The sequence below is a fragment of the Gordionus sp. m RMFG-2023 genome, chromosome 1 (genome assembly GCF_954871325.1).
Source record: "Gordionus sp. m RMFG-2023 chromosome 1, tfGorSpeb1-WG-v2, whole genome shotgun sequence".
Lineage (NCBI taxonomy): Eukaryota > Metazoa > Nematomorpha > Gordioida > Chordodea > Parachordodidae > Gordionus > Gordionus sp. m RMFG-2023.
Genome location: NC_088775.1, coordinates 66206122 through 66278210, shown reverse-complemented (window position 1 = coordinate 66278210; position 72089 = coordinate 66206122). Strand labels below are relative to the sequence as shown.

At 27.5% G+C, this 72089-nt stretch overlaps 4 protein-coding genes and 2 long non-coding RNA genes across 9 annotated transcripts in view; 3 read left to right on the top strand and 3 right to left on the bottom strand.

Annotated features, from left to right (window-relative positions):
- The window catches only part of LOC135931039 (uncharacterized), a 15762-nt gene extending 12402 nt beyond the window's left edge, over positions 1–3360 (top strand). For both annotated transcript variants that reach the window (XM_065467902.1, XM_065467901.1), the window contains one exon: positions 2431–3360. In XM_065467902.1, coding sequence (XP_065323974.1) covers positions 2431–3220 — 790 coding nt within the window. In that variant the 3' untranslated portion in view covers positions 3221–3360. The remainder of the gene's footprint in view (positions 1–2430) is intronic.
- A 17720-nt stretch (positions 3361–21080) lies between these two features.
- LOC135931785 (uncharacterized) lies at positions 21081–21701 on the bottom strand. The gene is made up of 3 exons (XR_010573158.1): positions 21622–21701; positions 21455–21579; positions 21081–21414 (listed from the first exon to the last, which is right to left on the bottom strand). It is a non-coding gene; the product is annotated as an uncharacterized LOC135931785 (long non-coding RNA).
- Positions 21702–28370: 6669 nt separating this feature from the next.
- On the bottom strand, positions 28371–29162 carry LOC135928747 (uncharacterized). The gene is made up of 2 exons (XM_065465203.1): positions 29066–29162; positions 28371–29017 (listed from the first exon to the last, which is right to left on the bottom strand). Exons 1-2 carry the CDS (start codon positions 29160–29162, stop codon positions 28371–28373), a joined length of 744 nt encoding a protein of 247 aa, XP_065321275.1.
- Positions 29163–32973: 3811 nt separating this feature from the next.
- Positions 32974–33973, top strand: LOC135928737 (uncharacterized). The gene is made up of 4 exons (XM_065465194.1): positions 32974–33169; positions 33209–33473; positions 33524–33754; positions 33958–33973. Exons 1-4 carry the CDS (start codon positions 32974–32976, stop codon positions 33971–33973), a joined length of 708 nt encoding a protein of 235 aa, XP_065321266.1.
- A 4732-nt stretch (positions 33974–38705) lies between these two features.
- On the bottom strand, positions 38706–38968 carry LOC135922537 (uncharacterized). Its single transcript, XR_010570950.1, has 3 exons — positions 38910–38968; positions 38802–38867; positions 38706–38762 (listed from the first exon to the last, which is right to left on the bottom strand). It is a non-coding gene; the product is annotated as an uncharacterized LOC135922537 (long non-coding RNA).
- Positions 38969–43745: 4777 nt separating this feature from the next.
- On the top strand, positions 43746–64358 carry LOC135931945 (poly(A) RNA polymerase GLD2-A-like). 3 transcript variants are annotated; one of them, XM_065469263.1, is made up of 13 exons: positions 43746–43977; positions 44022–44072; positions 44137–44254; positions 44292–44406; positions 49753–49844; positions 49888–49951; positions 50170–50236; positions 61511–61587; positions 62645–62773; positions 63235–63278; positions 63354–63499; positions 63764–63885; positions 64116–64358. In XM_065469263.1, exons 1-13 carry the CDS (start codon positions 43949–43951, stop codon positions 64256–64258), a joined length of 1197 nt encoding a protein of 398 aa, XP_065325335.1. In that variant the 5' UTR covers positions 43746–43948; the 3' UTR covers positions 64259–64358. The 3 variants fall into 3 exon arrangements, with proteins under 3 accessions (XP_065325335.1, XP_065325337.1, XP_065325336.1); XM_065469265.1 differs by having other exon boundaries at positions 43752–43977; positions 44113–44254; positions 44302–44406; XM_065469264.1 differs by having other exon boundaries at positions 43752–43977; positions 44113–44254.
- Positions 64359–72089: the final 7731 nt, after the last annotated feature.

Here is a 72089-nt window from a genome sequence, read left to right as displayed (position 1 = left end):
TAATTTATGATTTTATAAAAAAATTTATTTATGTAATATTTATTTTATGAAATTTTATGACTTTTTAAGATATTTTGGAATTTTGAGCTAGACTATGCAGATCTCTAATACTTACATTCCTTTTTTTTAAAAAAAATATTTCAATTTATAAATTATTTGAAAAATAAATTTTAAGCTTTTTATAAGTTTATTTTTAAAAGGCTGCTTTCTATGCAAACTTTTCTTTTTAAATTTACATATAAATTGTTTTACACATAATTTGCTCATACGTGTTTTCAGTTAGTAAACCCTATTTTATGAATTAAACTATGAATGTCTCCTAGATATGATATTGTTTGAATTTTATTATTTATATGTTAAACTATATTAACAAAACATGTTTATATAACAAATATATTTGCCGTTAAGTATGATATTTTAAATAAAAGTTTGAAAATTGTGTTACTTCATAAAATGAAGAATACCTCATTATAGACTTAGATAATTTATTTGAATTATATGATTATTAATTAAATATTTTATAAACTATGTAGGTATATTCAAATGACCATGCTAGATAAAGCTAAAGCTTCTAATTTAGATTTTGATGCAATTATTAATAAAATGAAAACTTTTAATAAAGTTAGTCTATTTTAAATGTATTGCAGATTTATTATGACTAAAAATTTATAGGACTACATAACTATGATGAATGAAGAATTTGAAAATGAAAAAATTATATCCTATTCTTGGCTAAAACATTAATTATTAAATATATATTTATTCTTTATTCTTTATTTATATTAGAATTAATTAAAGAATTTTTATATTTAATTTTATAAATAAATTTCATATTTGACTCTTTGGTTCATATTTTTGAACGTTGTAATTAGTGATACAGAATCGCCCCATTTGAACCTATTTTTTAATACGGCGAATTCAATATTTTTGCCAGATATTGTTTAAGCCGTCCAAACCTTTGTGCCATCCTATGAGCAGAATCTTCAGGCTTGCGTTATATTTTTTAAAAATTGGCACAAATTGAGCGATATTTCATCACTAGTTATGATTATATAAGATATTTGATTTAAGCTTATAAAGAAATATTTTAAATGTAACCCTTGAGTATTTTTTGGAGTATACAGCACACCAGAGATTTTTAAAAAATCTAGATATTTTGATCTGGGTTTTCACTAGTCTCCTATTTTATTCTAAACGATATTTCTGCAATATATTATAAATTTTTAAGGTAAAAACCTTTAAAATTTTAGATGCAGCTATATAATCATATTTTTTTGGAAATTTTTGCCCAGTTACATCAATTCGATATCTAATAATCAATCTTATCGAAAAAATTACTTAAAAAATTATTTGTCTTATAAAAAAACACAAATTTACATTTTTATATCTCATTAAATTTTTTATTTATTATTCTGATACTGTTTAAAAATTAATAAATTGCTCCTCATATCACAAATTGTTTAGATTGAAAATTTTGATCTTAGTATTCATTCTCCAGTTGCCAGTTGTTGCAAATCATTGATTCTAATCATCTATAAAATCTTTCCTCCATTCCATGTTCCCTTTTTAAATTTAGTCACTTTTCTCCGCCAGTGCTTTATTGCTTTAAAATGGGGGGGGGGGGGGGGTATCATTTTTATATTCAAAAAATATGAAAATGATAAAATAGCATAATTTTTATTTTACTTTCGTTATTTATGAAAAATAGTCAGACGTAAAGCACTGGAGGAGAATATTGTTCATGGAGCGAATTGGCAAGTATCAAAAAAGTACTATCCTTAATTATTATTGTAATATTTGAGAAATTTGGAGCCTAAAATTAAAATAAAAGAAATAAAATTAAATACTAATATAAATTCTAATTCCTTTATTAAATATTACTAATTATAAATTAATCAATTATAAATTAATATAAAAGGTAAAAAAATAAAAATAAAAAAATAAGAAAAAGATTAAAATTAAGAAATTTATAAGCGAAAAATAAAAAGTGATAAATTCCGATCGTTAAACTCTTAAAGTATGAAAAATCTACAATTATCATGCGTTTTCATCTCATTTGCATAGTCTAAGACTTAATAATTGTTATGTTCTACCTCCCCCCCCCCCTTGTCCCGTACAACTTATTTCTTTTTTTTCTACTTGTTTCTTTTGTTTTCCCATCTTCCTTTATTTTGTTATGAAATTGATATATTTTACCTTATTTTTATATTGCACTTGAAACTGGTTCTTACCAGTTTCATGAATGATTATATCGCGATTAAATAACAACTTTTTTTTCCCCTTTTGTTTTAAAAATTATAAAGGTTGAAAACAAAACACCTTTTTGGATCATTAATTATTTTCGTGGTTTTTGTAAATTGATATTTTTTTTTTGTAATTTTACTTTGTTGAATAAACTTTGAAAATATTATTTTAACTACGTTGTCCAAGTGATTCCATGACTAAAACGATAAAACCCGGCCCCCTGGATCCCGTCATCGACCATCCCGGACCCCCGATCACGGGCTGTATTTTTCCCATTCAGACTGGGGGACCCATCGATCCAAATATCACACTGGCGCCCAACGTACATTCGATAATCTACGACCCGGAAGAACCAACAGATCATTACCTCGAACGTTTTATGCTTATCCACCGACATCAACCTGAGGCAAATTTACTATCCTTATTCTTATCATCATGCGGTCACAGCCTATATTCAAAATTAAAGTTAGCCTTTTCACCAAGGCCTATGTTGGAAATGTCAATAGAGGACGTAAAAACGATTTTGGGAAACAATAATAACAACAAAGGTCTATCAATCAACAAGCTTCGTCAACGCATCCAGCAAGATGGCGAAACGATTACTGAATATGCGGAAGCTTTGATAGCTTTGGCCTCACAGTGCGATCTAGGCAGCTGGGACCTTTTCCTGTCCTCCCAATTCGGAGCGGGGATACAATCCTCCGGAATAAGAGGTCACGTAATCACGTCCGATAATATAACGTTTAAAGGGAAGTTAAAAATTGCGCAAACCTGGGAAATGGCCGTTAACCAAAATAATGCGACAAACCACGCCTACAGCAACCAAATAAACATACCCACTATACACATCTTCAAAACACCCCGCAAACATTTGAGAATTACTATCAACCCCCACGTCGGAATTTCCCACGGAATGATAACCCAACCTGTTACAATTGCGGGAACGTGGGGCATTATAGATTCAATTGCCCAATAAAACAAACTTTCAACAATTATAACTCCTCTCAGTATACTCCTCGAAATATACCTCCGACCCAACCCAATTTCCCGGCAATAGCCTACCCAGCGACTAACAGAGTACTACCCGAGACTAAAAAGGTAGAAAACAAAGAGTATAAACACATAAACATGATGACAAATGAAGCGGATATCGACAAAAACCATTCGTTCCGGGTAACGGTAAAAATAAATGGTATACCATTAGAAATGGTTATAGATACAGGCTCAGATGTAACAATCATTAGTAATCAAACGCATAATATACTTTTCAACCTTATCCCAATGGAGGACACCCAGGTAGTTCTAAAATCATTTTCAGGACATGACATTCAACCCATAGGGCACTTCCCAGCAATAATAAGCTACCAGGACAGCACACATTCAACAAATATCCTAGTAATTAATAACTCCCCCACCTCCATAGTAGGTAGGGATGTTCTAAACAAGATACCCACGATCCTACAAGACATCACCTCCAAGGATCAAGAAATTAAACAGCTTAAAAAAAGTTTCCCACTAATTTTTTCGGATACCTTAGGAAGTTTCCCAAGCAAAATAGACGTTAATCTCCTTCCCAACGCACAACCCCAGTTCGTCAAACCCCGATCGGTACCCTATGCACTAAAGTCGCAAATTGAACAAATACTTAAGGACTGGGAAAACCAAGCGATTATTAGTAAATGCCGATACAGTAAATGGGGATCGCCAGTTGTGCCCATTCAAAAGTCGGACAATTCCATACGCCTTTGCATTGATTACAAAGTTACTCTGAACCCATGGGTCAGGCCCGAATGTTATCCTATCCCCCGAATCGAAGATATTTATGAAACACTACAGGAAGGTACTATTTTTTCGGTGATAGATCTAAAAGAAGCATACACCCATATACCAGTCACAAAAACTACAAGTGAACTGTTAACAATTAGCACCCATCTAGGCCTATTCAATTTTAATAGACTTCCTTTTGGTATTTCCTCCGCCCCAATGATTTTTCAACGAACGATGGACATTGTAACAGCCGGTCTTAAAAAGACCGTGACTTATTTAGACGATATTCTAGTATCAGGGAAAACTCCGGCGGAACACTGGTTCAATTTGCATCAGCTCTTCACACGATTGGATGATTTTAATTTAAGAATAAATCTAAAAAAATGCAAATTAGCGCAACCCTCAGTGGAATATTTGGGACACATCATTAATGCAGACGGGTTAACCCCTAGTCCTAGAACAACAGAATCCATCAAAAATTGTCCCGTTCCAAAAAACGTTCACGAAGTGCGATCCTTCATTGGTCTCGTTACCTACTATGCAAAATTTATACCAAACATGTCTACCATAGCTAAACCGTTATACGATCTATTACACCAAGGGGTAAAGTTCAATTGGAACCAAACCACATCTGACAGCTTCAATTCCATCAAGACCCTATTGATTTCCCCCCAAATCCTTTGCAATTATAACCTCGAAACCACCCTCACTCTATCTTGTGATGCTTCCGCTTATGGTTTAGGAGCCGTGCTATCACATCTATGGGATAACGATATCGAAAAACCTATAGCCTATGCTTCCCGAACGTTATCAAAGGCCGAAATCAACTATTCCACCGTAGAGAAAGAAGCCTTGGCCATTATTTTTGCCGTTAAGAGATTCCGACAATTCCTGCTAGGAAGACAATTCATCATAAACACAGACCATAAGCCCCTACTAGCCATATACGGGAAAAAAATTGGGATCCCTACCATGACTTCCGCAAGATTACAACGATGGGGAGTAACATTATCGGGCTTCAATTTCAAGATCCATTACAAAACAGGGCCCACAAAAATGAATGTCGACGCTCTTTCCCGACTACCGCTACCTAACATCGACCATCAAGACGAAACCGATGTAAACCAAATTCTACAGACCCGTATTAAAGACCTACCCTTCACTAGAGATAAAATAGAATCCATAACCATGCAAGACCCAGAATTATCACAGATCAAAGAAATTATACGAAATGGCTACCCCCCCCCCCAAGATAACAACCACCGAATTACAAGAATATTGGAACATGAAAGATGAATTGTCAATAGACGGGGATATAATTGTCCGGGGAACCCGGTTAATCATTCCCAAAACCTTATGACCCGCTATCTTACAAGAGATTCATAGTGGACACCCGGGAATTTTCGAATGAAGGAAACCGCGAGGATTTATGTCTGGTGGCCCCGATTAAATAAGGATATCACAAAAATCAGTGAAATGTGCAACCGTTGTCAACTATTCAAAGAAAACTTCCCCCAGAGATTACTACACCACTGGCCCGTCGCCCGCACAGTGGGAGAAATGGTACACGTTGACCTCGCTGGACCCATACATTAAAGTACATTGGCTAATTCTAGTAGATGCCTATTCCAAATGGCCAGAAATAGCCCGCTTGAATAACACTACATCCAAGGCCCTCCTAACAGCTTTAGAATGCATTTTTAATCACCTAGGCTATCCGCGAAACCTCATAACCGACAACGGACCTCAGTTTGTCAGCCACGAATTCAACCAATATTGTGACCGCCATGGAATAACCCATATCTACACCCCCCCCCGTACTCCCCCCAAAGTAATGGAATAGCGGAACGATTCGTACGAACCTTTAAAAATGCTATAAGAGGGTTTCCCCGCACAGAAATTCAAACCCAGCTAACCAACTTTCTAATAGCCTATAGAAACACTCCGCATCCAACCACGAAGCAAACCCCAGCCATGCGATATCTTGGTTGCGAGATCAGACGACCATTAGACCTCCTCCATGAAAAATCAGCATTTCGCACCACATACTACCCGGTTCAGCCCTATCTAAGAAAGGGAAATCTAGTATGGGTTCGAACACCCCCAAGCATTCCCAACCCACGATGGGAAAAAGGAACTATAATAGAGGTTCTAGGACCTGTCGTTTATTACGTAGAAATAGCTCAAAAAGCCCTACGATACCATCGCCGAGATATCCGACCTCGACGGGAACTCGAAAATCAAGAAGAAGAGCTAACACATATAGACGACCCATTCCCTAACAAACATGGAAGTTCTCACTTTATTCGCCAACCGATCGAATCGCCCATCCCCAACTGTCTCAAAGCCACCAAAGATCCCAACAAGGAGGAAGAAGCCCAAGTACTCACATTTCTCGAACCCAACGTACCAGACAAAACGACTGCGTACAAACAGACTCAACAAATTTCAAATAACCCACAAGAGCTCTTGGACCTACCACCCCGGGGTAGCCCAATTTAAGAGGGGAGGAGAATGCCGTATTTCCACAAAAAAACACCTTTTTTTTCAAACATTGTATTTTGATTTTATATATATATTGATTTTTTTTTTGTGTGGTCATCCACCTATTACAAATCCCTTTTTTTTATATTTCCACCACGTATTTTCAAAAGTTAGACGTAATTAAATCCGCTCTAAACCAGCGGTGCGGCGAATGCCGTTTTATTTATTTTATTGACTTAAGGTAGGATTTACCTTCGTTATTAAATCCGCTCTAAACCAGGGGTGCGGCGAATGTCGTTTTATTTATTTTATTGACTTAAGGTAGGGTTTACCTTCGTTATTAAATCCGCTCTAAACCAGCGGTGCGGCGAATGCCGTTTTATTTATTTTATTGACTTAAGGTAGGATTTACCTTCGTTATTAAATCCGCTCTAAACCAGCGGTGCAGCGAATGTCGTTTTATTTATTTTATTGACTTAAGGTAGGGTTTACCTTCGTTATTAAATCCGCTCTAAACCAGCGGTGCGGCGAATGCCGTTTTATTTATTTTATTGACTTAAGGTAGGATTTACCTTCGTTATTAAATCCGCTCTAAACCAGCGGTGCGGCGAATGTCGTTTTATTTATTTTATTGACTTAAGGTAGGGTTTACCTTCGTTATTAAATCCGCTCTAAACCAGCGGTGCGGCGAATGCCGTCTTGGTTTATTTTCGTAGGAATTAAGAATGAAATAGGCGCCGACGGCAGGGTAGCCGTATTTAAGAGGGGAGGAGTGTTATGTTCTACCTCCCCCCCCCTTTGTCCCGTACAACTTATTTCTTTTTTTCTACTTGTTTCTTTTGTTTTCCCATCTTCCTTTATTTTGTTATGAAATTGATATATTTTACCTTATTTTTATATTGCATTTGAAACTGGTTCTTACCAGTTTCATGAATGATTATATCGCGATTAAATAACAACTTTTTTTCCCTTTTGTTTTAAAAATTATAAAGGTTGAAAACAAAACACCTTTTTGGATCATTAATTATTTTCGTGGTTTTTGTAAATTGATATTTTTTTTTGTAATTTTACTTTGTTGAATAAACTTTGAAAATATTATTTTAACTACGTTGTCCAAGTGATTCCATGACTAAAACGATAAAACCAAGCCCCCTGGATCTCGTCATCGACCATCCCGGACCCCCGATCACGGACTGTATTTTTCTCATTCCGACTGGGGGACCCATCGGTCCAAATACCACAATAATAAAGTAAAAGTAATAATTTTAATAAAACATTTTTATTTGAATATTATCATAATTTGAATAATAGATCTTTTTGTAACTGAATAATACAAAAATTATCAAATGTCTTTTAGCCAGATTCTTAGTTGAATGGGCAATGCAATCAGTTACTAGCATAAGTCGTGATTAATTGGATGCTACACAACAATGTTTGTAGTTATTGTTTTATAATTGGTCATAATCTTTAGATTGTGAAAACTAACTCGAGATATAGTTATATATACCAATATCGGTCTATACGAAAAAACATGCTGAGATATATTGATTCCAACTTTGTTCAAAGGACAGCTCATGATGTAGTGTTGTTAAATTGCTGGGTCGGGTCGGCTTGGCCGAAAACCCAGCAAGGTTTGAGCCGAAAAAAAACGACCTTAAACCCGAGCCAACCCATAGCCATAGATCACACCCGACCCAATGGGCCTCATGACCCGATTGGGTCGGCTTGCTGGGTCGGCTTGCGTTAAAATTTGTCATAATCGTCATCTTTAAGTTTTTCGAATTTTTTTGAAGCAAAGGTAAAAATATATGTTGTGAACATGTTAAATTAAATTTTCAGTGAATATCCTTAGAAAAGTGACAATTGTCATAATCGTCATTTTTAAGTTTTTTCGAATTTTTTTGAAGCAAATAGGTAAAAATATATATTGTAAACATGTTAAATTAAATTTTCAGTGAATATGTACCTTAGAAAAGTGACAATTGTCATAATCGTCATCTTTAAGTTGTTTTAAACTTTCTTTTAATCTTAGTGGTTTTTAATATTATAAAGTTCTAAAATATTATTTTTATAAAGATATTTCTATTGCCATTTTTTTTAACACCACGCTTGAAATGTAAAAATTAAAAAAACATTTTATTTATGTTTAAAAGTCTTGTAAAAAGTTTTGGATATTTAAAGATTTTCTAAAACCATTGGATCTAGTAATAAGGTGTCACTGCAATTATATTTTATTCCAATGAGGAAAATTTTATTTAAAATTGTTTTAAGCCTATTTAAAAAATTTTGATATTGGAAAGATGTTATAAAATATTTGGATTCAGTAAGAAATTTTTTCTTCCATTACTTTTTGACTCCACCATTAAAAATCTAGAAATATAAAAAAAATTATACTTATTTTCAGACTAGTAAAAAGTTTTTATAATTAGAAAAAAATTTCCAAACCTCTAATATTGATACTGCTATTATATTTTATTCTTTTTTTTTAACTTGAACTTAGTTTATAATATTTGGTATTAGATATGAGTGGTATATCATTTGAAACTAGGAAAATACAGGGCAAATTGAGCAAGGAACTCATTTTTAAATTTAAGACATTCAGATACATATATTTTTCCTAATCTTATAAAAATATTAAGTAATATGTAACTACTATAAATTTAACACAAGATTTTAATTATTATTTGATTTAAGATCATGAATATAATTCTTGACAAATTTTAAATTATTTTTCATAATTTCTGAGTTTTACAAATATTTTGTTTACATATCACGATTGTTAAAGCGAGTGTTAGCGGGCTTTTCTAAACCCCCTAAATACTTTCTACCACTAATGCATCATTATAAATTACAATTTTTAATTGATTTTTTTTCTTTGGTAATTGTGTGGATGACTTATACAAAATCCAAATATTCATACTTAAGAATGAATATCATAGAAAAAATTAGGAAAACATTTAAATCTTCAGAGATACTACTAATTAGGAATTAAAAAATTTTTACCCCCCCCCCCCTTTCTTTTTAGAAATAATAACTAGTTTAATTTAAAAATGATATATTTAAAATTATTCATTTATCGCAAGTAGGCTCTTATATTTTATAAGTAAAAATTTACAAATGCAAAATATATAAGGCACATTATCATATCTTTATTATTTTCATAAATAAAAAATAAAAATTATATGCATAACAAATAATTGAAAAATCAAATTATACCAAAAATTCGTCACGCAAATTTAAAACATTAACATCCCATGAATTTATACATAGGCATTGTTTTAACGTTGTGGCTGACATCCTATTCCTCTTCTTAGTAATGGTTACGCCGGCTAGAAAAAAAATACGTTCGCTTGCTTTCGCATAAGTAATCCTTGGCCATTGTCGACAGCTTTGGAAAACGATTAGCGTTTCGAGACCACCAATCTATAATATCAACAGAGGTTTGAGCAACCGGATCTGTTAAATATTCTTCGATTTCTTCTCCGTCTAAATTTGGCATAATGTATGATTTCCTTAATATAAAATATTTAAAATTAAATTAACTATTTATTATATAATCAAATCCATTGTAAAACCTTGTAACAAACATATTTTAAAAATGCCTATTTTGCAACTATATGCTTTATTAATTTTATAAGTTCTTAAATCTCTATTTTTAAATGTTTAATAAATATTTATATCAATCAAATAACTATCATAATTTTTGTTTAATGTAAGCATAATTTTTAAATTTAGTCACTCTTATTATATTTTAAAAGTAATAAAAATATTATATTTATAATATTATATTTTAAGTAAAAAAAATTATATATTTTAAGTAAAAAAAATTTAATATTTTGAATTATATGACGGCATCTGGCTTGTTTTTTTAAGAATACGTGATATAGAACGTTTACGCCCTCTAGTTGTGGATACAACAGAGCTACGTTAGGTTTTCCTCAATATCCATCTAACTGGACAAATTAAAAGGGGATAAAAATGAGGAGCCCTTCACACGTTTGTGGGCAAGCCGCACGTACTTGTACGCGTAATAGTAGGACTATTACTTAAACGTCTATGGGCTGATGTGGAAAGGACAAAATAAGCACAGCCCACACCCATAAGATGCTTATATACATAATAGATTTTAAAGGCAAAGGGGGACCTAACTTTAAGATGAGAAAAATGATAGCAAATAATAGATGAAAGGAAAAGGGATCAAAAGTAAAATAAAGAAGATAAAATAAAAATAACCTGTGTCAGGGAGCAGTTTATGAGAGGTTCAAATAATTTGATCTTCAACAATTTATTTATTGATTTCTTATCCTTATTCAACCTTAAAAACTGATTCGTGTTGAGGTTTAAATCCAAGATATCCTTAACTGCCCTATAAAACCATAAAGTTTTATAATTCCCATAGACTTTGCCGTTGAATGAGTATAACCAATTGATCGCCTCCAGGACCAGGCTACTATTTGTGTGATTCCTCAGAATGTGAGCAAAAAAGGTCAGACGTTTCTTTTTCAAAGCCACTTGCACTAGAGTGTGACGTGACCTCCGCCAAAGGTTAACATTAGAGATAATGTTAGGGTAAAAAATGCCGTTTATTATCCTAAGACATTTGTTGACGAACACCTGTAACCTCCTGATCTCTGTTTTCGTAATCTCCCATATATCATTGCCGTAAAGGAGAATTGGGATGATTGTGGAATTGAAAATACGTAACCTAGTGTGAACCGATATCTCCCTGGATTTCCACAGTTTGAAATATTTGTAGAAAGCAACCCTTGCATTATGAATTCTAATTTTTAGTTCTTCGTGACAGCTACCCCTAAAGTCCATGTTTACCCCAAGATATTTATAGGAGGACACCACCTTGACCAACTTTCCCCCAACCATCCAATCAACCAATGGGGGCGCATGAGATGAAGGCATAATCACCGTCTTATCGAAGTTTATATCCAATCCAACCTTTAAGCTGAAAGAATTTAGTATCAAGACTAGATTGTGGGCCTCCTCCAAGCTCTTGGCGATCATAACTAAGTCATCTGCATAGCAAATCACCCTATTTTCCAAATACCAAGGCTCATTGAGTCCAAGTTCTAGAAGATTTGCAGCTCCCAGCGAATCAATAATTATTTTATTCATAACTATGTTAAACAACAGCGGGGAGACGACACACCCTTGTTTTACTCCTTTTTTAGTTCTAAAGGGGGGAGAAACTTTATTACGAATTTTAAGCGAGGCGAAGATATTACTGTAATGTGTCTTTAGAATCCTAATGATGTTTCCGTCAATGCCACATCCTTCTAGGATTGCCCACAAAGAATCATGAATAACACTGTCAAACGCTCGCTTAAAATCGACGAAGATAAAATAGAATGGTAATTTATATTTGTCACACTTCTGTATTAGTATCTTTAATGCCAATATAGGTTCATTAATATTCCTGTTTGGGCGGTAGGCACAGATGTATTTGGACAGAAGATTAGGCGTGGTCGAAAGAATGCGGTTTTTTAAAAGAATCATAAAAACCTTAGACACGATGGATGTGAGAGCAATAGATCTGTAATCCTTAAATTTAACAGGATTTGGGGTTTTGGGGAAATTATAAAAAATTGTCATATTCCAGTCGGCTGGCATCTTCCCCGTAACCCAAATCCTATTGAACAACCCCAGCAAGAGCTGAGAAACCTCTGAGGGGGCAGCTTTCAGATGTTCTCCTAAGATGTTATCTGGACCTGGAGTTTTATTGTTCCTAAGTTTTTTAATGGCCCTAGATATTTCCACCACAGAAAAGTTAGCCTCAGAAGGTACTGCGCTACGGCTAGGGGATGGACATACGACTGGTCTCCTTGAATCAAAGGTTTCCATATAATGGTCCAACCACAGAGCCATCTGTTCGTCCGGGTCGGTAATCAATTTATTATTGTCCAGCCTGATTGATGGGAGAGGCTTGAATACTTTTGCACTACAGAAAAGCTTGAACTTCTTATAGGCATCAAAAGTTCTATTTTCTCTCATGTCCCTGTCAATCTCGAAAGCCTTCTTTGCTATATATATCCTTCTGTCCCTCCTAAGGAGTCTATGGATTGACGTCCAAAGGGCACCATCGCGTCTATCAAGCGACCTAAGTTCAGCTATCAAACGGACTGTGTCCTCAGATAACCATTCATGACGACTCGGGGGAGAACCAATGATGTTAGGAAGGTCATTGCAGGCTCCAGAAAGAATACTCTTGAAAGATGACCAACACGCCTCCGTAGAAACAGACCCCGATGTGGTATCACGTGCTGTCATCCTGTCTCTTAGGTTTTGGCGAAATATCAACCTTACTTCAGGTCGTTGTAAATTTTTAGCATTAGATGTCCAGGGAGAAAAACTGGGCTGAATAGATGTAGCATTAGTTGACCGGGGAGAAAAGCTAGGCTGATTAAATGAGGGGAGGCGTTGGGAGTTTCCCCATAAATTCTTTATGAGGAGGTTCGCTTTGATTAACTTGTTAACTGAAATACTTATATTCCGCGATGCTTTTACATCAGTAAACCAACCATGAATGTTGGAAATGAAAAAGTCGATTTGAGAAGTAATATTATTCCTTCTATAAGTTAAAGTATTACTTTCATTATGAAAGAAGAAAGTATTTTCGATTTTTAGGGAAAAACTCCTGCACAACTCCAAAAGCTTTCTACTATCTTCGCGATTTGGTTGACAATGTTTTCAAGATGGTCTAAAAATGAGAGCCTCTCACCTCTATTGGGGGGGGGCATAGACGTTAATTAGGATCGTTCGTTTAAAATATGTATTTAAATACAACAGGCAACATCTTTCGGAAATGGGGACGAATTTGTCTACAAATTTATGCACTCTCTTACTAATTAGGAAGGCAACTCCAGACCAATTATTTAAGGTAGTGCCCGAACTATACAGAATGAATTTATTAAATTTGGCCATATTGTTGTCTCTAGAATGGGTCTCTTGTATCGCTATTATATCCGTTTTCTCTTCCTCCATTAGCCTAAGGAGAACCGTTAACTTGTTATTTAAGCCATTTATATTAAGCGAAGATAAAAGTAAGTTTCCCTTTAAACCTATCGGATGCTATCAAAAAATTCAAAAACAGTTAATAGCAAAATATTTACAATTAATTTCTACTCTGGTATTTAAAAATGCTGTATTTAGTATGTTATAAAAGACTAACAAGTTGAAAGAGAGGAGAACCTCCTAAAAAAAAATAAAACGTACAAGAGAAAAGTACATTGAACGAAAAGAAAAGATAAAGAAAACCTTAATAGAAAAATAAAATATGAAACTACATAAAGAGTAAAAAATAAAAAATATGAAACCGCATAAAGAGTAATAAATAAATATGTTAAACAAAAGAAAAAGGAAAAGTATCTAAGAGATATTAAGCTCTATAAGGCTGAATAGGATAGTTCAGCTAACCTAATCCCTAAGAGATACTAAGCTCTATAAAGCTGGATATATAGGATTCCGAGTTTTTTTTAAAAAAACTAAACTTACTGAGAAATTTGAAAAAAAAATTTGAGTGACATATGAATACTGAAAAAAAAAATATGAGTGGCAGGCACAAAAGAAAACCAGCAAAAAATGCGATAAGATAGTCATTGTATAAAGAGAAATCTAAAGTAAATTTTAGTGCGGACATCAAAACTTGAATAAATCAGCAGATACAACTTGAATAAATCAGCAGATAAAACTGGAAATAAATCAGCAGAGTACGGACACAAAAAAATAAAAAAACCTGCGAAAAATTACGAAAGAATATATAGATTCATTAAAGTCATTTTGTAGTGATAAATTTAAAGAATCAGGTAAAATAGGACCAAGTAACACTATGCCAAGACTACTATGAGCCTCCAAGAAATTAATTAGCAGCCGAATAGCCAAGTACTAGAAAAACAATCTTAAAAACAGCCAAAATAGTTAGCTCAAAACCTTTTATGTTATAAGAAATAGACAGCAGAAGAAGTAGGATAAGGTTATCAGAAACAATAGCCACCTTATGCTATAGTATAAACAATATTAAATTTATTAAAAATAAAATCTTAACTTTAAATAAATTAACAATATTTTAATAGTTTAAATAAACATAAAGGTTTATGAGAACCTTTAATGTAGAAAACTTATTTTAATCCTTAGGTTAAACCAAAATTTTAGTTAACTTATTTTGATCTTAGGATTAAACCAAAATTTTAATTTAAACTCATTACATTATAATCTAAGCTTGAACGTTTTAAAGAGACAGGTAAAACAGAAATGACACCTCAGTAGGCAACTCAAATTAAATTAAAAAATTTTAAGTCGCAAATTGCAATTAAAAGAAAAAATATGCCAATTTTAAGATAAAATAAATTAACAAAAGCTAAGGAAAAACTCCAGGTGAAAAAATATTAAAAATGCTTTAAAACTATCTACAAAATTATTAAACAAAAGGGAAAAACTCTAGGTGGGAATTCCTAAAAGGAGAAAGGACTATGAAAGGAAAAACAAAAAAATAAATATTATAAATATCTTAAAATTATCTACAAAATTTATTAATCTGAAATAAAACATCTTTTTAAGAAAACCTAAAAAAATTATTAGTTTCTAATAAAAAAATATTAATAGTTGCTAAATTTATTAAAAAAATATTTATTAAAAAAAATAAAAATCTTAACTTAAAAATATTTTAATAATTTAAATAAACATAAAGATATGTGAGAAACCTTTATTGTAGAAAGCTTATTTAGATCTTAGTTCAAACCAAAATTAGCTCATAACATTATAAACTAAATTCCTATGTTTTAAAAAGACAGGTAAACCGCCTCAATTCAAATTAACTCATTACAATAAAACCTAAATACAAATGATTTAAAATACAGAGAAATGCCACTCAAATTCTAAATTCAAATGATTTAAAGACAGAGCAATGACGCTTCAGTAGGCAACTCAAATTAAATTAAAAAATTTAAAGTCGCAAATTGCAATTAAAAGAAAAATATGCCAATTTTAAGATAAAATAAAATAACAAAAGCTATACTAAAAACAAAGTTAATAACAAGGAAAAACTCCAGGTGAAAAATATTAAAAATGCTTTAAAACTATCTACAAAATTATTAAACAAAAAGGAAAAACTCTAGGTGGGAATTCCTAAAAGGAAAGAGAAAAGACTATGAAAGGAGAAACAAAAAAATAAATATCTTAAAATTATCTACAAAGTTTATTAATCTGAAATAAAACATCTTCTAAGAAAAACTAAAAAAAAATTATTAGTTTCTAATAAAAAATATTAATAGTTGCTAATAAATAAAGACGAAGCTATCGACCCTATAATATATATGACCAGTCTTAAATCACTATTAATAGTCATTGAACACTTAATATTAAATTTATTAAAAAAATATTTAATAAAATAATAAAAATCTTAACTCAAAAAAGAAACCTTTATTGTAGAAAGCTTATTTAGGTCTTCGTTTAAACCTAAATTAGCTCATAACATTATAAACTAAATTCAAATGTTTTAAAAAGACAGGTAAACCGCCTCAATTCAAATTAACTCATTACATTATAACCTAAATACAAATGATTAAAAGACATAGAAATGACTCCTCAGTAGACAACTCAAATTAAAATTAAAAACTTAAAGTAGCAAATTGCAATTTAAAAAAAATGAAGATATGCCAATATTAAGATAAAATAAAATGACCTAAGCTATTCTAAAAAAAACAAAGTTTATAACTAGGAAAAACACAAGGTGAAAAATATTATAAATAGCTATAAAACTATCTACAAAAGTTATAAATCAATAAGGAAAAAACTCTAGGTGGGACTACCTAAAAGAAAAGAGAAATAGACTACGAAAGACAAAACAAAAAAATAAATAAACTTAAAACTATCTACAAAAATTATTAATCAAAAGTAAACATCTTCTAAGAAAAACTAAAAAAATATTATTAGTTGCTAATAAAAGACAAAAGCTTTCTACAATCGACCCAACTATTTGGCTCTGACGAAATTACCTTCCAACTAATTAAAAAAAATACAATACAAAGAAACAAGAAACAAATTTATGGCGAGGAAAAACCCTAGGTGGGATTTCTAAAAAGAGAAATGGACCACGAAAAGCAAAAAAATTATTTTAAATGACTAAAAATAACTACATACAAGGTAATTAAACAAAAGTAAACATTTCCACGAGGAAAAACTCTAGGTGGGAATTCTAAAAAAAGAGAAATAGACTACGAAAAGCAAAAAATTATTATAAAAACTAAAGAATTACCTACAAAGTTATTAATCAAAAGTAAAATTTCCTAAGAAATTAACTTATAAGTAATACTTATTAATGAACTGCTCTTAAATAAAGACAAAAACTTTAAGTAACTAAAGAATTACCTACAAAGTTATTAATCAAAAGTAAAATTTCCTAAGAAATAAACTTATAAGTAATACTTATTATTGAACTGCTCTTAAATAAAGACAAAAACTTTAAGTTATTATTTAAAGTACATTAAGCGAGCGAAGACAAGAGAAAATTCCCTTTTAAACCAAATTAAACGAAGAAGAGAGAATAACCTTTTAGACCAATAGGAAACTACCAAAAACAATAATACAATACGAAAGTTCATACAAAAATAGTAAATTACTAAAAAGGCTAACAGATTTTACGCCATAATATGTTATTTATAAAACCGTTCAAGATAATTTCTAGATAAATCAACAAATCTACGTTAGATGAGTATGGTATACACAATAAAATATTAAACAATATAATTTTTAAACCTATTAAACAATATATATCTAAATCAAGGTTTTATTAAAATAAATGAATGTATAAACCTACTAACAATGTCCTGCTAAAATGACTTAAAAAAACACAAACCAATCTATGGTTATATAGGAATGCAGGAAATAACAAAGGCTATTACCCTTGTTTATAGCAACAGTTTTTATAAACTAGAGATCCAGGAGTTGTTTATAGCAACAGTTTTTATATACTAGAGATCCAGAAGTAAATAAGGGAGCTAAGTTTAAAATTATCATAAAAGGCTATTAACCTTGTTCATAACAATAACAATTCTTATTAACTAGAGATCCGGGAATTAATAAGAGAGCTAAGTTTGAAATTATCAAAATCTTAAATTAGCTAGAGATTAATTAACCTTGAAATTATCAAAATCTTAATTAACTAACGATTTATTAACCTAACTTGAAATATCAAAATCTTAATTAGCTAAAGATTAATTAACCTAAAATCGCTCATAAAAACAAGAAAACTTTACAAGTATTTATTTATTCTTTTTTATTAACTAAAATATTACGAATAAGATTTACAAATAATTCCTTTTTATTAACTTATACTTATTTATTAACTTAAATATCTCAAATATATCAGCTATTGATAAACACACTGTAGATCAATAATTAACCAACTAAGATAAATTGAAAGTAAATTAAAATAAGCAATAAATATAATTGAGGGTCAACTGTCGATTAGAAATGTATGTGAAAAATATACATGTGAAGAATATAAAAGGAAAAGGAAAATTATTTATTTTTTTTATAAAGAATAAGTTACCTCCATATCGGTATAATTTGTTTGAAACCAATCGACGTAAAAAGGAAAATTTTGAAAAACTACAATAAGAGGAAAAAATATTTGAATCCAAGAGACTGAAATCGACGAAAAAGGAAAATTACAACTAATGCAAATATTTTGTGAAAGAGAAAAAAAATAAAATACACTAACAAAGAAAAGACAGAAAGCACTGGGTGGGAATTATATTTTATATGTTTTTATTTTAATTTTTTTTTAAAAAGAAAAACAATCTATAATAAAACTAATTGTGAATCATTTTTAAATAAAAGCAAAAAATTAATTTCTTTAATAAAAACAAAACTTTTCAATGCTATATTTAACTACAAAATATGGAGGATATTCTCAGAAGCGAAAAGGAAAAGTATGAATATTTTATGAGCGATAGACAAGATAATGAAAATAAATCATAAATTCATCAAAGCTAAGGGAAAATTTTTTATTACAATAAGAACAACACGCTTCGAAAATTTAATAAAAATTTTGAAGGAACAAAAACATACGGCAAGGTAAATCAAAACTTATAAAAATTAAGGCAAGACAGTTTCTTTAGCAAAAATTAAAACAAGGCAGCTCCCCTTGCGAATAATTTATTTATAAGACAAGTCTAGGAGGAAAATTAAAACGATTAACAGTTATTGTCAAGGGGAAAGTTTAAACAAATATATATAAGTCATTAAATAGAATTAATATGTAAATATAATAAAATATTACTATACTGGATATATAAATGCCCAATATATAAAGTAGACATAATCTTAAAAAAATATAATGTAGTGTGTAGACTAATATGAATGATGTAATATAATATAATGATTCACATATAAATTATATATAATGTAATACATATTTATAGTGTTGAAAAATCCAAAACTCACTTTAACAGAAAAACAAATAAACTATAATGTGTAACCTAAAATGTAGCATATTAATACTAAAAGTTTAATACACATACATTAAAGTATAATATAATAGTATTACATAACGTAAAAAATAATAAAAATAAACATAAACAAGAAAATATATATAATGTAATACTTATATATAGTGTTGATAAGTCAAAAAAGCTCTAGATTAAATTTACCAAATATGTCAATGTATTTAGTGTTGATAAGTCAAAGAAATATATATATATAATACAGTACTTTTTTATAGTGTTGATAAGTCAAAGACTCTAAATTAAATTTACCAGATATGCTAATGTATTATTCGTCAAGAAAAGACCTACATAATATAGGTTGCAATATGTATACTGATAAATTGTATTTTATTTTACGAAAATGACTAGAGGAAAAACCGCTAAAAAATATACAAAAATCTCCGATACTATACTAATATATAGAGGTGATAAGACAAAATAAACTTAAGATTAAAGTAACCAAAAATGCTAATAAAATATTCATTAAGAAACTACTGTATCATTCTTAAAGGATGACTGAAAAACTTCTAGGATTAAATTTACCACAAATGCTAATGTATTATTTAATAAAAGACCAGCATAATTTAGGTTGCGATATATTTACTGATAAAATTTACTCTCTTAAATGAAGTTGACTGAAAGAAAACCGAAGAAACTAATGAAACATTCTTAAAGAAAGACAAGCATAATTTATGGATACCAATGACATATAATAATATAATACCTAGACTGACGATTCATTCATTAAAATGCATTTTTAAGCGTCGTTAAAAGCAAATCAGCTGGATCCGCCATTTTGGTAACAGAAATCATTATTAAAATTTTAAACGAGAGCCTAATTTATTAATATATCTGAAATTTTTCCTATGATACTTAACAAAGAATTTAAATCCACATCCATCTGCATTAATGGTACCATCAAGGATCCTATCCCACAAATATTCCAAGGCTATTCTTCCAAGAAGATATATATTTAGCAGACCAAATTCAAATAAATGACTAAATTATTAAAATTTATATTTTAAACATTTTTTTATACATAGAATATAAAGTATCTAATAAAGTTCCCTTACTTATCATTTGTTTTTCTTAAGACACAATATAATTGTTTTTAGTTTCTATTCTATTCTTAAAATATCTAATAAGGTAGATATATTTAAATCATTGCTTAAATTTATGTTTATCTTAATATGAGACTTTACTTGCCCTTTTAATATTTCGAATCATACAAGGTGATAAACTGAATCATCAGGATTTTTATTATAAATATTCATATTGTTTGGCTTAAACATCTAAACATAAGTTAATTTTTAAAGAATTCTAGCTAAAAATTTACATTATGATATTAATAAAAAAGTAAAGTATAACTTAGAAATCCAGAATATTAGGCATCCTCTCCAATATTTTTCTTAAATAATAAATGTAAAATTCTCTCAATTTTAAAGTTGTGATCCTGAATCTTAAAAATAGAGGTATTTCTTTTTTTTTAAATATAAAGTAAATGTTTAATCCTCAGATTCTCAATAATATATATATTATAAAAAATATGTTATATTATTAAAGAAATACAATATGAATTTAATATTTTAATCAGTTGTGCTAATTGGATCATATTGATTTAATAGATATTTCTTAGGATAAATTATGTATTGCAAATAAAAGATTATTTTTCCTTATATTATATTATCCAGTTTATTTTATCAATAAAAAAAATATAGATTAAATAAATTAAAACATTTCTAAGACTTCAGATAAATTTAGCTTAATCTTACCTTTTTATTTTTTGAAGAATTTCATAACTTAATATTATGAGATTATTAATCTTATGATGAAAATCAATAATTGTTTATAAAATTAATAAATAGAAATAATATTCATGAATTACAAAAAGGATTTATAGATATTATTTATATTTAAATATATATAGTTACAATATATATCTAATATCATTTAAATTAAAAAAGATTATATAGATATATTTATTGTCCTTTAAATAGAATGGTTTTGGTCAGCTTCTGACGAATGTTGGTATTTTCATTTTTATTTTGTTTATCTACAAAATGTTAAAATCTTATGTTTATGTAACGTTCAACTATTAATCTAATTAATTTTTGATAATGGCTAGATGTTTCTTCTTGATCTAGCATGTGATCAACCAGATTATCAAAAATATTTGTAGTTTGGGGTTAGGTCCTAATAATAATTCCCTCCCAATTCCCAAAATGCTTTTCATTGACAAGATTAAGCCTATAATGCAGACTTTTTTTTTGATCTATAAATGTATTTTCAACTTTCAAACTTTAAGGATTTTAAAGTTGTAATGCACATCTCAAAAAAATTTTCATAATAAGAAAGTGAATTTGTAGTTAGTGGTTTTTTAAACCCTTTAGCAACTATGTTCTGTGTATTTAAAAAGTCAAACATTCTATAAAAATATTATTTAAAATATTAATATATTTTAATACTGATCAATCATTTGAATAAAGTCAACTGTGCTCTCACAATTTTCAAACCCATCAATCTTTAGCTCTTGTGCCAAAAGAATACCTTTTGCCACTGAGCTACTAAAAACTTGTACAGCAAGTTTAACCTTTAAAAAAAAATATAAGTGTTGTAGTATTTTTAATTGTACTTTCATTTTTTGTTTGTGATAGTCAATATGAGATTTATTAATTTTATTAGCAGCACGAAGTCCTTCTTTATCTTGTAAATTGTGAAGATTAGCTATATATTTCCAATTTATTATCTATTAATTTATAAAAATATATATTTTAATAGTAATTTAATTACTAATCCATTATTATAAATTAAAATTTTTTTATCACCGAGAAGATTTCTTAACAACTTAATCATGTGGCATACGTCCAACTTAATGTAGACTTTTTCATCAAAATTTAATGGGTGAGTAAAATAGGGTATACATAGATCAGGATCTATAGATGCACCAAGTAGTTGGTGCATTTTTATATTAGCCACCAAATCATCACATACTATAACTTTACAGGAAGTGCCTGTATCATGTAATAAATGAAGAGCATTAGTGACTATATTAGCAAGCAAATCTCCAGTAGTATTTGATACTAAGAAGTATCCTATGGGAATTTTCCATGTTTCATTAAGACATGTTGCCATAAGAAAAAGAGCCTGTTTGGCTTTAGGAAGAGAATCAGATGGTTTGATTTCATTGCCCAAATCAACATATCCATTGTACTCCTTTTTGTCCCATTGTACAATATGACGAATGGACATTTCATCAAGGCTTAATGTGGTGAATAATTTTACTTTCGAATCAGATTGAAATCTTTTAATTCTATCAAAAGAAGCATCGAGAAAACCTAAAATCAAATTATTAATATTTTAATTTATAAAATATAAACCTGGCCTTATTTTAATTTGTTGGCTCCAACTCAATGTAGATTCTGATGGTAGGCAAAATTGATCCCTTAAGTATTTATATGCTTTTGGAGAATAAAAATAAACAGTGGAGGCAAACTGATTCATTTCTTGAGAAAATTTTATTCTCCGTGGATTTTTTATGCCTCCACTGTGTAATTGGGTTTTGATAAAAGCTAAAGGGATGCCTGTAAAAAATTTTTCCAATTGATCCTCCCCTTCACCACATATTAAATTTTTATTCTTCAATTGTTTAATAATTTATTTTAAATCGATAATCTTCTTATTTCTTATAGTTTCCCTCTTATAAAAGGCGCTCATTTTTTTTCTTAATTTTAAAATATATTTATCTTGATATTTGATCTTTCTTGATAAGAATGATAAATTGGCTGTATATATATGATCATTGAGATAATTGGCTATTGTTTGTGAAGCATATTTTCTCTTAATTAAATAGACAAATAAAAAATCTCACAAGAATTTTAATAAATAGGGCTTACATGGCTAGCAGGTTTCTCCAAATTTACATCTTCAAGAATATTAATAGTGTCAATTGTTTTTGAAACATTCTTATAAAAATATGTTTTATAATATAAATATTGTAATAAATATTAAAATATAGACAAATAATAAATCTCACAAGAATTTTAATAAATAGGGCTTACATGACTAGCAGGTTTCTCCAAATCTACATCTTCAAGAATATTAATGTCAATTGTTTTTGAAACATTCTTATAAAAATATGTTTTATAATATAAATATTGTAATAAATATTAAAATATAGACAAATAAAAAATCTAACAAGAATTTTAATAAATAGGGCTTACATGACTAGCAGGTTTCTCCAAATCTACATCTTCAAGAATATTAATAGTGTCAATTGTTTTTGAAACATTCTTATAAAAATATGTTTTATAATATAAATATTGTAATAAATATTAAAATATAGACAAATAATAAATCTCACAAGAATTTTAATAAATAGGGCTTACATGGCTAGCAGGTTTCTCCAAATCTATATCTTCAAGAATATTAATAGTGTCAATTGTGTCGAGGAACAGTATCGAGGAATTATGAAAGAAATAACGAGGAACATTATGAAAGTTTTATTTTTTATTATTATTATTATTGTTTTTTATCGAAAAGGAAAAAATTATTATTATTATTGTTTCGAAAAGGAAAAAATTATTTTTATTATCGTTTTTTTTATCGAAAAGGAAAAAAACTATTTATTATTATTATTTTTGTTTTGTGATGAATAACGATGATGGGGTAGAAAGTGAATATATAATGGAAGCAAAAGAAAAAAATTGATTATGATATGTTTTATTTTGTAAATTTTAATTGATGTATGTTGCGTGAAAGAAATAATAAAAGGAAATAAAAAACCTACCGTAAGTAAAAATAGAAAAAAACAAAATATATTTATATATATATAAAACAAAAAAGGATAATAGTAAGAAACCATTTCCAATATAGGAGGATTAAAACGATTTTAATAAATTGTTTTTGAAACATTCTTATAAAAATATGTTTTATAATATAAATATTGTAATAAATATTAAAATATAGACAAATAATAAATCTCACAAGAATTTTAATAAATAGGGCTTACATGCAGGGTTGCCATGTCTCCCCCCATCAGTGGGAGTCTCCCACAATTTTTTAGTTTACCACATACATCTCACTCCCACAAAAATCTCCCACAATTTTTTAAATTCTCCCACAATTTTTTTTTTTAGCATTTTAATGTTTTTAATATATAAACAATAATTTTGAGAGACAGTATTTGATTATTTTTATATTTTTAAAATAAATTTTAAATATTTATTCGAAAAAATGTCTAGTTCTTTTATTTTATTTTTCCGCTCTAAAATATATTTTTTATAAAATTCTCCACTCGACATTTTCAAAATTTTTGTGTTAGAAAGAATAGAAGTTAGAACAGTATGTATAATTATTATAAATATATTTTAAATTACTTAATATATTTTATATCGTTATCTAGAATTGCAGTGCTCCACTCGACATTTTCAAAATTTTTGTGTTAGAAGAATAGAACTTTTAGAAATTATTCTAATCAAATCAATGTGTATTTACCGAATTGAGGCAGCACAATAATCAATTAATACCAATTGGCTGTATATACCATATACTGCATAATTCTTGCAAGAAGGCAATGAATGTACTATCTGTAGATGTCGAAGTAATTGTGATGAAATGTTTTAACGAATTTAGTTCATCAATTAAAAGAGTCACTGAATTAAAAGAATTGGTGGAGTGGTCTGATTTGGAATGGTGTGAGTTGTTGCGATATGTACCTACCAGGTGGTTATCATTAATACCTGCCATCGAGAGAATTTTAAAATTTTACGAACCCTTAAAGAAATACTTCTTAAATAAAGATTTTAAAAGCTGTCCTAAAATTTTGGAAAATTTTTTCGAGGATGAAATGTCAGAAGCATATTTGGGATTAGTTTCACATGTAGGAAATCTACTTCATGTAGTTAATATTCAGTTGCAATCAGAAGATTCTTTATTGATAAAGATTCACAAAATCATGCTACAGCTCTGTTCATCTCTACAGTTAAAAATAGATAATAAATTTTATGGCGCTATTGCTAAAAATATCATATTAAAATGTTCAAATATTACTATAATTAACGTATTTTTAAATGAAGCAAATATTTTTATTAAGACAATTTTGGAATATTTACAATCAAGATTTGATTTTAATAACTCTATTTACAAGTGTATAAATATTATGACCTTGGAACAGAAACCATCATTTGATGGTTTTTGTAATTTAATAAATATATTAAAATTACCGATAGACATTGAAGCCATGTTTGAAGAGATTGTAATTTTTTCCATTTTTTATGATTCGCCAGAATACTTAAAGTTAGATGGTCTAAAAGCAGAGGAGAAATGGGTGGAATTTTTTCGTAATAACGATAAATCCCCATGCTTGGAAAAAATTTGCGAGTATGTTTTCTCCTTACCTCATTCTAATGCCTCATCGGAGTGCATTTTTAGCCTGATGAGGACTGCCTGGAGAAAGGAAAGAAATCGAATTGCTTTAACAACATTAGAGGCTGAGTTAATGGTTAAACAAAATTATAAAATGTCATGCCAGGAATTTTATAAATATCTTAATAACGACGGTAAAGTTTAGTTCCATTATTTAAATCTAAAATAAAATATAATTAACTATAACTATTTGACTTTCTATATTTTATAAAATCTTATTTATACATTTGCATAAAATCAAATAAATTTATTTTTTACATTGTAAAATTAATATTTTGAATATTTTGGCAAATCATAAAAATAAAGAAGCATTACAATCTCCTTAAACATGGCATCATATTAAATCTTATTAATAATTATCCGATAATGTAATAATATTCTTACTTTGGTATTTCTGCAGCATAATTTAGTGAACCTTTATTAAATTATATTCTTCTAATTGCAACTGCATATTAACAGCATATAGTAGATTTCCTATATGTAAAATTCCTAAATATACTTCTGCCATTTATTTTTGAAAATTTTTTTCAAAATATTAGGACAGCTTTTATAATCTATTTATTTTTTAAAGGTTTGTAAAATTTTAAAATTCTACGGCGCGTATTAGGAGGAACCTGTCAACCAACATTATGCTGACTCAATTCTGTAAATACACTCTGGTTTTTGCCAAATTCACTGAGGAATTATCAGATCAGAAAGCTGCCATGCAATTCATTGGTAATGCCAAATCTGCCATATTTACCATTATATATGGTTAGCTATGTCTTTGGATATTTCATATCTGGAGAAAAATTTTATAGTTTTATTGAAATGACATTAATTTTGTTGAAATAGGGGAGGATCAAGGGAAATGTTTTGATATCTCCTTATTAGATGCATCTGTTAGAATTGCATGTTTGCACATCTTTCAAATCGTCAAGAATTGACCTTCTGGATTTATATCCTAAAACATTGATGATAGCCTTGCTCATTTGTGTTCTACAAAGTATACTTTTCATTTATATTAGTCGTTAAATATTATGGGGAAAGATTCTACCAACATTGTGATGTTAAGTAGCTCTCTGAATGTTGTACTGCATGATAGGTATTTACCATTTCCGCAACTGTAGTTGCATCTGTATTATTTCTTATTTTTGAAAAATATTTTTGTTTTGCAATAGATGTTGATAGACTGCCCTGTACTGATTTATGCTTTGAAGATTTTTGATGCCTCAAAATATCATATTCCCTTCCCCTTTTGTATTAACTAAATACTGTAGAACAACTTTCCCGCACTGATTATAATTATTTTTTACATTGTAAATTTAAAATTGTTTGTTTTTTTATAAAATCTTATTTATACATTAGCATAAAATATATTTTTTTACATTGTAAAATTACAATTTTTTTATAAAATTTTATTTAAAAAAGATCGTTGGTTATTATTTTTAAACAAAATTAATATATTATAATAAATCAATATGTTATTTTAATAATAAAGATAGTATTTAAGAAATTTTGTGTCGTACTATAATTACCTATTTTGAAAAATAGTTGCGTATTTTATTTTGGAAAATAGTTACCTATTTTATTTTGAAAAAGAGTTGGCTATTTTATTTTGAAAAATAGTTGGCTATTTTATTTTGAAAAATAGTTGGTGGCTATTTTATTTTGAAAAATAGTGGGCTATTTTATTTTGAAAAATAGTTGGCTATTTTATTTTGAAAAATAATTACCTATTTTATTTTGGAAAATAGATTCGATTTTATATTTATAAAAAATAATAAGCGGAAAACTAAGTCAATGGCCCGCAAAATTTTTTTTTTAGCAATTTTCATATTTCTCCCACAATTTTTATATTACTCCCACAAAATACCGAATTTCTCCCACAATTTGAAAATTTTGACCTAGCAACCCTGCTTACATGACTAGCAGTATACTTGGAAAATATGAGTGGCAAATATCTTCAAATATTGAAAAATCTTTTTAAAATAACATATTTACAAATAACATCAATCTTAATCATAAAATTAGGATAATATATATTTTTTTTTAATTCCAAAAATTAGAAAATATATAGCAGCTTTTTACATGAGAATAATTACTTTATAGGTTACCAAAATGGCGTCCCCAGTTGATTTGTATTGATGTACACTTTTAATGAATGAATCGTCAGACTAGGTATTATTAGGTTAATGATGCTTACTACCAAGTGAATGTATGGAAATATTCTAAATACCAACCTAATTTGCTAAATACCGACCAAAATTTATTAAAATGTAATAAGATCCTTATTATTTAATATATTAATACGGAATCACGTGGTCGAGTCCGGCCTCCTATATATTATCCCCCCAAGGATGGAACCACCAAGTTAGAATAAGAAAAAAAACATGATCATATCTGGGATTCGAACCCGGGACCATGGGATAAATAAACCAAGCTCTTGCCTACTAGGCCATAGAGGCTTTCCAAAAATCACGATTTTTCAAATATATATTATAAATATGAATCCCGGAAAAAAAACCCCTGGAAAAAAAAACCCCGGAAAAAAACCCCCGGAAAATAAACCCCCAGGAAAAAAACCCCCGGAAAATAAACCCCCAGGAAAAAAAACCCCCGGAAAATAAACCCCCAGGAAAAAAAACCCCCGGAAAATAAATCCCCAGAAAAAAAAACCCCCGGAATAAAATTCCCCAATAATTTTTTTTCATTTTTATAGAATTTACTTAAGACCGGTCTACTCTTCATAAAAAAATTCTTAAATAAGAAAAACTGATGTTTAAATTGGTACTGGGAAAAAATGCCTCAGTAAAATAACTATGTATTGTAAAAAAAAATTCCTATAGTAAAAATACAATACCATCTTTAAATATGATATTAAATAGACTAAATTTGACAAAACTTAGAAATAAGAAATGTTTATTTTATTGGTAAATCATGATTATGTATATATAATTTTATAATTTATAATAATAATTATATTGGTTGACATCGAATATTGAAGGATATCGCTCTTATAAAATCCGGAAGGCTTCGCACCCCATCACGGTATTCTTCGCAAAGTTTCTTTAGCCGAATCTGGTTGTTAGAACTCTGCGATTTTGTTTTAGATGTCCAACTACCTACGCGCCATCTTTCAAGTTTGGTTTCGTCGGCAGCCCCCTCGCATTTCATTTTTTTAATGAGTACCCAGATTGATGGGTGTTTATTACCAACCAGATTAGAAAAACGATGATTCCAACCTTCGCATTGATTATTTGTTCGTTCTTCATCTGAGAGAGTACTCTGATTCACGTTCCAGGTTTCTGGAGGAAATCGAGGCTCAATTCGACGTGTTTGGGATTGAGAATTGCTTCTCATGACATTCCTTGATACTCCATTGACATAATTTTTATCGAAATAATCGAGAATGTCCTTACCATTGCTCGGAGTAACTGATCTAAGGAATGTCATTGCATTATCCATATCACATAACGGAACGAATGCTAAGCCGTCCATCATGCCACAAAAAAAACTTAGAGTTTCATCCGTCCTATATTCGCTTTCCAGACCCAGCTTCTGAATTTTTCTATGTGTACTTTGACACAAATGGTAAAAACATCCTCTAATTATGATGTGATCCCCTAATTGAAAAAATAAATATAAATTATTAAACATATTAATAATCATACCAATGATACTCTTAACCGTGGTCATAGCAGACTTTTCGAAATCCATGTATATATATAATGGATCAGGAAATAAATCCCTTTCCTGACATTTAGACATTATTGTTTGAAATATTATTTCATATGTACTTTGAGTTTTTTTCTGGAGTACACAATAAACCGCTGTAATAAAAATATTGTTTATTGCTACTCTAATCACATATAATTGTAGAAAATTTTTTGGGGACATGGCAAAATTACCATCCATATACCACTCTGTCCTATTAGATACAAGGAATCATCTGTTGCGAACATTATTATGCGTTCTTCAGCTTGTGGGCCATTATCAAATAATAAAAATCGTTTTGAGTTCTGGGAGCCACAATTTGCCCAATCACCTATAATATTTAAATTTTTATGAAAATATAATTATATTTAAAGTAATACCTTCAATAACTAGGTCTTCCAAATTCTCAAGATTTGAAGGGTGTTGCATTGCTTTGTGATTCCTTAGAGTTCTTTTTATAGAATCTTCCGATAACATATGCGACTGAACTCTTTGGTCTAATTTTACAATTTCCTCTGCATAAATTTGAAGAGGTTTTGCCAAAGAGTCTGCACATCGCTTCTTCATGTTAGCTTTCATTGCTACTAGTCCATCAATATTTGATGGATGATTATGAGCTGTATCAAGAACCGGGTCTTGATTATCGAGTGTTGAAAAAAGTATTGCTCGGCATTTAAAAGAAGAATACTTTGAGCAGCGCCATCTAATCTTGTTTGAGCATTTTTTATGTATGGTATAAGAATAACCTTCAAATATGAGCTTTCCAGGATGAATAAGATCCATTAAATTTTTTTTATAAAATATAAATTTTATGAATAAAATATTTTTGTAAATTTAATTTTTTTTTATAAAATATAAATTTTATGAATAAAATATTTTTGTAAATTTAATTTTTTTTTTGTCTTTTATATACAGCATAAAGATCCAAATTATTATTGTTTAATTTTATAAATAAATACCAATTATAGCGTTTTTAATTTATAAACAATTTTTATTCTTTTGATTAAAAATACATTTTATAAACAATACATTTTAATATCTGTTCATTTAACTAGTTGCTGCAATAATATTTATTAACTTGCAATTGTCTAAAAACCAATTATAGCGTTTTTAATTTATAAACAATTTTTATTCTTTTGATTAAAAATACATTTTAAAACAATACCAATCATAGCGTTTTTAATTAATAAACAATTTTTATTCTTTTGATTAAAAATACATTTTAAAACTTTTAATAAGCTAAAAACTAAAGGTAGTTGCATATCAATGAGGTGAGAAATCATGAATAAATTAAAATTATCACATTTATTCAAAATACCAAATGCAAAAAAATTGAGTATTTTCCATTTGCATTTTAATGGTTTCAACTGAATTAAATTGTATATTGGGTGAATGTATATTTGTTTCTATTATAATAAATCACGAATTTATTTCAATATTCATCTTTCAAATATGCATGAATTAAGTTTCAATTTCTTTATATACTGGCTGCTAACAACCAATCAGGTTATATATAGATGTATTTCTAAAAATTGATTATCTGCTTAAATAAATTTGTATTTTAAAAAAAATACATTACGTTTTAAGTATCAATAGTAAATATAAATAACCCATCATATTGGGGGTAAATTTGGATGGTGCATCATATTCATAGGAGACACACCAACTCCAGCAAGATCCATGACAGTAGGAGGAGGTGGGGGTGGAGGAAGCATGAATGGTCTATAAGCAAAAATTTGATGAGGTCATAATATTTTTAACAAATTATTAACTTGCAATTGTATATATACCAATTCAATATAAATTATTGCTAGAATATACTTAAATATGAGAGTGTATAAAAATAATCTCAAGGGGATTTTTTTCCGGGGGTTTTATTTCCTGGGGGTTTTTTTCCGGGGGTTTTATTTCCGGGGTTTTTTTTCCAGGGGTTTTTTTTCCTATTACCTATATATTTGGTAGTGCCTATCCAAATGAAAAATGAACAAAATTCAAATTTGATAGATGGTACCTTAAGGTACCAAGCATCATTAACCGTATTATTATATGTCATTGATGGATACTGATAAAATGAACTAACTTTTATGAAATTGACTGAAAAACCGCTAAAAAAGAAATATATAAAAAAATAAATTTCTGATACTACCACGGAAACCAACAAGGAAACCAATTCCAAGGTAAAAATCCATAACCATTAAGCACATAAATTACAACTTATAGAAATTAATGTCAAAAAGTTTAAGGAATTAAGAGAATCATTAATTTAGAAGGGACCTAGATTAATTAAGTAATCATGTAAACTAAAACATCTTTAAACCAAAAATTCAAATTAAGAGAAACAAAAAATAATTAACTATTTCTGTATTAATAATACCAGACAAATCTGAGTATTTATTTAACCAGACAAATCTGATATATCATGTAAATAAATGTGGAGAAATTGGTCCTATAAAATATCCAAATTTAGCTAATATTAAGACAAAGTACTAATAAATGTAGGACATTGGATATTAAGTTCCAATACTAACTTTCAAACATAAGAAACAGTAAGTGTTTCTATTAGAGAGGGGATATCAATTAAATTAGTATCTATTAAAGAGGGGATATAAATTAAATTACAAAATAATATAATTCACAAATAAAGTTACTGATAACTTTAAAAAAATACAATATGAATTAACAGTATTTAAGTTTATGGTGCTAATATGTATAAAAGGATAAATTAAAGTTTATGGTGCTGAAATTACAAATGTATCAAAATATACATAGGCCAAGAAAGAAGGACCACCCACCGACTAAAAAATTAAAATATAAGAGAATCATTAATTAGGAAGGGACCTAGATTAATTTGTAAACTAATTACGTTTAAACCAAAAATTCAAATTAAGAGAAACAAAAAAATAATTAACTACTTCTGTATTAATAATACCAGACAAATCTGAGCTTAACTACTTCTGTATTAATAATACCAGGCAAATCTGAGTATTTATATTACTAGACAAATCTGATATATCATGTAATAAATGTGAAGAAAATGGTCCTATAAAATATCCAAATTTAGCTAATATTAAGCCAAAGTATTAATAAATATTGGATATTAAGTTCCAATACTAACTTTCAAAACATAAGAAACAGTAAGTGTTTCTATTAAAGAGGGGATATAAATTAAATTAGTATCTATTAAAGAGGGGATATAAATTAAATTACAAATTAATATTATTCACAAATAAAGTTACTGAAAACTTTAAAAAAATACAATATGAATTAAAAGTATTTAAGTTTATGGTGCTAATATGAATTAAAAGGATAAATTAAAGTTTATGGTGCAACCCACAGACTAAAAATTAAAAATAAATATACCTGAAATCAAAGGAAAAAAATATCTGACCAATACCAAAACTACAAACAGAGTTGTAGTCATCCATGTCCATAATGCAGAAAGTCAAAATTGAAATCTACCCATAATTACGTCTAAGAAGTCAGATTGTTGTAATCCAAAGTTAGATAAAGCAAATTATCGCGGCCATATTCTTATCAGCAACAGGCCCATTTGCGCTTGATGGAGCCGGGGGAGAGAACGTAATCAAAGGAGTAAGTCGGAATGAGTGAAGAAGAGGAGGGGTTAGCCAGATCCAACCTTAAAATCTTTCCAAAAATGAGTCCAATTGGGAATTTACAAATGGAATATCCATTGCTCTTTGTGTAGGAGGTCTCGATATTAAAAATCAAGAGGCAATTTGAAGAAGGCCAGATATTCAAGGATTGATGTTTTTTGAAATTATTCAAATTAAAGATTTTATCCTTTTGAGCATTTTTAAATTTTTTATACAAGATTCTCGGTGGACAGCTTTATAGCATACACGTTATGTATGAAAACGTTATGATCCCAGTTATATATGCTCTCCTCCAGATAAATCAAGGGAGACATATATTCATTCATATAGTCAAAAATTTTTGTACCCGTGAAGGTATTTATTTCAATCCTCCAATTGGCCAAACAGATTTTGAGGCGGCAGCTATATCTGCTCTTCGATTTGTATTCCCAAATATAGTGATCAAAGGTTAATTTATGATATACTATTTTAATTTAAAATATTAAGGATGTTTCTTTCATTATTCTCAAGCTTTATGGCGGAAATGTCAAGCTTTGGGTTTTGTTAGATATTATCTAAACGATTCTTATGTCCATTTAGTTGTTAGGCGGATGACAACTTTACCATTTTGCAAGGAGGAGCATATGGCCGAAGTTAGTTTATCATGCTACTCAATAGCAACTAATAATCCATCCCTACTTCGTTTTATGGAGTATATGGACCATACATGGCATGGTGAAACTGCCTTATTCCCTCATACTATATGGACAAGGTATAAAAACTTAAAATAATTGTAATCAATCATTTTTAAATATTTATTAGGTATCATGTAGATGGGCCCCGCACAAATAACCATCTCGAGTGGTTCCATCATGCCCTAAAAAGAAAAACAAGCAGTGCACATCCGAATGTGTACGTCCTAATAAAAATATTGATCGAAAATCAGAATTCGAACGATATTAAATTGATACAAATTCATAATGGATCGATTGTTCGGCGGGCAAATCGCACTTTTGAAAGATTGAATCATAAAATAGACAATTTAACGTCTATGTATGATAGAGAAATTTTAAATTTGTTTTCTTTTTTAGATAAAATATCATTTTTAGTTAATTTTCAATCATCTAATATATATTTAAGTTATTCTGATTAAATTTTATATATATATTAAATTGTACATTATTACTTTTGTTTTTTATTATATTTATAATCCGAAAATATTATAAATATTAATACTTTTTTATATTTTTACAAAGATATACGTGTATATGAAATTTTACTTTTTTTTATTATATTTATAATCCGAAAATATTATAAATATTAATACTTTTTTATATTTTTACAAAGATATACATATATATGAAATTGTAATTTTGTTTTTTATTATATTTATAATCCGAAAATATAATAAATATTAATACTTTTTTATATTTTTACAAAGATATACGTATATTGAAATTGTACTTTTGTTTTTTGTTATATTTATTAAATCCGAAAATATAATAAATATTAATACTTTTTTATATTTTTACAAAGATATACGTATATATGAAATTGTACTTTTGTTTTTTGTTATATTTATTAAATCCGAAAATATGGTAAATGTTAATACTTTTTTATATTTTTACAAAGATATACGTATATATGAAATTGTACTTTATTAATACTTTTTATTTTTACAAAAGATATACGTATATATGAAATTGTACTTTTGTTTTTTTATTATATTTATAATCCGAAAATATAATAAATATTAATACTTTTTTATATTTTTACAAAGATATAGGTATATATGAAATTGTACTTTATTATACTTTTTATTTTTACAAAAGATATGCGTATATATGAATGTACTTTTGTTTTTTATTATATTTGAAATCCGAAAATATAATAAATATTAATACTTTTTTATATTTTTACAAAGATATACGTTTTATTCCTATAGTTTCTAGTAAGACAAGTGAGTAACATATACTTATGAATCAATATAAACCTTAAAAAAAATTTATTCTTATAGTTTCTAGTAAGACAAGTGAGTAACATATACTTATGAATCAAAAAAAAAATATTCCTATAGTTTCTAGTAAGACAAGTGAGTAACATATACTTATGTATAAATAAAAAAATTTATTCCTATAGTTTCTAGTAAGACAAGTGAGTTACATTCCTACAGTTTCTAGTAAGACAAGTGAGTTACATATACTTATGAATCAAAAAAAAATTATTCCTATAGTTTCTAGTAAGACAAGTGAGTTACATATACTTATGAATCAATAAAAAAATTATTCCTATAGTTTCTAGTGAGGCAAGTGAGTAACATATACTTATGAATCAATAAAAAAATTTATTCCTATAGTTTCTAGTAAAACAAGTGAGTTACATATACTTATGAATCAATAAAAAAATTTATTCCTATAGTTTCTAGTAAGACAAGTGAGTAACATATACTTATGAATCAATATAAATCTTAAAAAAATTTATTCCTATAGTTTCTAGTAAGACAAGTGAAAAAAATCCTATAGTTTCTGTAAGACAAGTGAGTTACATATACTTATGAATCAATATAAACCTATTCCTATAGTTTCTAGTAAGACAAGTGAAAAAAAAATTATTCCTATAGTTTCTAGTAAGACAAGTGAGTTACATATACTTGAATCAAAAAAAAATTATTCCTATAGTTTCTAGTAAGACAAGTGAGTTACATATACTTATGAATCAATAAAAAAATTATTCCTATAGTTTCTAGTGAGGCAAGTGAGTTACATATACTTATGAATCAAAAAAAAATTCTTCCTATAGTTTGTAGTAAGACAAGTGACTTACATATACTTATGAATCAAAAAAAAATTATTCCTATAGTTTCTAGTAAGACAAGTGACTTACATATACTTATGAATCAAAAAAAAATTATTCCTATAGTTTCTAGTAAGACAAGTGAGACATATACTTATTAATCAATATAAACCTTAAAATAATTTATTCCTATAGTTTCTAGTAAGACAAGTGAAAAAAATATTATTCCTATAGTTTCTAGTAAGACAAGTGAGTTATATATACTTATGAATCAAAAAAAAAATATTCTTATAGTTTCTAGTAAGACAAGTGAGTTACATATACTTATGAATCAAAAAAAAATTATTCCTATAGTTTCTAGTAAGACAAGTGAGTTACATATACTTATGAATCAATAAAAAAATTATTCCTATAGTTTCTAGTGAGGCAAGTGAGTTACATATACTTATGAATCAAAAAAAAATTCTTCCTATAGTTTGTAGTAAGACAAGTGACTTACATATACTTATGAATCAAAAAAAAATTATTCCTATAGTTTCTAGTAAGACAAGTGAGACATATACTTATGAATCAATATAAACCTTAAAATAATTTATTCCTATAGTTTCTAGTAAGACAAGTGAAAAAAAAATTATTCCTATAGTTTCTAGTAAGACAAGTGAGTTACATATACTTATGAATCAAAAAAAAATATTCCTATAGTTTCTAGTAAGACAAGTGAGTTACATATACTTATGAATCAAAAAAAAATTATTCCTATAGTTTCTAGTGAGGCAAGTGAGTTACATATACTTATTAATCAAAAATAAATATTCCTATAGTTTCTAGTAAGACAAGTGAGTTACATGTACTTATGAATCAATATAAACCTTTAAAATTTTTTATTCCTATTGTTTCTAGTAAGACAAGTGAGTTTCATATACTTCTGAATTAATATGACTACCATCCACTACATTTCAAATATTATTGAAGACGCCTGATTAAAACATTTATATTATTATTATATATTTTATATTAAAATATATTATATTATAATTATATATATTTTATATTATATTACACTTATATTAGGATTTTATTGTATTATAATATTACATTAAATTAATATTATAGTGTAATATATTTTTAATTATATATATTTTATTATATTATACTTATACTTATAATAAGATTTTATTTTTATTTTATATTTTATATTATGTATATTTCACTGATATTAGGAGATTAATTATAATATAAGTATTAGAATAGTACGTTTTTAGTATTATATTATTAGTTTTATATTATATTAGTAATATATTATATGTAATATATTATATTAGTAATATATTATATGTAATATATTATATTGGTATTATATTATTATACACATTATAATATTGGTATTATATTATATTTGTATTATATTATTATTATTATATATTTTATATTATACATATTAATATTGGTATTTATATTGGTATTATATTATATTGGTATTATATTATATTGGTATTATATTATATTGGTATTATATAATAATGGTATTATATTATATTGGTATTATAATATATTGGTATTATATTATATAGGTATTATATTATTTAGGTTTTATATTATTATTGTATATTTTATATTATATTATATTGGTATTATGTTATATTGGTATTATATTATTTAGGTTTTATATTATTATTGTATATTTTATATTATATTATAATATTACATTATTTTAGTATTATAGTGTATTACATTATTAGTTTAAATTATAAATTTATATTATTATTTTATATTATTAGTATTAGTATTATATTATATTATTATTATATATTTTATTTATATTATATATTTGTATTTTATTATATAGGAAATATTATATTACTTGTGGTGTTTTAAATTACGTACAAAAATATGGTAGGGGTGCCTTTGATCGTAAGACACTTCATCGTATTTTTCGTCCAACTCGTCCAATTCGTTCAAAATGGAGATTAATAGGTTTGAAATGGTAAAAATTAAATTTTTACCATAATCTTACGTTAAATGTTAATAATTCTTTTGGAATGGTAAAATTTAATATATATTATTCAAATTAGCAGGTTTCAAATGGTAAAAATTTATCTTAGCTCTTACACAATATCAAAAGAAAAACCTAGGATATAATTTCTACAGAAGAAGATTAATAGGTTTAAAATGGTAAAATTTAATATATATTATTATTCAAATATAGAATATTTAGCAGGTTTCAAATGATAAAAATTTATCTTAGCTCTTACACAATATCAAAAGAAAAACCTAGGATATAATTTCTACAGCAAATTAAGAAGATTAATAGGTTTAAAATGGTAAAATTTAATATATATTATTATTCAAATATAGAATATTTAGCAGGTTTCAAATGGTAAAAATTTATCTTAGCTCTTACACAATATCAAAAGAAAAACCTAGGATATAATTTCTACAGCAAATTAAGAAGATTAATAGGTTTAAAATGGTAAAATTTAATATATATTATTATTCAAATATAGAATATTTAGCAGGTTTCGAATGGTAAAAATTTATCTTAGCTCTTACACAATATCAAAAGAACAACCTAGGATACAATTTTTACAGCAAATTAAGAAGCTTATTTTATTATTCAAATTTATAATGTATATGACATATGTTAATTATTTCAAATGTATAAATCGAATACAAAAATATAAACAACTAATATTTATTTAGCATGTATAAGACAAATATTTATTATTTATAATGTATAAGACAAATATTTATTATTTATAATGTATAAGACAAATATTTATTATTTATAATGTATAAGACAAATATTTATTATTTATAATGTATAAGACAAATATTTTTTATTTAAAATGTATAAAACAAAGAAACATGATTAAAATAAATATAAATTTTATCAAATACATTTGAATTGTATACTAATTTAATATAAGCTGATGATTTATCAGCAAACTCCAATTTATTAATAATATGATTATTATATTGTGTAGTCAGCTTTTCCAAATTTCTTTCTTTTAGGATATATTTGGAATTTGTTTTTTTTTAGAGTCATTCCTATGAGGTAATATAATGCCTAATAATTAAATGATTATAAAATTTGATAACTTGTTAAACTTGATATGGCATTAAGATATTGCATGTTAGTTGTTACTAGGGGTTGAGATTGAGCAAATTTAACTAAAAGTAATGAATATAAAAAGATAATAATTGATGATACTAGTTAAAGTTGGTTGAGAGTTTGTAACAAAGAACTGAGACTGAGTAAACATATTGCCTAAAAAAAATTGATTATAAAAATTTTATTTTGTGAAACTTGATATGGTATTAGCAGACTGCATGTTGGGCATTGCTAGAATTTGAGATTGAGTAAGCTGATAGTCTAAAACTATATTGATTTTAAAAATCTAATATTTTATGAAACTTGATAATGAAGGTTGTATAATTTGTTGAGATAATTGGAATTGAGTTATTGGTTGACTATCAGACATAAGTATAAGGTTATTGACTAAATAATAGGTGTTATAGTGAATTATCTATAAAAAAAACTTACCAATAGGGGATTTACATTGTTCTAAGGTATGATCCTGAGTTTCTGTGAACTTACTGATTGAAAAATACCCCGTCCAGAACAACTTCTTCTTCTACATCGGTAATATGATTTGGAATTAATTACTCTATGCAATGTATATTCCAAATCATTAAAACATAGAATATCATGTCCTCTTTTGGATTTTTTATTAGTAATTTTGTTTTCTAAAATTACATTACCAAATTGATTATATCTAGATTGTTAACATTGAATTATATTGGGATTAATTCTTTTCTCAAGAAGAATTTTGATTATAAATAAAAATATTTTTAAATTATTACCTTTCCCGCACTTTAATGAACCAATCACAGAATTGGACGAAACTTTACGATGAAGTGTCCATACGATCATAGGCACGGAAATCAAAAATATTTGGCTATTTTGAACTTGGCGATTTCGTGTGGGAACCCTAAAATCAGATCAGAGAGCTACAGGCCTGGCCTTAAACCTGATTCGAATGCTTGGGCCGAAAATTTTATTTTTTAAAAATACATGGGCTGGGCTAAAAAAAAATTTTAACTACCCGGGCCGGGCCATATATTTTATAAAAATATATTTTTATAATTTTAACAGGCAGAATTTTTTTAAAGATTTTTATTTCCTTCCATTTCGTCGAAATCAAAAAATAAAAATGTTTTAATAATATATTAAATAAAATAACAAAATTTTCGAATCTTTTCTGAAAAAGGCCAGATATTCAAGGATTGATGTTTTTTGAAATTATTCAAATTAAAGATTTTATCCTTTTGAGCATTTTTAGATTTTTTATACAAGATTTGTTCACATATGATCGTGAAGGATTTGTCTTATACATTATAAATAATAAATATTTGTCTTATACATTATAAATAATAAATATTTGTCTTATACATGCTAAATAAATATTAGTTGTTTATATTTTTGTATTCGATTTATATATTTGAAATAATTAACATATGTCATATACATTATAAATTTGAATAATAAAATAAGCTTCTTAATTTGCTGTTTCTTTTGATATTGTGTAAGAGCTAAGATAAATTTTTACCATTTGAAACCTGTCAAATATTCTATATTTGAATAATAATATATATTAAATTTTACCATTTTAAACCTATTAATCTTCTTAATTTGCTGTAGAAATTATATCCTAGGTTGTTCTTTTGATATTGTGTAAGAGCTAAGATAAAAAGATAAATTTTTGCCATTTGAAACCTGCTAAATATTCTATATTTGAATAATAATATATATTAAATTTTACCATTTTAAACCTATTAATCTTCTTAATTTGCTGTAGAAATTATATCCTAGGTTGTTCTTTTGATAATGTGTAAGAGCTAAGATAAAAAGATAAATTTTTGCCATTTGAAACCTGCTAAATATTCTATATTTGAATGATAATATATATTAAATTTTACCATTTTAAACCTATTAATCTTCTTAATTTGCTGTAGAAATTATATCCTAGATTTTTCTTTTGATATTGTGTAAGAGCTAAGATAAATTTTTACCATTTGAAACCTGTTAAATATTCTATATTTGAATAATAATATATATTAAGTTTTACCATTTTAAACCTATTAATCTTCTTAATTTGCTGTAGAAATTATATCCTAGGTTTTTCTTTTGATATTGTGTAAGAGCTAAGATAAATTTTTACCATTTGAAACCTGCTAAATATTCTATATTTGAATAATAATATATATTAAATTTTACCATTTTAAACCTATTAATCTTCTTAATTTGCTGTAGAAATTATATCCTAGGTTTTTCTTTTGATATTGTGTAAGAGCTAAGATAAATTTTTACCATTTGAAACCTGCTAATTTGAATAATATATATTAAATTTTACCATTCCAAAAGAATTATTAACATTTAACGTAAGATTATGGTAAAAATTTAATTTTTACCATTTCAAACCTATTAATCTCCATTTTGAACGAATTGGACGAGTTGGACGAAAAATACGATGAAGTGTCTTACGATCAAAGGCACCCCTACCATATTTTTGTACGTAATTTAAAACACCACAAGTAATATAATATTTCCTATATAATAAAATACAAATATATAATATAGTGTAATATAATATAAAATATATAATAATAATATAATATAATACTAATACTAATAATATAAAATAATAATATAAATTAATAATTTAAACTAATAATGTAATACACTATAATACTAAAATAATGTAATATTATAATGTGTAATATAATATAAAATATACAATAATAATATAAAACCTAAATAATATAATACCAATATAACATAATACCAATATAATATAATATAAAATATACAATAATAATATAAAACCTAAATAATATAATACCTATTTAATATAATACCAATATAATATAATACCAATATAATATAATACCATTATTATATAATACCTAAAAGAAACCAATAAAAAAAAATTCTTTACTGAAAAAAAATTAACTTTTTAAAATTCTATAAATAATATTAATAAATTTTACGGAAGGCAATTATTATTTAAGTGAATTTTTATATATTTTAAGACATTTGTTTCGATAAATTTACAACTTGAAAACGAGTAACGTATTTTATTCAATATTTATTTTATTACATAATATTACAACTAACTAAAATAATTAACAAAAAACACGACTATATATATCTATAAAAACAAATTAAATTTTAACAACCTAAAGTCATAATCACAATAGACTTTAAAGTTAATGTTCAAATTTTATAACCTTTTATCTTTAATATCCCACAGCGATAATTACAATTTTAAAAGTTACAATTTCAAAGTTAATTTAAATTTAGATAATTTTCCTAATACAACAAACATCATATTTCTTTTTCTTTTAAAAATTAGCATCTTCGAAATATAATCATTTACATATTGTCTTTCTTAAAACATTATTTATTTTTTTATAAATATTTGAATGATATTCATTTGCATATAATATAAATAAAATTAAATTGATTCAATTTAAATTTATATGTAACAGAATGGAATTAAAATTATATAAATGGAATGAAACAAAAGGGAATGCAACGGAATGGAAACCCTAACCCATTCAAATGGAATGAAATCGAAGGAAATGAAATGGAATAGGGAAAACGGTGTAAAGATAATCAGATATAGAGAAGTTAAAGAAAATATGAAGTTAGATAGGGAGAATAAAAATAGATAAAATGGAAGGAAGGAATAAAGGAAGGAAGGAAGGAAGGAAGGAAGGAAGGAAGGAAGGAAGGAAGGAAGGAAGGAAGGAAGGAAGGAAGGGGATAGAGGAAAGAATGATCAATGAGATAATATATAGAACATCAACGAGAGAGATTGTAGAAAGAGCATAGAAGGAATGGGTTTTTGAAAAATAAAAGGAAAAGAAGAAGATATCATACGGCAATATGCGAAGCCAATGTTTAGAAAAAGATAAACATCAATCCAATTTATATTTATTTTGGAGGACAAAATGATAGTATAAAATTTTAGATATACTTTTAATTATTTGTATATAATTTATAATTCAGGATATGTATTTTGTGAATAATAAAAAGATATATCCATAATTATATATTCAATATAATTATTTTTTTATTCTAGGATGTGTAGTGAAAAATTTATATATTATTTTTAATATGTTCAATTTAAGGAATATTTGCAATTATCTTCAAATTAAGATTTATTATTTATAAAAAAGTATTAACAGGAATATTTATGATTATTATCAATACACGTTATAATATTTATTAAATAAGTGTTACACTAAACTACGTAATTCAAGCTAAAATCTATTCAAACAAATGTTATCAGAGTTATATGATGTTTTGCTTTGAAGTGTTTATTACAGCTAGCTTACTATTTTGATCCAGGTTCAACATTGGCTTAATACAAATTTTTCTGAGTAAGAACTGACGTAGGCCAAGGTAAGTCTAATTATATATTATTTTATAGCAATTATTGCAGAATGCTAGCAGCCTTGACCCAGGTTCGATCTTGGCTTGATACAATTTTTTATAGCAGTTAGGGTTTATAAAAGTTTATTAAAAATACTACATTTTATTAGAGACCGAACTATTCGATTGAACGGGACAGTTTATGGTTATCTTATGGATATAAGGTAAGTGTTAGAGTTTATACTAGATATAAACTACAATTTATAGCATCAAAATAATTTTAATTAAACTCTTTCAGGCCTCATGATTATTTAGACCAGTAATAAAAAATAATCATTAATTGGTGATAATCAAATAGCTATTAGCAGCCGTATTAGCTACGAGTGGGTATAACTTCAAACGGTACTAAAATGTTATATGTGATTAAATGAGAAATAAATATATAATAACATTTATATTAGTTATTTTTATCTTTAATCTTTAATTTTTTCAACTATATTCTACTCACCCTAAAAAATGAAATACCCCCCCCCCCCCCCCGGCTCCTTAGTTAGATGAAGGCTTGAAGGCTATATTTTGGCTAGAGTTCGATTTTTTAATGATTTTTTTTGGATTTCAACATCTTATATCACAAATATTATATTATACAATAATATTTACTATACATACAGTCAGTTCCATATAATATATGTCATTGTATTAATTACATTAATGTATTTAAAATTGTCAAAAATAATTCTGTCATTTGTCAGCTGACCTAGAGAAATCAAATCTGAAAGAATAAAAAATGGCAGCTGTCATAACTTTTGGTGGATTCCGAAATGCCTGAGCTTATAAAAACATGTGTTTTAACAGTTTAAACATAACCTACATGGATTTCATAATTAAATAAATGCTTAAAAATAGCATAGATTCTAATTTTTTTGGCATACTATGAAACTTTTAACAACAACTTCAATAAGCTTAATTATCAAAATTTTGATAACAGTATTTGTGAATATATAAACTTAAATATGAACAATAACCCTGCAACTTCATACAAGTTAAATACCATAATAAATAAATTGTCTATTTATTGTTGTTTAGAAGATCATACAGTGAATCACAGAGTTGTACACAACCAAATAGTTTTAAAAGGTATAACAAATTATAGATTTTAGTTAATAATTTAATATAGCTAATAATTATAATAAATTTTAAGGAGTAAATTTACTGTATTTTTGGCTGAAAGAAAAGCCTCAAACCAACTAGAGTGTATAATAAATTATATAAAAAAGAAAGAGACACATTCATCAAGAAATAAATCAAACACGGAACAAGTTTTTAATTATTCTATAGCTATAATTTTAATTTAAGTTAACGCAAGACATAATTGAATATTATGAAAACTTTAAACAAGAAGATACTTCATTTATATTGAAACAGGAAATCAGAAATAAAATGGAACGTATAATTATAGATATTTTTCCAAGTTTGAAATTTAAATAAATCACTTTTTTAGAATTTGATATTACTTTAAATCCATTATTTAAAACATTTATTAGCTTGATGTATAAGGGCATTTACATAAGCTTAAGTTTAAAAAAAATCCAGAAGGCTTTTTTTAAAGTCATTTTAGCTGTATTTTATAAGAGTTTCAATGGAGTGATGTTTAAAAGTTATTTGTTAGTTTTATTAATATTAGAGATTTGCAAAGCTTGGCCCATCTAAAAGCCTGACCTTCATTAAATGATATAATGGGCTAGGCTTAGAAAACAATTGAATCGGCCAGGCAGGGCAATTTGTATACATGATTTTTTGGGCCAGGCCAGGCTGAGCAATCTATACATATTTTGAACCAGGCTAGGCTGGAATTTAATTCACAAGAAATCAGACATGAGTGACCCCCAATATCTGATTTTTTAAAATTTTAATAGCTCAGGCATTAAAATTTTAGTATATATTTTTTTTTGAATTTTAAGCTGATTAGTACTATTTAAAATAAATTATCCAGGAGTTATTTCCTTGTATTTTAAGAGTTGACTAAAATACTAAATCTATAAATCTTCTTTTTTATCATTAATAGTGGTTTTACTGTGTAAACCAATTTACCCTCTGATCCATTTTCTCCATTTTTTATGGTATTGAGTATATGTAAACATGTGTGCCGCCGGTGATTTTTGGCCACACCGATGCTGCCACCAAAAAAGTGTCGGCGCTCAACACGCCGCCACCGATGTAAAAATTCGGCGGCGTGGCAGTGTGATACATATTTTTTATTATTAAAAATAATATTTATTTTATATATTATTTATGTATTGTAACTAGAAAAAAAATAATATTAAATATTTTATGAATTATTAAGTGATTTTATTTTTTAAAATTAATAAATATTATTTGCTTATTTGATTTTTAACAATCCATATAATACACATTGGCTCATTTTGGGCAGGTCTGGGACCAACGTGCTAGATAGGATAAGATTAGGATAGTAAAAGAGAAAGGGTATTGATATTATTATATATTTTATTATTTTAATATTAATTTTTATTTTAACTGCTAAAATATTTAATTATTTTATAATAGAATATTTAAATAAAACCTCATCCCACATTTAGAATTTTTTATGGCATAATATTTTTATTATTAACTTTTTATTATGTAGAAATATGGCATTATTTCAGATACAAAAGATTTACCAGATAGAACAATACTTAGCCGGAGTGGATTAGATGATGTGTATTTATCAATGAAAGCATGTCAACAAATTAATATAGGTCCTAAATTTTGTGCTATAACTTTTGATATGTGGAACAATATAGACGGCGAAATTATATTACCTATACATTTCACGAAATAGACAATAATTTTAATATCGTATTACATACATTGGCGACACATCATGTCACTCAAAAACATACCACTGAAACTATTCTTTCCGAGATATAAAAAGTTGAAAATGAATTTGATATAGGGTCCAAGAAAATTCAAATGGTTATGGATGCAAGACCCAATGTAAAGAAAAGTGTTCGTCTAGGAGAATATGACCATCATTTATGTTTGGGGCATGGATTACATAATCTAGTGACAGTTGATGGAATAAAAAAGGTTAATAAAATAGAAAATCTCATTAAAAAAGTGGGAGAAATTATTTGCCTTAAGATTCAACAAAATGGATTTTGAAAATATAAACGATATCGAAAATAGAAAATGTTTTGAATCGATATCATTTACATCGGATATTTTAGATTTGGGTGATAATGATTCTTTTTATGAAGATCGTTTGGGGTTTGATGATGATAGTGAATATCAAAAATCATATGAGAAAAAACCTTAAAATTAAATGTGCCTACATGTTGGCATAGTATTTTAATAATGCTGGAAAGTGTGACTGGCAATAACAAAAATCCTATAAATATTCTATTAAATAGAATGGAAAAACCGGATCTCAAATTATTTAACTCCGATTGGGACTTGGTGCATGCTTTTAAATTTTCTTAGAACCTTCAAAAAAACTTTTATATGTCCAAAAAGGAGTTACTATAAATTTATTCTTATTATTTCTTAGTGAAATTAAATATCATTTAATTGTAAAAGAATATGATAATCCTCCCATGCATCCCTTAAACAAAACATGCTTAGTAAATTTGATCATAGATTTCCAATAACCGATCTTAAGGTAGTATTTTAAAACACATAAATTATATTTTTTATATTATTTCTCTTTGTTTTATTTCTTTACTTAGGTGTTAGGAGCACTTTTGGATCCTCATTTTCAATCTATAAACATAGTAAATGAATATTTAAAGGAAAAAATATTACTTCGGTGCAATTTTTATGTCAACACGCTACCTCTCTGAGGCCTTACACGGACGAATTAACCGAATGTGAAATGACGGAAGTTGCTTCAAAATTCGATTATCTTACATTGGCTACGAAACATTCATCTATTCATAACAATAATCTGAAACAACAAGACTATTTAACTAGTTTAGAAAAAGAGTTTTATTCATTATTTTCGCCTTATAATTTAAAGATAAAAGATTTCTTAGATTTTTGGAAGATAAGGTAGTGTTGTTAAACGGCTCGTTTTGAGCCGATTTTTAAAAAAGGCTAATTCAATATTTTAGCCAGAAAAATATTGCCTAAGCCTTGAGATTTCGCTAATTGATGTCTAGATCTTTGTGCCATATATGAGCAAAATCTTCAGACTTGCGTAATATTATTCTAGATAAAATATTGAGTTAGTTGTTTTTAAAAATCGGCTCAAATCGAGCCTTTTAACAACACTAGATAAGAGCATTGGATCTTCCTAAACTTTCAATATTAGCTAGAAAGTTCCTATGTGTTCCAGCTACGAGCACTGGGCTCACTCTGAACTCTAAAAGATCATTATTATATTCTATAAATCTAAATATTATATATGATAAAAATCATTAAATTATAGTTATAAACATAATAAAGCATAAATTTTATTTTATAAGTGTTTACAATGAATTTATAATTTTAATTAAAAAAATTTGAGTTAGAAAAATATTTGACGTCGCCGCGCCGCCGTCGATTTTTGTGGCGGCGTCTAAATCGATTCGCCGTGCCAGCCGATCATTTTAAAAAAGAAACGCCGGCGCCGATAATGCTGTCGGAGCACATGTCTAGGTATATGTAAACCGATTCATGTTATTAGTCAATACTTTCCCCACATTTTATTGGTCTTCCAGGCCTTGATCCCATTACTTCCATCAAAGTACATCTTTCTCTCTTGACCCAATCATCTTTTGTTTTTCATTTGACACATCCCAACCTCATCACCTATTCAATTGGCAATCTTTTCCCCATAATTCATTGCTTATTTTTTTCACTCGCATATATATACCCCACACATCCATCTTTTTCATCTTCAGAGATAGGTTTTTATCTGTTAAAATATATATTTCTTGTAACTTCTTCCATGCATATCTGACCCTTGTAACAACAGCAAAATCAACACCTTCATCTGACCCAATTTTATGCTAAGGCCTGTTCTGAGCATGAACCTGGGGTCCAGACCCATGGTTTAGACTCGGGGTTCGTGTAAATAATGTTATTCCAAATGGTTCAAATAAAAAATATTTACCAAAAATATAGAAACGCAAAATTCAATGGCATTTGCTGAGGTTAGATAATAAAGCCCTGCAAGCAACTTAGCTTAAGGTTAAAAAATTTTTAATCGGGGCCACCTAGGGCTCAGAAATACCAAAAAAATAGGATTAAAATGGTTATTATGTTGGTTACCCAAAGATTATTTCCTGCTATACCATCCTAGTTCAGAATTAGATACGAACTAGCAAGATTTGTTTATTTTCATCTCTATTTTTAAACACTTATTGATTTTTTTCTAATTTTAGAAATGATATTAGATAAGTACATTTGATAACATTAGTTCCTAAATTCGGCAAGATTGAGCTTGAATGGGTTATTAAGAATACTTTTGGATCGTTTTTATTTAAGGGGGGTGGGGATTGTTATAAACATGCGTCTTTTTGTCCTGCCTATTTTGAAGTCAAAATATATAAAATCTTCAATTTACACTTTTTATAAAGTTTGTATAATTGCCATAATTGGGTGGCTAAATACAATATAACTCGGCTCAATCTTCAGATGCTTGCCGAAGAAAATCCGTTGAGGTGTTTTAATTTATATTAATTTCTTTCATATTACAGCCTCTATCTTTTTAAGAATAACCCCGAAAAACCAGAGTCATAGTTTTAGGCTAAAAACTTGGTCTAGCCATTTTTTAGCTTATTAAAAGTATATTTCGTTTGAAGAATTTTAAAATTAAAATTGTTGTAAAAGTATATTTCGTTTAAAGATTTTTAAAATTAAAATTGTTGTAAAAATAAATTTTTTTAAAAAATAATGTTTTTATTAATATTTTCTTTCAAGTTTTTAAAAGTAAATGTGTTATTTTAATTATTTTTGTAAACAAAATATTTTTATCTGAAGGTTTTATTCATTCACAATCACAACACTAAAAAATATCAAACATCTTATCCAAGTTTACAAAGTAGTCAAGAAAATCTCATCCATAGTTTCTTACTCAAGTGTAAAACCAAACTGCATATCGATTTTCACCTAATCTTTGATTCTTTTCTCCAAAATCATCTCAAAAATTTTCATGCAATGCTCCATGAAATTATAGCAAATTCACAAAAAATTAAATAATTTATTTTATGATATGATCCCATTATAAATACATAATAAGATATCAAACAAAATTTATTTATTAAGGATTTTGTTGAAATATATAGCCATAGAGGAGAGATATAAGTGCCTTAAATGCCATTGGAAAAAAAATAGATATAGATATTAATAAATGATGGCTGGAAAATTTGTACACTGATGGGGTGGACTTTTCATAAGATTTTAGGGGACCAGACTAGGCCTGACCTTTAGTAAAAATTTTAATGGCAAGCAAGTTTTAATAGGACAGAGGGGGAATAAATTTAGTAAGCCAGACCAAGCAACTTATGAAAAATTCTTAACAGGTTGGATTGGGCCATTGCAGTAATATATATTTACAAGAAAAATAGACATTATTTTGATATAAAAATGAAAATTTAATAAATACAAAATGACATGTCTATTTCACTCATTAAATATTTAAACCCACCTTCCTTACCATTGTTGTAAAAGTGCTTTATACCCAGTGAACTGTATAGTTTATTTTTTAGCCCATCTGATAAAAACCTGCCTATTATAGATTCCATCATAATTTTAATAAAATCAATTAAATGATAATTATTAACTGTAAATTTCAAATGCAGGAGGTCCCCTAAAAATATATTAAATTTTGAAATAGCTGCCTCATTATTCATTATTGGGTCTTCAAATTCTGGGTTCAGTGTGGAAAACTCTGATTTAGATATGTGTCTCTATATCCCAGACATGAAGGTAAACACATATTAGTTTAACATAATTTTGTAATTTTTTAAAGGAAGAAGATCATAGGACCATATGCTCAAATTTGTATCAAATACAGAGTTTATTTAGAAATCCAAGTAATATTTTTTGCCTTTTCAGAAATTTTGAATTTTTAAAATGGTTTACAAAATAAATTAAGATAGTAACTTCTTAGCTCAATCTTATTTTTTATAATATTTGTAACATTAATATTTCATAACATTTCATTTTTTAATACATTTTTTTTGAAAACTACCTTATTGTAAGCGTAATTAATATATATATTATTATAATTTAATATCCAATTAAAATTAAGACACATTAAGAAGTACCCTTGTTATTCCTGCCAGGGTTCCCATACTCAAACTTGTTGATGTTAAAAAGTTTGTATATTATTATATTATATATTTATCATCTCTTTAATTATTATTAATTTATAAAACACTTTTACCTTTATTTTTATATAATTATAATGGTGAGTGAGATTTTTTTTCAAAATTGGCTATTCAATAATAATTTTTTTTTACACTCAATAAATACCATTAATTTTTCAAAATATGTTAGGAAAAAAACATAAAAGTATTTTGCAATTTTTTAAAAAAAAAGAAGAATTGTAAGAAGATAGTGTTGCCAGCATTCCCTTTCGTCAGTTTAGTGCCTTTTGGCAATGTCTTATTCATGTATGAGTGCAGAAAATATTTTTTGTTTCGAAAAGACCAAAGCTTTAAAAGCTTAGAGGATTTTTAATAAAATTAATATAAATATCTAATGATTTCAAATTTGTTAAATTTACTTTGGATCTCGATTTAAAATACTTTACAAAAATACAAAAACAATGGCCTTGTAGGCCCAGTGTTTTAATTTGATTAAGATTATGATGAAACATAAAAATATTTATTAGAATGCTTATATAAAATGGCTTATCCATTTATAAAATTCTCTAAAATGAAAAAACTTCTCCCTCCCTAAATATTCATAATTTAGGAAAACAACAACTCAGGCTCTTATTTGTCGAATCATGAGTTTTCTTGAATACCAAAAATATTTGAATTAAATTTTTAATATATATGGAATCAGATTATATTTAACTGTTAACTATCTACCCATATGATTTGAAGCATAGATTCAGTAAAACAAAAAATAATTAATGTATTGAAAAAAATATAGATTAGCTATTTAACTCTGGAATCACACAAATCTACCAGTTTAATTTATCCAATCAAGATTATTCTTTGATTGAAGTTTTCCACAAATAAAGAATTTTATGATAATTTTGTTTTTATAAATCATGTTTGCATAAGATTGGGATTTACCTTTGGTTGAACGTTCCGACAAATTTATATAATTTATCAAACTTGCAACCAGAAGAATTAGGGTCATGACAAATAGACCAAAATAACATATTTTTCGGACGACCATTTTCAAAATGGATGAAACTTGGTATGAAGGTTAAATAGATTTTATTTTATACAAATCAAAATTTTAATGCTTCTGCTCAAATATATATCGAGTTCAAAGTTAGATGAGAGCCTTTTTTTCTTTTAACGAATCTCAAATTACTCAAAATATTTTTGGTCTAGAGCATTAAAATTTTAATTTGTATAAAGTATACAATCTATTTAACCCTCACTCTAAGTTTCGTCCATTTTAAAAATGGTCTTACGAATCACTAGTCGATTTATTAACTAACTTTTTGCCAACTTTAACAGTGGTTAAGAATGGATTGAAGTTATCCTTAGCTATCGGCCTTCATTTATCTTCTGAACAATTAGGAATATAAATTGATCTTATTACTGGTTGCAATATTGTTTCTTTTTTCACCTGTTCTCGTTGCTTTTGTGATACTCTTTTATTTTCCAAAATTCAAACTTTTATTTTCTTTTTAAAACCAATAAAAAAAAATCAATAATATATTTTATACATTAAAAAAATCAATAATATATTTTATACATTAAAAAAATCAATAATATTTTAATAATAATAAAAAAATAAACATATGCCTAGAACACCTCCCTTATTTTTAAGAGGCATTCTCAGGACACGAATTCAAAATTTTTTTAAAAAAAAACTATTATTCTTTGTAATATGTCAATTTTCATATTGTTGTTGACACCATTAATTGATCGGTCGTATTGTTCATCATTTTTTCATCGTCGAGTTATCGGTCTTTAGCAATTTCGTTAGTACATCATAGCATAATGGATCATTTGCTCTGCATCATCTAAAGTTATCGTATTATCGATCACTAAGTTGGTAGTTAAATGATTGGCTGCATCCGAACTTGAAAGTTGATTATCGCGTCATTGTGGATAGTTTGATAGTTGGTCTTATTATCGCTTATTCTGAATCATTGGTGTAATATTCTCGAAATCATTGTAAATAGAATTTTCCTCAGTCATAATCAACGATTATATTTTTCCTTGAAACAAAATAATCTATCCTTCAATTTTCATTTATTTTTATTATTAATTTAAAATAATTAATATATTTTACCATTTCAATTTTTCACAAACATACCTTTTTAATCGACTCGCGAACTTCTTTTTTTTTTAAAAATGTACTTTACCATTTTTCAATTTTACTAACAAACTCCCTTATTAACTTTTCTTTTTATTCCAACTTATATTTAATTATTATTTTCACAATAAACAATTAATTTGATAAACAAATAACATTTTTTAATCCACTCACCACCCTCATTATTTATTTCAAAACATATATTTTCCAAACTTCATTAAATCAACCTCTTGCTGCATAAATTTCATTTTTTCAATAATAATCCATAAGTTGTTTAATTTATTTTTTTCTTTATCGATTCTTCACCAAATAAATTGATTTCTTATCTTAACATTCTATCAATTTAAAAAGTTAACACAATCTACATTACTATAAAATAATTTCCCTTTTCAACTTTTCCTTTTATCTCTCAACTGTTTTTTTTAACGCAAGAAAAAAAAACTATTAACCACGATATGCTTCACTTCACTTCACTTAATAACAAATATTTAATAAAACCAAAAAAATGACTTGCAATATACATTTTTGTTAAACCAAACGAATTATCAACATATTCAGTTATATTATCTCATATACTAAGACAATTCTTACTTTTACCTTTACATACTTCTAACTATTCAATTATATATATACATATATACCAAACTATATCTCAGTTTTTTTTTATGATCCTTAAACAAATATTTTAATAATCATAACTCGAACCGAACAAATATTTTAATAATCACAATTCGAAATGACCCGAACAAATATTTTAATAATCATAACTCGAAATGACCCAAACAAATATTTTAATAATCGAAATCGACTCAGATATTCCTGTCCCAATTAATTTAATAATTAAAATGGTTTAAAATATTTAAATTAAATATAACCTTTTATTCTATTCTATATTTCTAAATTCTATATATATATTTTTTATTCTATTCCACTTATTTCCCCCTTTTTTTTAATTGATCACCATGTCTCATTTCTACACTTTTATTTTCCATTACTACTGAACATAATTTATTCCCCAAATTCTCTTTCACCACTCCTTTTTCCCATTTTTTCCCTTTTCCATACATTCTAACCCAAACCAATTGATTCACTATATACTTCACCTGTTTTTCCTTCTCCTGTACCTCCACAATTTCTCCAGGTTTCAACATATCCAAAAACATATTTATTTTTCGACCTAACAATTTTTCCGCAGGCGATTTACCATCTTTGCCTTTAGCATTATTATAATACAACTGCAATACCCATATTTCACTTCGGTTATCTTTAGTTTTCATTAACCAACTTTTAACAATCGCCACCATCCTTTCCGCCTGTCCATTCGAACTAGGATGGTACGGTGGTGTAACTATATGATTTACATTTAAATTGATACAAAAATTTTTAAATCCCATACTAACAAATGCTGGACCTCCATCCGATACCATAACTTTCGGTATTCCAAATCTCGAAAATATTTTTTTACAAAATTTTATTACAATTCCCGTGGTTAATCCATGTACCTCCACGAATTCTATCCACTTCGAAAACGAATCAACCATTAAAACAAATTTTTTCCCTTCCCACTCGAAAAAGTCCAAATGAATTCTTTCCCAAGGTTCTTTAGTTCTCGGCCAACTACTATTTTTATCTCTAGGGGGCATATTGGCACAGGCATTACAAACCTCACAATTTTCCCCTAATTTATCAATTTCTTCATTCATCCCGGGCCACCATATGTATTCCCGTCCCCATTGTTTCATTTTCGTAATTCCTTGATGACCCGCATGTAAAACATCTAAAATTTTTCCTCTTAAATTACGAGGAATAACCGCTTTATTTCCTCTCATAATACATTTATCTACTATAGTTAATTCCGCATCCACATTTTTAAATTTCTTTCCCTGATCATTCCATGGTTTTTTCCCAGTAATCCACAATTTTACCAAATTCAATTCTTTATCCTTCATAGTATATCTCTGAATATCCTCCCATTTGGTGGGACTACCCTTTAACACTTTAGTTAATATCCTGATAAGAGCTTCCTCTCCATTTTCTTCATCAATTTTCCCCTCTTGTTTCTCATCAATGATTTCTAATCTAGACATAATGTCCGGCAAATGATTCTCTTTTCCCTGCCTATACTTCAACTCCAAATCAAAACTTCCTACCAGCAGTAACCACCTTTGCAACCGAGGCGACATCATTAACTCCTTATTATCCTTTTTGAAAAGATGTATTAAGGGTTTATGATCTGTGTACACTACAAATTTCCTCCCTATCAAATATTCCCTGCATTTTGTCAATCCAAAAATAACTGCCAAAGCCTCTTGTTCTATCACCGAATATCTTGTTTCTACGCCTCTGAACACCCTCGAAAAAAATATTACCGGTCTCTCTATACCCTCTATCAAATGCAATAAAGCTCCTCCAACACCTTTATTCGATGCATCTACCGCCAAAATAACCTCCAATTCACTGTTAAAACACACTAAAATAGGCTCCTTGCTAATTTGTAATTTTAACCATTCAAACGATAATTCTTGTTCATCTTTCCACTCAAAAGATACATTTTTCCGTAATAACTCATATAAGAGAGCTGCTACCCTTGCAAAATCTTCAATAAATCTACGGTAATAATTTACCATTCCCATAAATGATTGAATCTCCGCCTTATTCATCGGCTTTCTCATATTTGCAATACTTATCAAATTTTTATCCAATGGTTTTACCTCTATTCCATTTATCTTATGTCCCAAATATACCACTTCGGTAACTCCCATAACACTTTTTTCACTACTCGCACGCAATCCTTTAATTTTTATTCGTTCAAAAACCTCTTCCAACCTTCTATTATGTTGTCCTACCGTTATTCCCGTAATTAATACATCATCCATATAATAAAAAACACCTTCTAACCCTTGGAAAACCGCGGCCATTGTCCTTTGAAAAATTGGTGCCGAAACACTTAATCCAAATGGCAATCTACAAAACGTAAACAATCCTTTAAACGTCGTTATGGTCAACAATTTCCTCGTAGATTCTTTCATAGGTAATTGCAAATACGCACATGAAAAATCTATTTTTGAAAAATACTTCGCCCCCTTTAAATTCGCTAAAATCTCTTCAATTCTCGGTAACGGATACTTTACTTCCACAACCCATGGATTTAAAGTTACTCTAAAATCCGCACAAATCCTTAACTTGCCATTAGCTTTCCTCACCGGAACTAATGGAGTCGCCCATTCGCTATATCCAATGGGACAAATTATTCCATCTCTTAACCAATTATCCAATTCTTTTTCCATTTCTGCTCTCCACTCAAAAGGTACCCTCCTAACAGCACAATATTGTGGAATATATCCTTCTTTCAAACGTATATCTACTTCATAATCTACTAAACGTCCCAATTTTTCATCAAAAATTTCTTTATATTTTTCTTTTAAATTAATCATGGCCTTCTTTAACAACACTAAATCCTCGTTTTTTTCATTTTTTTTTTTTCTCACCAATTTCACCGGAAAATTTTGTGCTACAAGCAATTTTTCCCTTTCCCAATTCGATTCTTTGTAAATTTCATCACCATTCATATAACTATCCTCCAATCCCATTTTTCTTGGAATCAACTTTTTGTCTACCTCAAAACTAAAATTTTCACCACTTGTTTTCAAAATATTATCCACTTCTACATCCACAAAAATATCATCAACATTCAGATCAATATTTTCCTCAGAATCATATATTACAACTTGTTTATTATTCATACACTCAGGCTCCTCCTGAATCATTTTTTTATTTATAATTATTTCATTTCTCTGAATTTCCTCAAAATTACTTCTCAAATTTTTAATTTCATCAATTTTTAATATTTCAATTTCCGAAATTCCATTTATTTCATTATCACAAATTTCCTGATTATCATTTTCCATATTTTCCACTTTAACATTTTCTAAAATTTCAATTCCCACTATTTCATTTTCTACACATTCATTTTTCCGATTTTTCATATTCACCTCCTTTACAGATGTTTTCAATACTTCAATATTTTTATCATTCTTTTTCCCTTGAAATATATTCAAAAATTTACTTTCTAATCCAAATTTCGATATCCAATTCCATCCCAAAATCGCACCAAGAACTGCACTTCCCCATTCATTAACACCGGCAAATTCACTTTTCCCAAAACCGAAATAACAGTTCCATTTAACTGCTTAATTATCATTTTATCATTTATTAATTGCTCATTCGGCCATAAATTCGAAAATTCCCTATACCCCATTACCGATATAGTTGCTCCCGTATCTAACAACATTATAATTTCCTTATTTCCCACATTAATTTTCACGCGCGGACATTCATCATAATTAATATATTTTTTCATCGAAACTGGCATAACACAAATTTGTATATTCGCCCTGGGCCACTCATTCCCCTTATTTTTCATCACTAATTCATTACTATTTTTCTTTTCTTCAATTCCCAAATTATTTTCAATATTTAGTACATTCCCTAATAATAAAATTTTTCCCTTGTCTACTGGGTTTTCCGATGTAATAACCCCACATATTGATTCCTGTCCACCATATAGTCATGTGACCGGACAATCTCTCGCATAATGTCCAATGTTACGACACTTGAAACATGTTACATCTTCGACTTTCCTTTTTTCATAGATATTTTTTTCCCCTTTTTTTATATATTCTACCGCCGGAAATCCTTTAGAATCTTCTTGTTGATTCTTAAAACACTTATCATGACCATGACCAAAATTTCCACAAGCTTTTTGAATTTCATTCACCAATTTATACGTAGGAACATAACATTCCTCAGTTTTATGCCCTTTATTTCCACACCTTTTACAAATTATAGTTAACACATTTGGATTTCTCCTTTCATTACATCCTCTACTTATATGTCCAAACTTCCCACAATTATAACACTTTTTATTTTCCCTTTCATCATTCCCATACACTCCTTTTCCTTCACTTTTCTTTTCCAATTCTTCTATTTTAATTTTCATTTCTGTCATTTCTGTTCTCAACATCTCTTTTTCCCTTTCAATGACCTCCATTTTTTCCCTTTTCCTCCTTTCTTCCATTTCTTTTTTCTCTATCTCTTTCCTTTCATTTTCCCATTCTTCCCTCATTTCTCTTCTTATTTCTTCAATATTAATCTCCTTTTTTTTATGTTCCATTTTTCCAATTTCATTTTCCTTTTTTTTTCATTTTCTCCAATTTTTCCATTTTCTCTTTTTTCAGACTCTCTAACGAAATCTGTTTTATTAATATCAATTTCACATACCTTTTTTTCAGAATCTCTGACGATATCTGTTTTTAATATTTCCTTTTTTTCATTTTCATTTTTCACCATATATATTTCATTAAATAAATTTTCAATATTCCTCTTAAATTCTTCAATTTTTTTATTTTTCTCCCTTTCCACTTGCTCTAACATTCTTACTCGATTTATATCTTTATTTCCATTTCTTTTCTTATACCAAAAATATATTATAACCCATAATGTAAAAACCACTAATATTCCAAAATACATTTTTAACGGCTCAACATTTTTGACCTCAAAATAATTGTTGGTCTTAATATTTTTGCGATTTAGCATTTCCTTAAAATTATTTTTAATTTAAACTCTTAATTTTCAAATTTCAAATTCTTTAATTCTATAATAAACTTATCAATAACTTTATCAAAAAAATTTTAACTGACTTAAATGATAAAATATACAATATCGAAATTATTACGAAAATCCCTAATACACAATAATACATAAAATTTCAACAAAAATATAAACTTTTACCTTATTTTTACGAATTTCCTTTTTCCTTTTTATAAATCTTTGGCTTGTTTCGTAATAGTAGTCATTGTTGTTCCGAATTAATTTTTTTTTATACAGGTATCTTTTAAATTAGAGGCACCACTTTTGTGATACTCTTTTATTTTCCAAAATTCAAACTTTTATTTTCTTTTTAAAACCAATAAAAAAAAATCAATAATATATTTTATACATTAAAAAAATCAATAATATATTTTATACATTAAAAAAAATCAATAATATTTTAATAATAATAAAAAAATAAACATATGCCTAGAACAGTTGCAACATCCCAGTTGAAGAATATGTCTATTACGCTGCCGATTCCCTAAAAGCCGCCATCCTAGGCCTAGCTCAGTTGACAATATAATATATAAAGCTCTAAGTAGGGCCAACATACAATGAACCCCCTTTAGTTTCAATACCTTAGATTAGTGTTGTTAATCGACTGAGTTGAGTCTACTTAGTCAAAAACTGGAACTAAGTTTTCAGTCGAAAATCTACCCAAAACTGACTCGAATTATGAACCTCAATTTATAAACTCGAGTCGTGGTAGTTCATAATTACTTTAAAGTGAAAAATAATCATTAATTTTATTTTTTAGGAATAAATAAAATTAAGAAAATGGGAAGACTCCTCTAGCTAATTTTTTTGTAAAAATTCTACTTTTTTCTATATAAATCACGTTTTTTTCGGTAAAATCCTTGATTTTTATTGTGAGATCTAGTCGTTTAGTTTAAAAATCAAGTAAAAATATATAAGTAGATATAAAATCCTTATTTAACCTATTTTTGAATAGGAGAGTTCATTCAACTCTGAATCAGAGTCTATAAAAAAAGACTCATAATGATACAAAATCGGTTGTTGACCGGTCAAATACGATTCGACGGTCTATCGGTCAAATATCGTTAAATTAGAATAAATATTTTTTAAGACATTATTATAAATTTTTCGAATTAGGTTAAATTATACGAAAAACAGAAATAGATTGAAGACCTCTACAACAGGAAAATTGATTTAAATATTAAAGAAAATGATAATATGAATCAGAATAAAAATCTTCCACGGAGAACGAAACACTAATTTTAGAATGACAATGAATTTAAAAATATTATAAGATTAATATTGCAGATTCATTTTATTATTAAATAAAAATTCTTGGTAATATGTCATTTCTCTTAATGGGCAAGGTGGGCAGCACCCTTCCGCTTACGTGGGACCGAAATTTGATTGTTTCTTATGGAAGTTACTCCCTATCACATATATTCTATTAACTATGTCACTTTTACTTCTGAAATTTATGAATCACTTGAAATATTTATTATAGCCACCTTGTATAATGCCTGATCCCTATATATCACATGCTTCATTAAATTCACTACTAATACGACACTCCTTGGAGATCCTAAATAAGCAGCATTGGGATCACATGTATTTATATCTTTCTTCAGATTTTTTAGAGTTCATCAACCTTGGTTATAATTATGCTGCATTATAAATGAATAACAATTTAGAAAAAATATTTAATGATATTATTTTAAAAAATTTATAAGTAATAGTCATTTTTAATAATATTAATCATAAAAGTAACCAACCCTAGAAAGAAAGAAATTTTATTTATTTTTCCTTTTTCGTTTACTCCACCTATTTTCATACACATATTTATTTTTAAACCAGTTTACGACTCGATTTGTTAACTAGTTAGTCGACTATCGACTCTTACTGTGAGTCGAGTGAACTCCACTATTTGATAACACTACTCTAAATGCTAAAAGGGCATATGGTTTAACCTTAATTCCAAGGGAAAGGGGCAAGGGGCATCCCTTTCTGTAGGTATTACACCTGTTCTGATATTCGCGAAATCTAAAACCCGCTAAAACTCTTTTTCGTTAGCCAAAATATAAAAAACAACAAATAATCAGTGTTAACCCATAATAAATCCCGTTATCACAATAAACCTCAGAAACTTCGGTCACGTGGCACTTTCCTTTCTGAGGGTGATGGATGGAAAAATTAGTCATCTCACGGGCGAAGATTATTTATATATATCCATATTTTATAATAGTATTTTTATTAGTCTTTTATTAAATATACATTTACACATTTTTGTTTTAACATATTTAACGCATATATATTATTATTTTCATATAAATTTAAATATATTATCAATAAAATCATTTGACTAATCATTAAGAATATAAAAAAGTAAAAAAATTGTCCCATTTTTAAAATTGAAAGTTGGCAACACTCTGAATATGAAAGTGATTAAATATAAAATTTTATTCTTATATTTTTATCCTAATTTCGACCAAAATTGAGATAAATTAAATAGTAATAATTAGGTGATGGATGATTCATTCTTGCATCTTATATTTAATCTTAACAAGTAATTTTATTATAAATTATACATTATTTTAAAATTCATGATATATATTTATATTTCGTTAAAATATTTAAACTCGAGTCCTGCAAAATTGTTTTTTGGCTCGATCCTATGGTAAAAAAGAATTAAATTGTGATAAATAAATGTATATATCAGAGACCTGCAGGCCCGGGTACACGGGCAGGGCCGATTTTAATTTTTTTTAATATACCCGGGCCGGGCCTGAATTTTTTAAAAAAATATCCGGACCGGGCCGGGCCTTATATTTTAAAACTTAATATTTGAAATCGTCATTATTAGCTATAAAAATCAAAAATAAATAATATATTTTTAAAAAAACTCGGGCCGGGCCGAAAATAATTTTTGAAAAAAAAATTCGGGCCAGGCCGTACAAATGGTACCCCTGCAGGTCTCTGGTATATATATATTAAACATTGGACTTGAAAAGTCCTTGGAACTTTGATCTTGCCATTTATTTCAAAATATGATATAATGTTTAGGAAATTCGATATAAAACATAATAAGGATATATTTCTTTTAAAATGTGATCGTTAAAAGAAAAATTTTGTTTGCTCGCTGAAAAGGCTAAATATAGCAAATAATTTGGTTAATGTTTGAAAAAATGTTCTCATGATTTCTCTACCAGCTCATATATTTTCCTCACGGAATGATGGGACGAATTTAGTATTTAAATAATTTATAGATTTTATTAATCTCTGTCACCACTATAGTTGGATAGTTACTATTCTTTTAACCGTTTAGGCCAATTTTAAGCTGATAGCCGGAAACCACTTTATCTATAGGAGTTTTCTTAAAAATATAACAACTCAAATTTAAATGAAACTAATATAAATTAAAACGCCTGAATGTTCAGGCCTCCGGTCAGCTTTGCAGGACTCTAATTTAAATATAAAATGCTATATCATTTATCTACAATTATTATTTATTTTAGTGATATAGAAGTTGACTTGAACATAAACAACATTGTTGGCGTTTACAACACGTATCTTATGAAAGCTTACTCATATGGTATGCAAAAGAGCCATAATAGTTTACATAATAAATTCGTTCATAGGCGTTTCCAGTATTTTATAATCGAAGAAGAGGTGTGGCTTTTTTCTCCATAATTTATATTGGAGTGTTTTAGGTCCATTGATACTGCAGATCTTTTGTTAGGCTACATTAATAAAAATATTTTTAGGTTTTACACTTTTTTAAATATTAAAATGCTTTTTTCTGAAATTAATCAATGTCATTTTTTTTAAAAATTTTATTTAGTTTATGCTTATTTTTCTTTTAATTGCTTGACGTTACTTTTTTTGAGGAAAAGCAACACCATTCATTACTTGTTTCAAAGGGTAACGAGTAACGCGTCTTTTTTTGAATAACGCTAATGCAAAACGTTACTCATTACTTAAAATTTTTTCTTAAAAAATATTTTATTTTATTATATATTTGGTTTTTCAAAATTTTATAAATAATTTAAACCGAGCTTTTAATTCAGAACCACCAAAGTTTTTCATTTTTATTTTATTTATTACATTTTTGTTGTTGAATTTTATAGTCTTATAAATTTAATTATTATTGAATCATTTAAGGTATCGTCGGTCTGGAATTAAAGTGCTCTACTTGACATTTTAAGATTTTTGAGTTAGGATTGTATTTTAATTTAAAATAAAAATTAGATTTAAGGATATTAATTTATGGCCACTTTAGAGCAACTGTCAATTTTGGGGTATTTTCCTAATTTTTGCTATATATGCAATATCTATAATATTATCATATTTTATCATCCGTTGTATATACCTTTTTTAAATTTTATAAAGAAATTATTATAAAATATATATAGAAAAAATTTTGAGTTAAATTTATTTAGGCTCTCATTGGAAATTACCTCTCAATTTTTTTTGCTTATGTTAATCTATATGTTTTTTTCATATTTAACTCTAAACTTTAAAATCGGTTTTCCCAGTTTTAACAATTTTTCAAGATTGACTAATGACTATGGAACAATCGTCTATATTAGTTGAATCAATCTCATTTATAAAATTATTTTATTTATTTAAAAATATAAATAAATGAAAAGTTGATTGTCGAGTCGCTCCATTAATTATTATTGTTAAACATTGGGCAAAGTTTCACAATATAAATGACGCCAGTAAACAAAGCTTGAATAGTTACTCCTTGGCTCTCATGGTTTTACACTACTTACAAGGTTAGATCCTTTTTTAAAAAAAAATCTATAGAAAGGCGTATCCAAGGTGTTTCTATAGGGGGATGAATACTATTATGTCAGGTTTTCTGCCATAAATTTTATTGGAGGTCTTTGGGTCTAATTATTTTAGACCTTTAGCTATATTCTATTTTTTATAAAAATAATTTTGGATATTTTTTTTCTAAAAAATTTGATTTATAGTAGTTATTTTAAAAAGTTATTAACGTGGGGGCTGTATAAGGGGGGCATTTAGCTTAAAATGATATTTACGAGAAAGGGCAAATGAGATGGGGCGATTTCCCCCACCCCCTTGGTTGCTGGGCTGAAAAATAAATAATGTTAAGTTAATAGATTCAATTAATTAATTTCCGGTTTTGAAAGAAATGCTAATTCAAACCTCATATTTTTTGAATATTATTTCATACATTGCTAATCTATATTAAAATTTTGTTTTCAATTAGTGTGTCATCCACCTGTTATTCCAGCTTTGCAACAACGAAATAAAGTAAATTATTCTTACATTCTTTAATACCAACAAACGGAATTTGACATTTTAATGCTATGTGATATATTTATATAGGAATTGTTTGATATCGACAACTATTCACTGCAACATTTTAGCGACTATAAGAGCTTGAAGGATAAACTGATATGGAAATCCGAGAATGAGCAATCTTTAGGCCAATTGCTTCGCTCGTTCTTTCATTATTACGCTTATGAATTTAAGTTTTCTTCACTTATTTTTGTTTATTTTAATTTTATAGTATCTTGATTTAGTGTCCCACCTTTAAATCAAGTTATTTTTTTTATAATTGTTATATTGTGAACCAAAATTCTGTATTTTTAAAAAAATTATTTATTAATAAATAAAATAATCGAACAAGGATCGTTATTTATTGACAAAAAATGTCAATCGATAATGAAACATTAAAGTTTTGTTGATGTTCACGTTTAATTTAAAAAAAATCGTTTGAATGAAACATCAATTAGGTTTGATACAGATGCGATATCCGTGAGGCTAGGAGCTAAGATACATCGCTCTCAGGTCAATAGAAACATACCAAATATCAAATACAGGCATAATCAATCCTGGAAATACATATGCGTGGAAGGTAGGCATTGAAATTGAATTTCTATAAAAATTATATTCATATACTAAATATAGAAAGCAGCGTTTATTATTGTATCCGTTACCTAATATAATTATGAAGCTCCTCCCAAGGATGAATTCAAAAAAAAATTATTTAAATGTATAACTCATTAAAAAAAATTTGTGCTTATAATTTACCTGAAAATAGCTTAATTAAAAAAAATATATAAATTATTTTTTTTATTTGAAAAGAGCCATTCGACAAAACTAACACAGCCTACAGCACTTATAATATTAACACCTTCAACCTCATTAAATTAGCTATCATATACACTTTCAAACAATTAGATTTGGAGTTGAAAATCGGGTCTATTTTCCACAAACTACCAGTGTAACTATTGACCACTGATGATTTATCTTATCTTATCCTGTATATATTTATATTTTAAAAAATTGTGTCATATCAAGGATTAACACCTAATTATATTTTAGTAACAATTATTTACCTTTTTTACGATATTATATTAATATGTTTTATTCGAATTCGTTAAAATTGAAAATAAATTTTTTTTAATAAATGACTTAATTGCACTCAGTATCAATAATAAGCTTTTTATAATTGTTGCAACTTCAAATTCATTATGAAATTATAAAAAGAATTAGCTTTTTTAAAATAAATTTGCTAATAAAATATTTTCAATAATAACTTTTAAGTGTGCATATATTAGTCAAATCAAATATAAAATATAAAAAGTTAAATTGTATAATTCATCAGAGACCTAGCATTAACAATATTTTTTTTAGAAATCTATATCATATGCACCTTTGTCTCTATTCCATATTGCAGTACATACACCTTTAATAATATAAGATATGCAAGATTTTAAATCCTTGAAATATAGGCCAATTGGGAAAAAGAGATACCTATAAATAAAATTTTAAATAAATATTAATATCATATAGTAAATTTTAAATATTTTACTTTAATGTTACAAATAATTTATTTGTAGTGTTGTTAAAATTCCGTTTTGGGTCTATTTTTAAAAAGGGCCCGATTAAGATTATAGCCAAAATATAATTATATAAGCCTGGAGATTTTGCTAATAGATGGCACAAAGATTTGGACATCCATTTGCCAAATCTCGAAGCTTGCACAATATTATCTTGGCTAAAATCTTGTGGGCCGTTTTTAAAAATCGGGCTTAGTAACAAACTGCTTGTTAAATGTACTACTAGGATGTATATATTAGGATAAAATAAAATAATTGATGTATTGTTTAAAAATTTGGAGATATGGCTTAGTATCCTAAAAGGTCTGGGCGCGGACCACAACATCACCAATGAAATATAGAAAAGGTCCATGGTCCGAAATAATATAATTTTTTTGCCTAATTGAATATAACAATTAAAAATAGGAAAAGTTTTTTTGGATTACAAATATTTTATATTCATATTATATTTTGTAATAAACAGAATAAAATATATAAAAATTAAATTATTAGAATTATTCCTGAATATTTAATTTTAATGAATAACAAAAATAAAGAATTAAATAATTATTTATAATTTGAGATTATTTCCCAATACCATATATAAAAAGTCGGGCTAGATTCCTACTAAACCTTTTTGGCCACAATCTTTGGGTAGGCTCAGATCGAGAAGGAAAAAAAATTGATTTCACAGGTCAACCAAGATATGAATTCGCAATTCCTCTTTATATCGTTTTTTTGGGTTGAATATTTAAAAAAAAATATTTTATTAGCTCCTCGCAGCGCGTACGCAGGAATTTTGTCTGGGGGGGGGGATTTTTAAAGAAATATTATTGTTATTTAAAAATATCAAGATAAATTTATTAGGACTAATAACTATTTCTAATACACAATTTTAAATTATATGAATTATAAAAAAATTATATATATAAACCGGCACATAAAAAACTATAAAATAAATGTGAATTAAAAAATATAAAATGAATATAACCACTATATGAATCACTTAAATGACCCAAAATAGAAATTTGAATTTTTTGAGCCTTTAAAATTTATATAATAAAGTATAAAAAATTTAAATGTTGGAAATATAAATATTAATGCACAAAAAGTTTCTTAAGAATAATTGTATTTTGTATTATATTTACAATGGAAAATCCAATCTTCGTTGGGATTGAGCTAATTTTTCAATTACTCATCATTGCTTGACGTCAAATGCCTATAAATATTTAAAAGACCCAAACCATTATATCCACTTTCAGAAGTTGTACTTCTTAAGTATGTTTTTCAGAGAACTGCAGGCCCGGTTCCCAGGCCGGACCGTATTTTAATTTTTTAAATATACCCGGGCCGGGTCTGATTTTTTTTTTAAAAATTATCCAGGCCCGGCTGTTTATTTTAATACCAAATATTTGAAATTAGCTATAAAAATCAAAAATAAATATAATTTATTTTAAAATATCCTGGCCGAGCCTGAAAATTTTATTTTAAGAAAAGCCGGGCCTAGCTGAAAATTTCTTTTAAAAAAAATGAGCCGGGCCGAAAAAAATTTTGAAAAAAATCCGGGCCGTGCCCTGCAAATGGTACCTCTGCAGGGCTCTGTTATTCTTCTCTCCTTAGTTTTCTAATAAGAAGAGTTGCTAATATATATAATCATTTTAATACATTGGGAATATAATCTAAAATATGTTTGAAATTATACAAAGCATCCATAGCATTTTTTGGTATATTTTAGTTAATCTTTTAAACATAGTTATTCAGCTAATAAGGTATCAAACAAATATTATTTTTTTCTATCACCATCTGAAAACGATTGGGAAGGCTTTTGTGGAAGTAATATCTGCAGATTGGTAAGTGCTTCATGATGAATTAAAAACCATTCATTTATTTGGATTATAGTTTTATGATACTTTTCTACTGATCTTATACTAATGTTTTGACGATGAGCTTGCCTTGCTGCAAGTCGAGGGAGACAAATATTAAACACGTATAGCCCTTTTGACTCAACAATAATATATAAAATTGGAATTCTTCATGAACATTAGCCCTAATTTCCTTGAGTTCTAATAAAATGCTCTCCGCTATTCTCATCTTCTTAATCAAGTCAATGCCATGTTTTTGAAAAGTATTACATAAAATAGTTATATAATTAAATAATACATTCTAATGAGATAAAAAATTTGAAATAAGTATTGAATCCAATCATTTTCTTGCTTTTGAGGAAATATTTCTTTCAGGCCATTGTGATATTTCAGTAATAGCATTAATGATCGGATCTTCTAACTCCATAAAAGCTGTTACTGCTTGACGGCGGAGACTCCATCGCGTTGGAAAAGCTTGCACTTTTTTCTCCCTGTTGGACAAGGAGTTTCAGAAAAATTACTATTTGACTTGAAATATGAAAATGGTAGATAAATATTATGCCACTAGAAATTTGAAAATAATATGTAAATATTACGCCAATGAAAACTTGAAATCGAAATTAATTGATAAAATAACTTAATAGATGAATGTGATAAATAGATGTAATTAAATATATATTTAATATGAGATAGGAATAAATATTAACAAATATAAACATTAGTATTTTTGTTGACTTGAAGGGGGGGGGGGGTGTTTGTCCCCCTGCCCCCCCCCCGCTGCATACACGCCTGGCTCGATAATCTATTTAGCACTATTTTTATGTATATTGTCATACATTTACCTTAAAAATGATTTTAACACTTTGATCTAGAAGGTATTCAGAATTTATTAATCTGCATTCATCATAAATAATAATTTATTCGATTTATTTCATAAATTAAACTCTAAGCTACAAATTTATAATTTTTTTATATTTACAATTGTCCATATGCTACATCAGAAAATTATTTTAATAAAAATATCATCGTATATTGTAATTCGATTTATTAAAAATTGAGTTTATTTAATAGTGAATAGCAATTACCCAGAGTTAATGAAATTAATTTCCAAAAAGACAACTCTTAAATTAAAAGGTCTCACTATGTATGATAAATATTTTGAAAATAGATTAATTTAAATTTTGTAATTTATACTATTCGATTTAAATAAAGATAGATAAACTTAAAATTTCGAAATAATTTCCCCCACGCGTAGTCTTGCTTTTGATAAAATTAAATTGTTAAATTCTCGCAATCTAGTTGTTAGTAGTATTGTTAATTTGCTTGGTCGTATAATTTACGACCCAATTTTGTGCTCAGACCTGTTATGAGCACAGCCCGGGGTCTCTCGGCATAAACCCCATATATTTTTAGTTTTTTTTTTGAACTTAGGAAAGTATATATAAGATTTATACATTAGGAGAACAAGCGTTTCCTCTCGACTCGATAGGCTAATGTAGTGCTTGGGAGGGGCAGGAATATTTTTATCCAAAGGTATCAAATAAAAGGTGTTTGGTCCAGACCATGGGTTCAGACGCGGCACAAAACCCCATTTATTTTTAGTTTTTTTTTGAACTTATAAAAGTATATATAAGATTTATACATTAGGAGAACAAGCGTTTCCTCTCGACTCGATAGGCTAATGTGGGGCTTGGGAGGGAGGAATATTTTTATCCAAAATAATAATATAGGCATCAAATAAAAGGTGTTTGGTCCAGACCCGGGGTTCAGACGCGGCACAAAACCCCATTTATTTTTAGTTTTTTTTTGAACTTAGGAAAGTATATATAAGATTTATTTATTTAAGCGTTCTCTCTCCCCTCGATAGGCTAATGTAAGGGTTGGGGGATGGGGGGAGCAGGAATATTTTTAACAACGCAAAAATGACAAAACTGATTACTACTGATAATCTCTATTGTGTTTATGAATAATAGCTACAAATATAGTATTTAACACATTGTTTTAGACATGTCTTATAAAAACTTAATTTTTGAAATTTTTTTATATTAAAAGATAATAAACAATTAATTCTTAAAAATAATTATTGTTCATAAGGTACAGATTAAAAAAAATTTATTTAAAATTATTTAAGTAAACATTAAAAAAAATGTCCTCCATGAGATTTCAACATTTATAATACCAAAGTTCCGATAACTGAGGATGTTGCCATCGAAAGAAATTAATTAAGTAATTTATTTTAATGATATAGTGGCCATCCGTTCAGATAAAAAAAACAGATATATTTTGCCAAAGTAACCACTAAGTATCGAGGTGACAATTGATAAAGTTATAAATTCTATGGTAGGTAAGATTTTAGAAATTTTGATATATATTTTTATGAGAGATTGTTTTTTCGTGGTTAACATAAACATCTTAATAATCGCAAAATATGATGATATTTTTTTATAATTTATATTTAAACAAATAAACTAATATATATATAATTATAGTATGACAAATATAATGAAATAAAAAATAATATTATATACATTTAAAATATATATATTCAGAACGCATATAAAATATTATGTTAATAATTCGATACACATATATAATTTATTCCATTTTATAAAATTGCCAAATTCCGATAATCATATTACGAGTCAACTAGCAAGGTCGAGAGAACATACAAAAAGCCCTGCTTCAAATAATATTTTAACAATTATGTAAATATTATTAATTTTATTGAGATAAATTATATTATTATATGACATGCACAACCACTTAATGTTCTTAAATGGCTCGAATTTAACCAAATAAATATTATGTTACGCTTGCTTGGACTTAACTGAAATTTTTATTTGTTTTTAAAATAGAAGGCATTTTAGCTTTTTAACACGAATATTAAATTAAACACAAAGTAGCCTATTATAAAATATATTTAAATTTATAGATATTTTCAATTTATTAGATCAATTTCTAAATAAGGATACTCTATATTTCTATTCCTACCTCTCTCATTCATGTGTGTTTATTAAAAATTTGATTACATATACTAGTACACCTGACAAATTATTGTCATATTTCATCACGAAAAGACATTATATCTATGCCCCAGGAAGAGAGCGACATGCATTGTTATAGCGTCGAGGGTGATATCCTGTTCCTCAGTTTAGTTTTAGTATTTCCGGCCAAAGAAAAAACTCTTTCCAATGCCACTGACGTTGTCTGTTGGCATAATAAGTCCTTGGCCATCATGCTAAATGAGGAAAACGATCAGCATTCCCTCCCGCCAATCTAATATATTCGTGATTTCTGGCGCGAGTGGCTTATCCAGGTATGTCATTAATTTTTATCATCAATAACATTTGATGCTCCTTTTCTTATATTAACATTGATTATTTAACAAATATACCTTTTTTCAATCCTTGCAATATTGGGTAAGCGGAAAATAATTCTCCGGAAAAAAAACAGGGAAAAAAAATCCCCGAAAATAATTCCCCGGAAAAAAATCCCCTGGAAAATAATTCCCCAGAAAAAAAATCCCAGGAAAACATATCCCCTGGAAGATAATTCCCCGGAAAATAATTCCCCGGAAAAAAAATCCTTGGAAAATCATTACCCGGAAAAATATTCCCCTGGAAAAAAACCCGCAAAAAATTTCCCGAATAATTTTTTTTAAATTATCAAAAAATAATCCCGCCGCTAAAATAACGAAAATATTTTTAAAAAATTATATTAGTATTTTCTGAACGTTGAGAGTATTTCTTTTTTAATTCCAAAAGGGCAACTTTAAATGAGAATTGATATATCGGTTGGCAGCTTTTATATTTTATAATTTAGTAGATAGCATAAAAAGTATAAATTTGTGGCGATAGATTTTTATAGGAATATATGAAAATTATGAAAGAGGTTTTACAATTTAAAATTGAAAAGAAAAATGTGAAAGCAAATTTTTCCCAAGAAAGAGAAAGGTTATTTCCATAATCCACTTTTCATCTAGACTTGAATAGATATTATGAAAACAGGTAATTACCGCATTATATTTACTATGAAGAGGGGGGTGGGTGGTTATTTCTAACACGCCACTAAGGTTAAAATATATATAACATTAAAATGAATATTATGACACTATTCTGTTCCCTTCGTTTATATCAATTTGAATCCCGGACAAAAAATAACATAATGGAAATTTTTTATGTTTAATACTATTGATTTTAAAAATTGTATCTGATTATAAATTTTCAAAAAAAGTATTGATCGTAATCACTGATTACAAAAGCTTATTCAATTCAAAGACTATCTCAAGTAATTAAACGCTACCAAAAAATATATTATTTATTCTAAATAATATTTGTTAATTTTTATAAATATTATAATTTTTAATATATTTAATTCATCAAAGAAAACACAGGAGGGACTATAATCTTAAAATAGAAACTTTTTTTATTTGAAAGTTTCCAACTCCGGAAATGTTATTACATAATCCCAGTTAGTTCCCTGATATATTTATTATTTATAACGTTGAAAAGAAAGTTATGCTCAACAATAAATTTATATATTTAGGTGGTATATTCTTTGTAATTTTGAAACAAACGATTTTCATTTAGTTTATTTATTACTTTTTATAAAATTCTCTTTTACTAATTTAAACATTTTTGATAATTTTAATAAATTTTTTTATGTTTATTCTTCGTTAAATAAGCATGCTAAAATTTTTCATGAGGGTTCCTACAATTATCATAAAACTACGAAAAATTTTAAAAGATTTAAATGTACATTATATAATGCTGAAAAATGCCCATTTATTTTGAAATATTACAATGAAAATGACTATTCAATCCACTCATAGGAAGATTCAAGAATTGGGGTTAGAATCATCATATCGGAATGATCCAATGTTATGTTTATTTGCAGCTATGATCGATGGATTAGCATTCTTACCTATACACGATGTCAAACGAGATATGGAGTATTTAAAAACCATTGTATCGGATGAAAACAAAGAATTACTGATTTATTTTGATAAAAATTATGTGAATAGAGAATTGAGATATGAAAGAAACTCTCAAAGGCAAGTAGAGCCATTGTTCCCACCTGAAACATGGAATGTGTTCAACGTTACGATTGCTGGGGAAATCGAACAAACAATGTATGTGAAGGATGGAATAATCAATTTCAGCATATTATAGGGCACAAAAAACCTAAGATATGGGAAATCAAAAAAATGAGGATGGAAATAGCCGTCGACATGGGCAAAATCGGCCAATTGAGTATTTAGACATACACTCCCAAAAAAATCGTAGTTATGCAACGAAACAAAATATTTAAAAAAATTTATGTATTGATTTTTTAGAAGAGAGAAGGAACTTGCCTAATTTTCTCTCTTCAATTGG

Bases quoted from the DNA above. Each gene is read 5' to 3' on its own strand.
- LOC135928747 (XM_065465203.1), bottom strand. From the start codon at position 29,162: ATGTCTAAATGTCAGGAAAGGGATTTATTTCCTGATCCATTATATATA. The intron at 29,018-29,065 runs GTATGATTATTA...TTTTTCAATTAG, and splicing joins CACGGTTAAGAGTATCATTG to GGGATCACATCATAATTAGA.
- LOC135928737 (XM_065465194.1), top strand. From the start codon at position 32,974: ATGTATGAAAACGTTATGATCCCAGTTATATATGCTCTCCTCCAGATA. The intron at 33,170-33,208 runs GTTAATTTATGA...TAAAATATTAAG, and splicing joins CCCAAATATAGTGATCAAAG to GATGTTTCTTTCATTATTCT. The intron at 33,474-33,523 runs GTATAAAAACTT...AATATTTATTAG, and splicing joins CCTCATACTATATGGACAAG to GTATCATGTAGATGGGCCCC.
- LOC135931945 (XM_065469263.1), top strand. From the start codon at position 43,949: ATGAACAATAACCCTGCAACTTCATACAA. The intron at 49,952-50,169 runs GTAATATTTTTT...ATTAAAATTAAG, and splicing joins GAGTTTATTTAGAAATCCAA to ACACATTAAGAAGTACCCTT. The intron at 63,500-63,763 runs GTTTTCTTCACT...AACATCAATTAG, and splicing joins TATTACGCTTATGAATTTAA to GTTTGATACAGATGCGATAT.